Here is a 71465-nt window from a genome sequence, read left to right on the forward strand (position 1 = left end):
CTGTAAACACATGCCACACAAGAAAAAAAAAATCATGGAGTCATTTGGAGATTATGAATGAATTGCTTAGGTAACACAAGATTCCCATGCAACGGCAAGCTTACAAACAAAATTTAAAGCTCAAGTAAAAGGAGGCAAATAAAAAAGAGAAGTAGGATAAGAGTAAAGAAAGAAGCTCAAGCACTTATGAGCTCATAAGAAAGTGAGTGAATGAGTGAGAGAGAGACAAGACAGAGGTAGAGAGTGATTCAATTTATTAGCCAGGTTTGAGTCCTAGCATTGGCTGCAAAATTTCACATATGTGATTTGTAGGTCATTGTCAAGAGCATGTTTGGTTGATGACTAAGTAATAGTTGTGCATCAAGGGGGGAAATAAAAATGCTAAACATGAGCGTACATTTCTTATGTCGATCAAAGCAAGTATCTATCCACTTGTGCTAAACGGCCATTAAACATTGACAAACTACCGTGTAATGCTGTACTCTCTATATTCCTTACTGTTCAGATAATAGCAAAGAAGCATAAAATCTAAGCCATTTGATACATCACTATAATATGCAATATTATCCAGGAAAATGGTTCTTCACCCTTCTACCTCTCTCCCTCTCCACAGACATGCAATGCACACACACACATGACAAAATCAACTCCAAAAGTACACAACTTACATGGCCAAATGTGTGACCTAAGTTCAATGTTGCCCTCAATCCACCTTCCTTTTCATCCAATGATACAACTTCAGCCTTATTTTCACATGAACGCTTTATGGCATATGCCATTGCACTTGGATCCCTGCAATGCACCAAAAACAAAAGTATGGGGAAAAAAAGCAACATTCATAAGTCCAGTCACATTAAAACAAGATTTTTAGTTTCATTTTTCTAAGACAGAAACAAAATTTATTAAGAGGAAATCATTAGATTAGAAAGGGCCCATATATATTCCTTAAGGCAGAAATAAGAATCAACAATATGAATTCCATTTCAAGTTGTTCCCTTAGCTTCACATCGAACGAGATTGTCTGATTGTATGTAAGTGTTGAATTAGAAGCACAATTTACCAATTTGCTTGGTACGATAAAAATTAATGAAATTTCTTTTGATGAATATCTAATACCTTGCCATTAATTTTGGCATATTCTTTTCCTGCCACTCAAAAAATTTGGCATCTCTTATAAGACCATACTTTATGACCTCTGCAAGGCCTGATGCCAATTCCCTATCCGGCAGAGTGTTTAGCGTGTCTGTGTCTATGAGTACACACTGAGGTTGATAAAATGCTCCAATCAGGTTCTTCCCAAGTGTGTGATTTATCCCAGTTTTTCCTCCAACGGAAGAGTCCACCTGGATTGAGAACAATTTGCAAGAAGAAAGAACTTGAGAGACATTTATCAAAACAGAAAGAAACAAAAAGGCTCAAAACAACAAAATTTAAAACAATGGATTTTGAGTAGCAAAATGACCTGTGCCATAACAGTTGTAGGAATCTGAATGAAATTAACACCTCGAAGAAAAGCAGCAGCTGCGAATCCACACATGTCACCAATAACACCTCCTCCAAGTGCAACAAATGTACACCGTCTATCCAATCTTAATTCAATGGCCTTGTCAAAGACTTTCATAAGAGTTTCCTATCACCATGAGCAATACAGTATCAATTCTACACTTTCTGCACAGGAAAAGAGTTGGAATTGAATTTTATAGGACCTACCATATTCTTGTACTTCTCACCATCAGGCAATATGACACTCTCCACGGAAACGTTTGGATTCCCTCTTGTTAATGCATCAACCACTTTATCCAAGTATAATAGTCCTATTGTGTTGTTAGTCACCACAAGCACTCTCTTCCCATGGACATGCCTATCAAATAGAAATAAACAAAAAATTAAAAAAAAAAATAAAGGAAGGAAAACCACAACAGCCTCACAATCAATACCTTTGGAGCAGTTCAGGTTGATCAAGAAGTCCAGATCCAATGTAGATCGGGTAGCTCCGGTTGCCCAAATCGACTTCAACAATAGTAGGGGCTTTAGAACTTGCTTCACCAACAGATTGATGCATAACCTGAGCAGAACTGGCAGATACCCTCGGCGACGTAATTCCGCTCAAACTCAGCACCGGAAGACCCACCCGTTTGTAGCGCAAAGATATGGCGTTAGGGTTTTTGAAGCGTAGATAGAAATCGTGCAAAGCTTTAGGCTTGGATATGGAAGAATTGGCAGCGGAGAGAGAAGGCGATAGTGCGTTTGCGGTGGAAGCCATGAGGCTGGCTTCCGATTGCAACAGGGGTTTTGTGGTGATAAAGGAAAAGAGGTTTTTGAAAATTGTGGTGTATGTATTCTGTAACCAGTGGTCTGGCAAGCATTTTGAGATTGAGACTGCTTTTTGCTGGAGAAGCAAGAAAGACAGGAGAGGGAGTTGTGGGGGTAGGTGAAGCTAAGGCTGTTGGTGATGGAATTTTGCTTGACCCGACCAGCAAGTCCGGTTCAATAAAATTATAAAGTATGGGTAGTCCGGTTCAACGAAATTATGATTTTTAATTTTCATCGAAGAGAATAGATTTTCATCCATTGCTTAAAAAAATCATTTATTTTATCAAAAATAATTTATATATAAAAAAAAATAATAGAAATATTTTTTTTTTAAAAAATATTTTATAAAAATATTTTTAATTATTTAATTATAATATTAAATTAATAATATTTATTTATTTTATATATATATTTTTTCATATTTAATAAGATTTTTAAAATTTTAAAAATAATATCTTTTAAAAAATAAAAGTTATTTTTCAAAAAAATAACTTAATTTTTATTTTATCGAAACATTAATTAATTTTTTTGAATGCCACATAAATTAAAAAATATAAAAAAAAAATTTTTAAATTATTTTTCATAAAATAAATAGAGTCTAAATAAATAAATTTTCATTCGAAATTATAGTCTTATTTTGAAAAATCATATTAAGTTAATAAAAAAAAATTTTTTAACAATTAAAGTGTGTTAAAGTGGGATCATTCATAAATCAAGTGAAGTAAAACTGTTAATTTTATAACTACAAAAATCAAGGGATATGTGTATACGAATAAAGAGGGATTTTGGTAGACTTTCCTCGGGTTGAAAGAGGCATCACGGTGATGTCTAGAGAATGGGTTTGAAAGTTTGATACTAACCGAATCTTTTTGCAGATCCATCATCCATATTAATAAAACCTGTAGTTACCAATAATTCAACTGGCAGAGAAGTTCTGGCTGCTAAGTAAGCCTCTGGACGATTAGTTCAACTTCAGATTCAAATATTTGTTTAATCTAATGTCCTTTATCAAATATCTCTTGTATTTATAGTACTGTCAAATAATATCCAAATACAAATTATACATCAAAGTAAGTTACAAAGTAATTTCCTTTTAATTCAACCGAAAAAAAAATCTCATTTTCACGTCCCTGAAACGTAAACATGTTAAACCCTGTGAGATTCTCATTGTTGGAGATGTTAAAATCCATTCCTGGCCCTGGTGATTACTTTTAGGTTCAGCAGCTCTTTGGCAATTTTACTACCCAGAATTCAGACTAAAGACTGACAATGATATAATCTTTGTTATGGACTTCTCAATTTATGCCTGCTTAATAATGTAATTCTGAGCACCTACAAATTTGTTACGAACGAGAAACTTAATTTGTTTTTGTAATTGGGAATTGCAGATCCCTAGTCCTACAAGCTTTTAACCCCAGTAGCTAAGAGCTGCATGATAGAAAACTTAATACCAAATTAAATAAAAAATAATAAATATAGATTACAAATAAATAATAAAATTTAAATGATAACAATATAAAATTAAAAGAAAAAAGGATTAGAGTAGTCTATGAATTTGTGGATTGAAGCACGTTGAATTTTGGCGTTACCCTTTAAAAAAAACGGTCGGTCTGTACTGAATAATTAATCAACCACATCTCTCTCGCAAGATACTTCAATCCGTTGGAGTTTTTATGTGCAACTAAGAGTTCTCCAAACCGATTATTCATAATGCTCATAATTTATTAATCGATATATCAAAAAATATCAGACAGAAAAATTACTTATTTTGGTAGAGTAAAAAAAAATTACTAAAAGATGTAATAAATAAATAAATATATAACGAATATGTAATAATCAATTCATGATAGATAGAAGAAAACAATATTAAAGGTGACGATAATGGGTGGTTTATGAACAGACAAAATATGTATTTTTTAACGACTAAAAAATCTCTAATTTTAATCAATTAATTAGAGATATTAGGTCAGTAATCTTTAAAAGTAGCAAACAAGTAACTTATAAAATAAAAATAAAAGTAGTTCCCAAAACATAGGGAACAAACTTCACTGGACCAAAAAGTTTTTTTTTTTATTTTAAATTTTAAATAAAGAATCCAACATTCCCCTACATGATTTAAAATTTAATTAATTATGAACATATAATACTGTGTAATAGGCGCGTTAGGTATCTTCAGGATTTGAACTTACACTTAGTGTTAGTGAGTTTTAATATGAAAAAAATACAGTAACATAAATGTTTTGAACTAATCCTTTTTGAACCAGATTAAAATTCAACACACACAGTATAAGAAATCATCTACGTTCTATCAATGTTGTGCTTTACGGTTATGCACAAGTATCTATTTTATGAGTGTCTTTAGAAAATTACCTAAATTTTTACAGTGGTGATCCCACCACCACACTCACTAGGTGAACCCTCCAAGAGCAATCTGTGATCATTACCCCGCAAAAAAATATGTCATTGGGTTCATTCAAAAATGTAATTTGAAATTTTTTCGCAATAATAAAAATATTATGTGTTCTCTCTCGTTACCATACAGTTTCTTTTTTTACCCATTTGAACTTTATTCACGGGATCACCATACCTCTAAAGAAGGGTGTCCACTGTGGCAACTATTTTATGGGCTTCAATCTCATTCCCCTCGATGTTTGAAGAATTTATTGACGTGCCGATCCTTTAGAGAGCGAATCCGTAATATTACTTTCAGACCTGATAAAGTCTAAAGAAATCACACAATGAGAAATAAAATTATGTATAGATTTATATCTAACTATAAGGTACCTCATTTTTTCATTAAAATTTTTCCTTGTAGCTCTAGCTATAATAGCTTAACTGTCACAATATATTGAACTTAGAGGTAAAAGTTTAACAATAAAAGGTAAGTCATTCATAAAATTCTAAAGCCACTCTGCTTCAGTACTAGTAGCATCTAAAGCCACTAATTCTGTTTCTATAGTAGAGCGAGAAATTATTATTTGTTTTGCAAGACTAGTTAATGGTAAAAACATAACCGCCGTTAATGGCAAAAACATAATGACCGTCAATGGCAATTTATTTTCTCATGTGGTCTATTCCAAGAATAAAAGCTCTGGTCAATGATGTTGCGCTTGTCAGAGGCAGAGAATTCAAGTTAAAATATTGGGTTAGAATTGGATGGTTTTCAAGCAAACCTGTGAAAGCCAGTGAAGACTAGAAGCAGAGTGCACAAAATGCAGACTATTTGATGGGAAAAGTCTTCCATAAAAAGAACCAGGAGCACCAGAAAATATAAAATGGCGGAAAATCTCGCCCAATTTATGTTCTCATATTTTCAAGGAAAGCTAGCAAAGACTTGAAAACTGTGTTGAAATCATTTCCTGGAAGATCATTCAAGAACACAGAATTCTGGTGGCGATCGACCCAGGTTAGAGCATCTTTTGTAGATAATACTTGTGAACTCAGTAACTGCAAAGAGAGCAGTTGGTCCTGAAGAACATCCACGGTCTGCAATGGTGACAAGCTCTGGCAACTTGGCGTCACATAAATCTTGCACTGCTTGAACCAGTACTGGTATCGCCTTGTATAGTTTTGCACGCTACCAACAAATATGAAAAGATGGAAATCGAGATTAGGCATAAATGACATGTTAAACATCATTAATAGAACTACAATAACAAGAAAAGCTGGATGGGATGCTTTTAAAAAACCATAATCAAAGACTATTCTTGATGCATTATCTACATACAGTAGAGGAAGTTGTAGGGCAGACCAGTGATTTTGAGTTTTTAGTATAGCTCTCCTCCCCGATCCCTCCCTTCATTTGGAGAACTTCATGCATTTTCTTGCTTCCTTCCTCCATCTCCATACTTTTTCGTTGTTAGATTTATCACCATGGACCAAGTTTATGTAAAATGTTGAATATACAAAGATGTAGGACTTGTAGAAAGCAAATCATTCTTGTCCTTATTCATTTCGGCTACTATAGCAAGATGAGTAGAGACATCTTTGATATTCTTGATTTATGAAACATGCAATAACAATCATCATTAAGACAACAATAAATGACAAAAATAATTACACCTCGGCTTTTTGAAATTCATATAGAATTAATATATGATAAGTTCAAGCACCTAGAATTAATAAATGACTCATATTTGATATCCTAATTAATATATATAAAGAATTCATTTGCAAAATAAAATAAATTCTAGTAAAATTAAGGTCAAGTCAAATTGCATGATAGCATCTTAGAAATCCAATATTCAATTCGTGGATGCATCCAGAGGACGCCTTTGACAAATAGTAGATGAAAAAAACCAAACTAATGGAGGCAATTTCATTATTTTTCTGATAAAGAAAAATCATGAGACTGTAAATGGGCCAAGCTCGCAAGTCCAGCCCATGCACCACCCTCCCAAGCTTCCCTTGCACTCTTTCTCAAATTTTCTTTAACTCAAAACCCCGCGAAATGATCCGGGCAAAACCGCTACAACGACGATTTTCCATTTCTCAAACTTTTTATCGGCGGCGAAGCCCGCTTTCTCAGAATCTCCCTCTTTAATCTTTCTCTACTTTTCCATTGCACATGGAAAGGGAGTTCTAGCCATGGAAGAGGTGATTCAACCTAGGTTTGTCAATTCAGAACCCTAAACTTTGGGCTTCTTCCTTTTTGTAGTGACGCTCATGGGGAAAAGAAATAGCGTCGTCATTTTATCATCGGATGATGAGGATGATGAGAGTTCACTGAGTTCGAATCGGAGCTATCCGAAGCCGAAATTGTTGATTACTCGTACGACCTCTAGAGAACCGAAGAAGCCTCGATTTTCTGGTTCTCGGTCTCGCTTAAGCAAAGAATCTAGCAATGCAGATGAGGCATGCTTATTATTATTATTATTATTATTATTATTATTATTATTATTACTTGGTATATGTTTCAGTTCTGTGACTTTCGTATTTTCGTATTTTTGTATGCAATTGTTTGTATATATACGTTGAGTTTGCTTAGTTTATTAAATAAATGCAGTTACTCTTGTAGGAAAAGAAATGAAAAGAATTAATACTATCTTGGTTAAATTAGAATTGCTCACTGATCTGGTTGTTTTTCCTTGCAGATCACATTTCCTTGTGAAGATTTTGATGAATTTTTTTATGGGTCCAAGGTATCTGCTGGTATGCCATGGTTGTGATCTCTGTTTTGGGCGTAATTGTTCTCTCTCTCTCTCTCTCTCTCTCTCTCTCTCTCTCTCTCTCTCTCTCTATATATATATATATATATATATATATATATATATGAATGGCCTGTTAAAGCTAATTGGAAGGAGACACTTGAATCAGTTTCTGGAAGGAATAGCATAAAGGAATTATGGGTTGATAAATACATGCCTCGTTCTTTGGACGAACTGACTGTTCACAAGAAGAAGGTTAGTGCGTTTGCTTCACATTTCACTCATGAATTTTATTTTGAAGATTTTATCTTCTTCTGGTGTTTGCAGGTTGAAGAAGTCAAAGCGTGGTTTGAGGAAAGATTGAGAGATTCAAAGGTAACACTAATGCTATTTAAGCTATTATGACAATATTAAGGTTCCTGAATGACCTTGAAAAGAAAAAAAAAAGGAAATTCAAATCAACAACTATGTAAATATTGCTATGAACTAGAAGCTCGATTACGACTGCAATCTGCAAAGGATGGGTTTCCATTCAAGCATTGAAGGGAATTTTTTCAATTTTTGTTACATTTGTACAAATCATTTCCGTTAAGAATTAAAGTACTAATGATCAGAAAAAAGAACACCTGTATTCAATGAGTGCATATGTTGTAGACCTAGGATTAGGGATGTGCATTAGGTTAGTTTGGTTTTGAACCAAACCAAATAACCGAAGAACTTAAGTATGGAAAAGTAGAAAACGAACCAAAATAATTCAGTTTGATCAATCGTTTCTCCATGAAAAGCAGTCTCAATGGGTAACCAGAAAATCTCATTATCCTCATATAATCAACAAATCCACCTCACAAATGTTGAATGCTGGTAGGAAGATGTGGAGTTTTGTAGCTCATAGGTTTTTACTTAATCTTACTAGGCAAAAAGGAAGTGTTACAATATTTTTATTTTTATTTTTTGTGCTGCTTGCTATGGATTCATTTTCTACCACTTTCCTAGAAGGTTAGGAAATACTCAGGGTTGTTTATGGAAAGTTTGTACTTTATAGCAAAATATAAGTTATTCTAACTGTTTCTTTTTGTTCAAAATTCATTGTGAATTTGTGCTTCTTAAGTTTTGAAAATTAATGCGTCTTTCTTTGTTTTGTACAGGAAAATCTTAAAAATAATGTTATTGTCATCAGTGGGCAAGCTGGTGTCGGAAAATCTGTAAGTTTTTTGCTCTTCAATTCATGCGCTAGTGTCTTTATGCCACCTAGTGTATTTGCAATGGACTATATGAATTCAGAAGAAACTTTTGTGTCTTCAAACTTTGCTTCTGCAGTGAGTGTTGAATGATATTCTGTTGTTGCTTGTGAATTTTTAGCATGAGTCTTATCTCACTTGACATGGAGCTGCTTATGTCCTGTCTCTGTTCATAGTGATTGGAATATGTGCATGTGTATGCATGCTTGCATTTGTGTGTGTGAAGTTCCCATGACTTGCTTTCCGTTTGAATTTCCATTAATTTATTTTTTGTTGATAAGAAAGAGTTATCTTAAAAAAGATGCAATTAGGTTATGGAATTAATTTGAATAGTGCCCCATTGATGAGCAATCTCTTTCTTCCTGTCTTGTAGACAACCATCCATGTGATTGCATCTCATTTTGGAGCCACTTTATGTGAATGGAATGCACCTACTCCCACGATTTGGCAAGAACACATGCATAATGCCAGTACAGGTAAAATTTCATGGAGAAATAAGCTTGAGTGTTGAATTAGTCTTTGTTCCATTTTCTCTGTTATGCCATTATATGCCTGAAATTTCTTCTTGCCAAGAGAAACACAATTTCTCTTGAAGGGTGAATGCACACATACAATTTATATCTGGCCATCTGATAAATGTCTTTAAAAGTGGGAATTAAGTTAAAACTTTTACTATATGGTGTTCATTGAGGAAAAATAAATTTCAAATTTTGATGTTAAACTTACAGCATTCTTTATTTTATTTTCTTGTCTCTAATAGGGGTACACTACTCATCCAAGTTGGATGAATTTGTGAACTTCATTGAGAAAATACGGAAGTATGGATTAATTCCTTCATCATTTTCTGCCGAATCAAAATCACCAATTGTACTCTTGATTGATGATCTTCCTGTGACACATGGAAGAGTTGCTTTTGAAAGACTTCAGAACTGCCTTCTACTTCTTGCGAGATCAACTCAGATACCAACAGCTGTACTGATAACTGACTATGGTAAAGCAGATTCAGCAGACCATACTGCACGTTACATGGAAGAACTTCAGTTGTCCCTTGAGAGTGCTGGAGCTTGTAAGGTTACTTTCTTGAACAAGTTCATTGAAAAATTGATGGTATATTGTTAGTGAATGCTTATTGGAAGCTGATTTGGGAATTTTCAGGTTGCTTTTAACCCGATTACAAATAACTCCATTAAGAAGGCACTTTCAAGAATATGCAAACAGGAGCAGTGTAATGTAACTTCTGAACTGATTGATCTCATAGCAAAAGCCAGTGGAGGTGATATCAGACATGCAATCACATCTTTACAGCTTTTCTGTGTGAAACCAGATCTGGGGCTTAGTTTACCAGTGTGCAATTCTACTCGGAGTTACTCAGATGGAAACTCACATGAGATTAATGCTTTGATCAGTGGTTTTTCACTGCTATTTGGTAGAGATGAGACACTCTCTCTATTTCATGCCTTGGGCAAGTTTCTGCACAATAAAAGAGAAAATGAAGCTACAATGGTATCAGGTCATCATTATAAACTTGCATAGCTGTTAAAGTTTAGTATGTGTGTGATTTTTCAAATGCTTGTATTATTCATGTCTTGCAGGCAGTTTAATGACGCTGTTGTATATATGTCTGCCAAATTGTTCTCCATCGAGCTTAATTTTTTATTTATTGTAGACCCAGATGCATTTTTTGTGCGGGACAAGTTTGCTCGGTTACCAATGAGAATGGATGCTCCAGAGAAGGTTCTTTGTCAGGCACATGGGCAGGCAAGGCCAATTGCTGATTTTCTGCATGAAAATGGTAACCATTTTATAAAAAAGATACGGGTGTCTTGAAAAATTTCTAGCATTGCTTCCTCCCCTCACCTCTACCCCCCACACCAGCCCCCCGCTCCCCCAACCCAACAAGCCTCCTCTTCTCCAACTCTCTTTCCTTCTCTTTCACTTGCACACAGACAAACATGAGACAACTTTTTGTGTCACTTTTGGGTTACGTGCAATATATATATGTAAAATGTTAGCTCCAGTATTCTCTTTTTTTGCAGTTTTAGATTTTATAAGTGATGAAGCAATGGAAGCTGTGTGGGATGTGGCGTCATATTTGAGCGATTCAGACTTGCTTCTTTCTTCTTTCCATGGGGTCCTGACTAGATATAATGAGGCAGAGAGTGTTCTGCAATCAGCTGCTGCTTCAGTTGCTGTTCGCGGTGTGTTGTTCGGAAATTCTCATCCTTCACCTTCCAGGTCTTTGTTATATTTTTTATTTTTTTTTATTGTGTAAGCTATGTGTTATGAGTCTGAACTGTGTAGGAAACCCTTTTGAAACTGCAGGTGGCATACTATTCGTAGGCCAAAACTTTGGCAAGTTGAGCAATTGCTATTGCGGAATCAGGTATGCTGAATTGGCTTGTTCCATTTCTTTTCTGTTCCTGCATTTTTGTTGATTCGTGTTGTTTATTTGGTCTATACTATGTCATTTTATTATTTATGGTTACATCGAAAAATAACTGTCATTTTATTTCAAATCATAAAGCGAACAAATAAGTATAACCTTCTTTCCTTCAAATGCAACAAATGCAATTATAAGATAACCTTGAACCTCAACAGGAACTCCTTTTAACTATAAGCTGAAGCTCAACTGACAGTTCCAAAGAACTGGGATTACATTTTTCCACCCTGGTTTTGATACCCTTTTTGAACTGCTTCAAAGGTTACTTCGAAGATGCCTTATTTTGATGCCATTCAAATTAAGAACTTCTACATTGAATGGTAGCCTTTAGGAGTTATGAAGTGTTTGTAAGGGCATGTTTTTCGGAGTTGTGCCCTGTAATCATTCAGGCAAGCATTTTGAAGTAATTTGTGTACTTGTTCTGTGATCACCTAGTGAGCTGCAATATGGATGGATGTGGACGGTTGCATGTGGCTTGCATGATGAATTTGACCTTTAATAAGTTGGCTTCTGTGTTTATGCAGAAAGAGACTGTGAGCCAAAGATTTATTGCTAATGGTGGATCCAGCTTCTCTAATTTGTCAGATGTAGCTGCCGAGTACTTGCCTGTGTTAAAATGGCTTGGGCATGGAGGCTCCTCAGGTTTTGAAGCTGATCATGTGCATGCTTACAAGGATGCATGGGATGACAGTATTGAGAAGATGAGTTTGGACGATGAAGGCGGCCAAATTTCTGATGATGAAATAGAAGATTGGTAAGAAATATTGATTGCATCAGAAGTAAGCTATTTGTTCCAACATTTGTAAAGTAATCCAATTGCTGTTTTTGTACTCAAGCCTTCAGAAAATGTATATTTTTTTGTTCCAGGATTACATCTTGTGATTTTGAAAATTTATGTTCAATTTCTAGTTGACGGTATATACTAAAGTGGAATCAGTTATACCGGGAAACTGTTGCTATTGATGCTGGTAAACAAATTGGATTTTTGTTATTTAATAATTCAAATGTACAGGAGTTTTTTGGGAAATGGATGAGTACTAGAAGAGCAACATAGCCAAAGGGAATGTTTATGCATACTGCTGAATTCATGGTTTAACAAGAGAAATGAACAGAAGATCAATTACTGTAATTGTGTTTTAGAGTTAAAAAGATAACTTTTACTCCCAACGGATCCTTCCATTCCGAGTAACACGATTGTTGACTTCATTAAACGATTTAAAAAAAAAAAAATGAAAAGCCAGTGATTCATACCAATAAAATAAAATTTTGGGGATTATTATTTTTAAATTAAAAAAAGAGTTAGAGATATTTTAATTATTTTGATTATAATTAATAGTAATTTAATTGAAATTTTAATTATAGAAGTTAAAGTTATAGATTTTTTGTGTTAAATTATTTAATTTTAAAAATATAGAAATTAAATTATAAATTTTATTAAATTTTAAAAATTAAATTATAATTTATATATTTTTTTTATTTCTTTCCTTCTTAACTGCAATTGGTAATGCATGGCCCTATCGGCAGTCTAATGTATTTGTTTGTGTTGATTTGGTCATGTATTTAAACGTTTAACCAGCGGAAATGAGAGAAATTTCTCCCGATAAAAGTTAGGGAGAGGTGGAGATGATGGGCCGTCTCTCTTTCAATATACATATATGTTCATCATGTGGAAAACTTTTCAACCTATAAATATTATACAAATGTGCTAAAGAGGGAACTTTCAAAGTATACTCCCCTAAAATAAAATTTATATCACAAAATTAAAGTTTTAATAATACATAAAATTATATTCAATTTTGTTTTATTTTTTTTCTTTTTGGTCACGTATAAAAATGCTAATAATATAAGTTTTAATTACGTTCGCAAATTTAAATATTTTGAGAAGGAAATTTCAACAACTTCTTGTTTCCCTGGAAGAAACGACATCGTTCTACCCTTTTAAAAATAAATAAATAAATATATAAGAAGCTTACATTTTCCAAAAAAAATAGAAATCGAAGGGTGTCTGTGTTTGTATTTGTCAATAACCTAACCAGCTAGTTACCTGATGCGCATTGTCATCTAACCCTACAGAGTTGTAAGGGATTTCTCCTCAGGTAAATTTATTGGTTCTCCCTATATTCTCTAGGGTTTTAGGACGCTTTTGCTTTTTAATTTGGATCTGTTCTTATTTATGGGTGTTTCTGGATCGTTAATTCTGCCAGTTGATGCTTTATACTGAGGCTAATGCAATTATCACCATGTTGCCCGGTGTGGAAATTAAGAATTAGGTGGGAAATCATCCATATCATTGAGTATGCTTTTAGATAAACTATTCATATGAGCCTACAGATCTCTCTTTTTATCCTAACTAGAAATTTTCAGTTTTCACAAAATTTGCTTCATGAAATTCTTTCTTCTTGATTTTGTTTTCAGTAGGAAGTTTAAATGGCGAGGCGAGTTACGCGGTCGAGGCAGCAAATAACTCAGCAGCCAGAACCACAATCGCGGGCGAGGTGGACAAATGGCCTAACTAAGATATTTGCGGACTTAATGGTTGACCAGGTCCAGAAAGGGAATAAACTAAACAACAATTCTTTTAGCAAGAAAGCATGGAACATCATGTCTGATGAGTTTTATCAGAAGACTGGCCTGAAATGGGATAAAGAGCAGCTCAAGAACAGATATGCGGTCATGAGGAGGCAGCACGCTATCGTAAAGTCACTTCTTAATCGAAGTGAATTCCGTTTGGATGCATCTACTGGGAACATTATAGCCACCAATCAAGCTTGGAATGAGTATATAAAGGTATGCTCCTTTTGTCTCTAAGTTGCTAATTTTGTGGCAAATATAAATCTCTCCTGCATTAGATGGAGGAATCTTCCTTAACCCCATACTTGGTGGAGGACTTTTTGGCTACAGTGGAATTTGTGTATTAATTGAAAATTTTGGTCTTTTTGGATTTAATAGATGAGCATGCTAGAAATTGTACTAATGACTATATCCTGGGCAATTCCAATGAATGATTTGTGAAGCAAGTTTTAATTCCATAATAGCCAATAATGTTTATCCACATTATAGGGTTGGAGTTCCTCCAAACTGGGTGCAGGAGGCTGATCTATGTTTCTTTAATTGATCTGCTCCAACATGCTGTGAAACACCCACATCTAGGGACATCCTGATGCTGAGCCTATAAGAGGCAATGGGTGCCCAATCTACAAACAGCTCGGTGTGATATTCTCTGAGCCATTAACCAATGGGAATCATGACCAGCCTGCTGAACTAGAGGAAGAGGCTCCTTCAGCAGTTCCTTTTAAGGAGACTTTGAACAATATCCAAGAGGAAGAGTCCTCTTCAGAATCTGAGGACGAGGATGATGTGGCAGATAACCAAGAAACATTTCAACCTGCCACACATATTGCAACTACTATAGTGCATGGTACTAGTGCAACTACTATAGTGCATGGTACTAGTGCAACTACTGTTATGGACAATACAACTGCTGCTAATCGTAAAAGAGGTCGCAAGGGGATTGATGATGCTATTGCAGGAGCTATATTGCGCATGGCAGCCGCATCAAGGCTGAAGACAGCTGCCATAAAGCAAATTAGTGAGAGATACAGTATAGCTGATTGTATTAAGGAATTGGATGCAATGCAAGGTGTGGAAGAAGGAGTCTATTTTGCTGCTTTGGATTTGTTTGACAACCCTAATGCAAGGGAGATCTTCTTATCTCTAAAAGGTGACAAGCGCATGATTTGGTTGCTTTGCAAGTGTAATGCTCATCCAGTGTCATAGGTTAAAAATAGAAATTATCATGTGTGCAGTCATATACATGACGATAAACTGATTTCTTCTTTAGCTTGTTAAGCTCAGTTTTGTTTTGAATCAATTTGTTGATATGGGTTTATGTTCACATCAACTCATGGCACAAGATACCTACTAAAATTTTGCTTCAGACAAGGATTCTTCTGAGCTAATCACGCAGCTGTTAAAACAATTTATACAAAACAAGTATATAAATAGAAGGATGTTCAACTAAATTTACCTTTTTCTTAGGTTTTTCTTCCAAGGAAAAATCTTTGAAGAAAAATAATATTCTCTACTAACTTCACCTACAAACTGTCAAATAACAGTCTCCGACATTCATATTTTCACATAGGTTGAACAGGGAAAACAGAATATCCTTTAAAAAACCAGCAAGTGTGCATTTTCATTTTCCCCTTTATTTGACAGGAGATTGAGTATCAATGACCATCTCAAAGCAGCAAGTATAGTATAGTAAGAAATCTAAACATGAATTTTAATATAACAGGAGTAAAAATTGAAAGCCAAATTCCAAATATCCTGTTTATAGTGATACTGATGGAAGCCATAATACATATACAAAATGCAAAAATAATGAAATATAACAATTAAAGTTGTACTTTTTTTTCCCTACTTGCAGTTTGATGGCAAGCATGTGCCGTGTAGACTCTTTTAACAAACATGCAAGCGGTTCAGCACAAGAAGGGAGTACTTGTTAACAAAGATCTTCGGCTGGTGATGAGGAAGGAGATTACAACCCAAACAAGAAAAAGATGCCGATCAGCCACACATAGACAGGAGACAGTTTGACTGTGAAGAGAACGCTGGGAACACTAGCTTCTCTTCTTCACAACATCCATGCCTGAATTTCCACTCAACTTTTATTTTCCTTATAAGGTATTAATTCTTTGTGTTAATCTCGTTATATAATTTAATTTGTTGTTAGCCAATTCGATAAGAAATTAAACTCAGCAAGTAAAATAAGAAAGGAAAGAGAATGTTTTTAGAATTTAGAAGGGGCAATGTATAAAATAATGATGATCTCTTCAGGGACTAACAGAAGATGAGATACTTGCTTAATTGCAGGCAGCTACTTTATCAAGAATTGCTAAACCTGTATACAGTTGCTCATGAAATTTTGATAAAAATTCGTCAGGCAACTATGGACCTACTAGACTTCTTGTCTTCACAAATCTTGGCATAAACTTTCCTTGTTCTAAACCCCAATAGCACATCCAGTCCAAATCCAAGGACACAGGCAAGGGCCATGATAAGAAAGATGAGGAAATAACAATGAGGACCAACACAAACATTGCCACCTCCAGCTGAACTAGTTGCTTGAGCATCATAAATATAACCAGCAAGCAGGCCAGAGAAAAGGAAGGAACCCAAAGGAAGATTGAGGATGAGAATATTGTACAACAAACCATAATATTTCAGACCAAATAATTCTGAGGCTACTGGGACAGTAATTGTCAGACGAACTCCATAGCATATGCCAACCAATATTGAACCAATGTAAAGTGATCCAGGCAAGGCAAGTGTCATCACCACAAATCCAAGACACATTACAATTTGTGAAGCTGCATTCCACAGAGGCCTTGGGGTCCCAAATTTCCTGCAAATAACATGAAGGACATGACCAAAATTTTCACGATGAGGAAATGATCTGAATCTCAAATGGAGAGAAAAAGAAGGAAATCAACTTACCAGAGGTAATATTCTGATACTAGGCCTGATAAAATGCGTCCAAAAAATCCCCAAATGCTAGTGAGTGACACAAAAATGGATGAATCAACATATCCAAGAGCCAGCCCCATCTGGCCCATGTTGTTCATCACACACATCCCAGTTCCCACACCACAAAGAAATGATAAGAACAGAATCCAGAAGTCATATGTTTGTATCATTTCAAGAATTGTGTGATCCTCCCCAATCAATGGCCGTTGCTTTATCCCGACATTCATTATCTCTGCCGGCTCTTGCTTGGCTGGTGAATCTTTTCGACCAACAAGTAATGGTTCCTTAACCTGTTCAATATCTGAATTGGATTTCACCCTGAACAAAGCCGAGTATAAAGGAACAAGTAATGGGGTAGCAAGTAGGAGTACGAGTCCTACTGCAAATGCCAGAGAAAGAATATGGCCATGATTTCCAGTGATGTCAAATGCCAAGAGATAAACAGCTACTACAATGGCAATGACATTAAAAACATTGAAAAATCGAGTTTCTTGTTTTCTTTCTGCTGGATCTGCAGCAGGTGTGGTTTCCCGGAGGAAGAGAATAGCAGTAAGGCAAACGATGGCTGGAACAATGGCAAGAATAAGCAGAAATGTAGAGGGGTTGGAAGAGAAAAGAGCAGTGCAAATATCAGTGAAGATTGCTGTGCTGAGTCCTACATAACCCTTGAGGATTCCAGAGACTGGACCACGATTTTTAGGGAAGTTTCGCATACAAGTCACTAATACTGCCGTGTTCATCCATGTTGTGCTATTGCCTCCCATGCACAGAAATATACACATCTGTAGCAGAAAACGGCACATTATAGCTTGGCGATGATAAATGGATAATATAAGCCAAACCTGACATTTATGAATTGATTGTATACCTGCCAGTACGGTAGAGGACGAATTCGCTGGCTGACAACGAGCCATTGAACACCATATCCTATAAGTCCTTCAAGTGATCCTATGATAAGTAACGCTGAAGTTGACCACCGATCCGAAGCAAGGCCAGAGATGAGGCCAAATGCCTTGCCAACATCTTTAGCAACGGAAAGATTATTGAGCTCCAGTTGAGTGAGAGCCATGAGCGATTTTAGAGCATCAGAATAGTTGGAAAATGTGTAATTGTTACCACATATTGCCTGCACCCATATAGCAGTAACAAATCCTAGCCATTTTCCAGCAGGTGATGAAGGAGATAACAATGAAAGCATAGCTAAGAACAATGAAAAAGAAGAGAATTTGCAAGTGAATTTGCTTTTGAGTTTCAGTTTGAGCCGTATGGCAGGATTGACTAAGCTATATTTATACTCTTCGTTTTTCCTTCATTAATGTTAAAGTATGTCTTGTCTTGAACCTAATTATTAATCAGGGGAATAGCTTGTTTTAGACCACGGCTTCAGAATTCAGTAAGTGGGTGTTTCCCAAGATACCAGTTGAACCTTGGTGGGTCATAAACAAAATATACTTAAATGCAAGTGAAAGGGACATTGTGGCCTGAGTTGGGACCATACATGGAGTACTAGTCCTGTTACATATGCTATCTGTAGGATACTAAATTAAATTGAGGGGCCACAGACAGTGATTTAGATAATGATAAAAGTATTATATAAAGAACCTGACTAGTCAAAATCTACCTAAGAAGATGAGAAATGAAGCATCATCAGTACTTCCTATACCAAGGGAACCCAATAATACGGCACCCACCAGTTTCCAATTAATCTTATCTGGACACATAAATATGAAAATTATTAAAAAAAAAACTAAATAAGCTCTTGTAATTTTAATCCGGCGCAAATAAATTCAAAATTAAATTTTGAATCAAATAACTCTTACACTTTTTAATTGAGACAAAATAAATTTTAATTTAATAAATATTTTTTAATAATAAAATATTATTTTTCTTAATTTTTAAATATTAAAAATTACTTATTATTTTAATTAAAATAAAATTTAAAAAAATTAAAGAACGTGATGAATAAAAATTATTTACTATTAAAATGATTATTTTTAATATTTTATTATTAAAAATTAAAGTAATATTTTAATTTTTTAGCAAAAAATAGCCTATTTGACCTAAAATAGAAAATTCTATCATTATAAGATTTAAATTTATTTCATCCGATTGAAAATATAAGAGTTTATTTAATTTTTTTTCCGAAATTACACTATGGATTTTTTTTAATCCTTCACATCATTAGAATTTTTTTTTCCCTCACCCTGTGATAGAATTTTGGCCCTGACGATGATGAACCCTGACGATGATGAATCAACATCCAATTGCTACTGTTAAAGAAGATTGTATCAAATCCACAATACATATCCAGATATGAATTCACTTGGACCCTTCCCCCCACCCCCGCCCTCTTTATTAAATAATTTTTATTTTCAAAGAAAGGATCGTCGCTTCCTGTGTGTATCCAGCAAAATCTATATCCAGTGGCTGGCAAATTGAAATTAGGATCTGCAGCATGCAGCTTCAATTTGGTGTAATTAACAGAAATGCTAACTGGGCAAGCGGCTGATTTTATAGCTTAAGTTTTTTTTTTTTTTTTTTTCTCTTGAAACTGTCCAATAGATTGGACATGTAAATATACTCCCTTCATCATTGGAGAATATATATTTCATGTTTCAATGCATGCTCAGAGCCTTGACTAATAAAGCAAATCCTCGGTTAAAAAAAAATGTAGCTTCAATGATGTCGATTACAATTGATAAACAATTACATAATAGCTTATATTATCCATATTGAGAAGCAATGAATAAAACAATTTATAATGAAAATTTTTTGTGATACTTTACAAATTTGAACAGTACGAAAGCATTTAAAAACACAATTGAAAACAAACAGCATAATGCAAACACTTAGGTTACGCTTTGACTCGTAATGAAATGTACTGTAATTAATTTTTCTATTAAAATTTAATATAAAATTTGATTGCATTACTGTGCCATATCTACATTACTTCTTTTGATTTCTTTCTCTTGGGGATAATAATCCAATCCATTACTTAAACTCAGAGGGCTGGGCAACCTTTACCGACAACCCCTGTTGCAGTTGGGCAAGAAGCTAATGGGCATCCATCTGAATCATTTCCCCACCAGTCAAGACTAACATGTTGCATTCCCAAGCACAAATACAGAAACACTGCCATGAAAGCTAGTCCAGCATCGAGTGCCCCGGACAGAACATAGTTGTGGCGGCTCCACCAGTCACGATAGTATCTAAAAGCAATAAAGCCCGAGGCAAATCCAACAAGAACCCAGGTAGTGTAGTTGACGGCAGTAGCTGGCAGCATCTCGAGTGTAGCACTTAAAAGTACTGGTATAGAGATGGATCTAATCCAATGCTTGTTAGGGAGAGCCTTGTGTGCAATCCAAACTAGAATAGGAGCTATGGCACCAGCCAAAAATAACCAGTTCATGGCAGAGTAGTGACCAAGATCTCCAAAAATTCTGCGAGGGCCTATAAGTCCCCAGATGACAGACGCATCATAGAACACATGGTCACCTGGACAGGTCCATGGACTTCCTGCTGGAAGTAATTCACGGTCACATAAATTGGGGATGGTGTCCATAAGCCACCATGATGTTGCTAAATGAACCATTGCTGATATTATTGTACCAACCACCTGAAGGGAAAAAAAATCATTTTATGAAAAGGTTTAACACAGATCTTTAAATTCACAGTGATTGTTTTGCTGCCAGAAACCGACGGCAAAGACAAGAGTAATTTTCTTTTCCTTTTGTTACCTGGGAAGACCTGAAGAACAACCCATAGTGAGTTAATTTACCTGTGCCATGAACATGGCCCTAGGAGGAATCTTCATGTAATGACCGAGCTTGAAATCTTGCAAAAAAGTGATCGCTTGCTTCATGCTGATGTATCCATATACTTTAAAGCATATATTAGCAACAGGAAATCCTGGGTACAAATACCCAATTATATACTCTGTTATCACGTTTAAGCCTGGTGTCTGTTCGACAAAGAAAATTCATGTTACAATGCTACAAGCTTCATAATAGCAGAAGAAAACAACTGCCAACCATCATACTATTGCCACTTCTCCATTTTCAGTCTATATAATTTTAGCTGAAACTAATGATGGTGGAAATGTATAATATGCAGAAGCATCCCAAGTCAAACACCAAATCCTAAAATGTTCACAAGTACACAAGAAATGCTTCATTGGCTTATACTAATATCATACCCGATTTGTTGTAGCAGTGATGACTCCAATAGGGAGGGTGAAAAAAAGAGCGAGACCACACGCTAGCAAGACACCCCACCATGGTAATTGAAGTTGATCATTATAGTACTCACATGTAATTATGGTTGCCAATATGTTTAAGAAAAGGATGCACAAGAACCACCATTCAGGGACTAGCTTATATTTTCTCATGAGTTTTGTGTGCACATCCATTTTCTTCTCTTGGAAGGCAGACTTGCTTAGCTGCCATATATCTCTACATGCACCCTTGAAAAATTTAGCTAAAAGAACATAATCTCGTGCAATGCAAAAACTGAATTTTAACTTTTGGCTTACCTTCCGTGAAAAAGGAAAACATGAACAACAGTGGCTGCCAGGCATGCAAAATTTAGACCATAAATCATTGCAAAGATGGTACTGAGATAGAGAGGTCCCTGATGCTCATAAGCATCCATGTCAACGTGGAAATTCTCGTCTATAATAGCTGAGATATTGTATTTTTGGCCATCGGATGTGAACAGGCCATCTGAGAATATGGGAAACGCCTTAGCCTTGTAAACATTGAGCCAATACGCAATTGGGGTAACGACATACATAAAAAGAGCAAAACCAACAGCTAGATTGGCAGTTGCAAACCATGGACTAACCATCGGACTCCCAAGGTAAGAAGATACACTGGCCCAATCTAATCCAAAAGAGCCAACTCCAAGACCACGGAGTCCTGAACCAAGCTGATGGGCGAGAATGGAAGTAGGAAATACCCAACAGATCCAAGATATAGATGTTAACTTCGGAAAGAGGTAGCCTGGAAATACATAATATGCAAAGCTGCAAATGAATGCAACCATGAAGAACTGATTCCGCGTTAATCCTCCTTTCCTCCTCTCCTCTTTCTCATGCAGCGCCCTGTAGTGTGATGATATTCTATCAGCAAATGCGCCATTTATATATAAACATGGCAGAACTGGGTTAGATTTTCCAATCTTGACTGCTTAACAAGGGCATTTCCTTGAGAAATTAATTAAGGACATTAAATGATATAAGTGCAAATTAGTTCTATTATTTTCGGTCTAAATCCGTGTTCTGGGTTGGCTTTCAGTTGATTATCAGTTGCTCATATAGATTGAAAATATCAGATTTATCATTTATGTAGTCTTAGCATATGCATGAAGTGGTAATTATTTACTCATCAAGTAGTCTACTGCATGTCCTTTATACACATTCACATACAAGTTAATTTTATAGATTTATTTATTTATTTATTTATTTCTATTGGATGATCTGCATAATAGATATTGGAACTCTTTCCATCTCCCAAATCTCTCCACTCCATTTAATGAGATTCATATCATACCTCCAAATACAGATCTGATTGTGATATAATATGCATGCTACTTGTATATATTACTAACTAGATCAAATGAACATGCAATTCATTTGATTTGCAAAACAACTTCACAAAAAAGAATTATTTGTACATAAATTTTGATATTTGGTATTTTGTGTATTAAGATTCGTAAATTTTGATATTTCAGTGTCAAATGCTCCAATAATAAAGTTGATAAGTCAGTAGTAAAAAGAATGAAAATGAAAAAAAAAATCTAAAATGATATAGGGAAGTAATATAAAAAGATTTACCATTTTTAAATATTAATTAAATAGAATTGAAATTGATGATGCAAAAGGATTTTTACATTTATAGTTCGACTCCAGCTAATTTGAGAATAAGTCTTTATTTTTTATTGTAGTATTTTATCTATTAATTATAAAAATCATATTAAAATTATAGCCTTGTTGCTTTGTAATATCACTAGTTCATAATTTAGAATAAATTTTATCAGATTTGACAATAATTTCGTAAAACTGAAAAAATATTTTTTAAATAATTTATATATATATAATGAATATGCTAAATATAAATTTATAAATAAATACGGTAAAATTATAAAAATTTATTTATATCAAACAAACGCTAGAGATACTTGTAAAATTTCTAGCGAACGATGATGTCATGATAGGGCTAGCGGGCCCTAGCCATAACTAACCTAAAGAAAGTGTTGAGGTCCCAAAAATAAAAAGCCTTTGATACTGAGTCTAGGCCTAATAAAGGCCTACTCCCCACCCGGCTCCATAAAAAATTCCCCTTTTATCATTAATAAAATTTTATTTTTTAATTTAATAATTTGTAAAAAAAAACACAAACAAACTATGTCATATATCTATAATTATAAAAGTGGAGATGAGAATAATGGGATAACAAGTCAAAAAAAATAATAATGAGATAAATAAAAAATAATTATTTAATATTATAATAATAAATAATTAAATTTAATCATTATTGAAAATAGATTTAATTTATGTAAAATAAAAATAAAAAATTATTATTTTTACATCATGATAAAGTCAAGTAATAAAATATAAGTGCCATAATAATTTTTATTAAAAAATTAAAGATATTTTGATAATAACTTTATCAAATAATAAATTTTAATTTATAAAAATTAAAACATTTGTCATATCGAGTTTATAGTATTTTATTTATAATATATTAATATGTTAAAGTAATATATCATATTAATTTTATTTCCTTAAAACCTTTTTGAATTAATTTTAATTAAGATTAAAATAATTTAATATTATGATAATAAAAATTAAATTTAATTAGTTATTTTAAATTAATATATTATAATAATATTATACAATATATATAAAAATATAAAAAATTTATATAAAAAATTAAATTATAAACATATAGCTCATATCATTCAGTTATGATTTGGACTTAATTCAAAATCCTATGTGTCCAACAATTGAAAAGAGAGACGACTTCAATTCTTATTCAAAAGTAATATTAAACTATTTTATATAATATTATAAAATTATATAATACAAATTTTTAATCATTATTAACATATCTTAATTTTATTTAAATTCTAATTATTGCGATAATTGATATATAATAAATTTTGTAATTTCATAGAGAAACTGCGCACGTGAATTGCAGGAAGGTTTATGCGGGGGTTGACTGTTCTGAGGTTGTGCGTCTCGCTTAACCTCCATTAGCTCGGAAGAAAGCTACGTGGATTTTACAGAATCTTTTGACAACAAAGAAAAACAGCCCCCTTGCGTATAGGTGACAAAAAAAAAAGAAAACGAAAGGACCCAAAGGAGAAATTATTTGAGATGTATTTAGATTAACTGTTAAATATAATTGATAACTGTTATTGTTAGTTGGTAGTTGATGATAGTTTATTTACGTTAAATATTTAATAAAATTATATTTAATTGTTATTATTATTATTAAAATGTGAAATGTCTAATAAGAACATATATCATATAATTTATTTTATTATTTAAATAAATATAAAATTATAAATTTATTATATTATTTATTTTATTATTAAATTAAATATATAATTATTAAATTAATATATTATATTATTTATTATATTATTAAAATAAATATATAATTATTAATTTATCATATAATATTATTTATTTTATTATTAAAATTAAAAAATAATTATTTAAAAAATTAAATAACTTTAAAAATATAGATAAAATAATAAATTAATTATTATTGAAAATAAAAAAATTTATAATTAATTTTAAGTATTTAGATATAAATAAATATTTTATATTTTATGTTATTAATAAAAAATATTTTAATAAAATTAATATAAGTTAATTAAAATATTAAAATTATAAATAAAAAAGATAAAAATATTAATAATATTAATTTTTAAATTAAAAAAATATGATCAAAATAAAAAGTAAAACAAAAAAAATTAATTGTTTAATAATAATTAGTATCAGAGCCATTATATTTGTCATTTAGATTATTTAATATGAAATTTAATTGTATGATTTGATTAAAAAATTGATTGATCATTGCTGGTTGGATGTCCATGTGTGGCGACACACATGGTGAAGTCACCATAGGTGGCGGATTCAAGAGCACCTCAATGGTGCGCATGGTATGGACTTTAATTGTCCAATTGTTGTATGTTTGATGCCCATAATTATGTCTATATCTAATTAAATTGTTTAATTAAAATTATAATCACATAATTAAATTTATTTGAATGTGATTTAAATTTGAATTTTTAAATTTGTTTCAATATGATTCAAATCTGAATTTTTAAATTTGTTTGAATGAGATTCAAATCTGCATTTTTAAGTTGAGTATGAGATATTCAATTTAATTTTAGTATATATGTTTTATTTAATTGTTAAATAGTGATATGCATGATGGATGATCATGAACGATAAAAGACCAATGTGATTGGATTTATTTCTTTTATGTTTTTTTAGGTTGTAAATTAATTAATTTATTTTAGTGGCATGTATTATAAATGTTGTAATATTTTTTTGTTGTAATTTCATTTATTTGGTTCTTGTAAATTCCACTTGGTATACCAAGGATTACAATGTAATGGATTGCAAGAAGATCAAGGAGGTCAAGAGCATTGGTGGGACCAGTGAGAGAAATTTAATATCAAGTGTTGATTATGTACTCCTTCAGCAACTCTTGTAAAATGAATGAATAAAATGCACCTAAGAATGCCTTGATTCAATTCTTGGTGGCTCATAATTGAATCCCTTAGAAAGTCCATGATCATACCATATTTATATGTTTATCCATGAATGCATGAGATGTATTGAAATGTATGCAAGTATATGATATATGCATGCTAATTGGATAATATGCAAAGTGAGACCATAATAGTTATTAAGCCGACCACAAAATCTTCCAAACAAATGATTAAGTTGGAAATTGTATAATCAAAGGTAATTATATCATGGGCCCTCCATTGAGGCAATTATTTTAAGAAATTTTAAATATTTGTATATGATGCAATTAATTTAAGAGATTTTCTTAAGAATAATTGTTAAGCATGAGATGTTATAAATATGTAAATGGTTTGGTGGCCAATAATGGATGTACCTGAGGGCATTAAAATTATTTGCATGTTTACTAGCTCAATGGGATCAACTTAACTAATGCAAGATAAGTCAATAATGGATGTGCCTGAGATTTTGAGCATTAGAGGCTAGGTAAAGGATTGAACCTCACATGAGATGTGATAGGCAAGGAGTTGCTTACTTATAGTTTATTGTAATTCCAATAATGGATGTGCCTGAGAATGATTAATAAGATTATAAGAATTCAATCACCCACTAAAAATCCATCCAACTAGGATTTTCGTTTTCTACTTTGGAAGTGTAGGATTCGCTAAGTTAGTGGGAGGACCAATTTGATTAAAAGACCATAATCATTTTGGTTAAATATATGATACATTTACTAATTAATCTGGTTATTTTCTGCAGCTAATTTTCTGATAATAATGAGCACACCACAACCACCACCATCCAATATCCTTGCAAGCATATTTGATCACAATAGGTTGACAGGACCTAATCTTTCTGATTGGCTAAGAAATTTGAAACTTGTCCTGAACCTTGAACATATAAGATATGTTCTAGACTCATAGGTTCCTGGTCCCTTACCTCCAGAGGCCACTCAAGAGGAACATGAAACTTTGGACAAGTAGAAGGAACATGATATGAGAGCTAAGTGTTACACGCTTGCTTCTATGAGTAATGAGCTACAGAAGCAATATGAGAACATGCAATATGCAAGTGAGATCCTCCTTCACCTACAAGAGTTGTATGGTGAACATAGTAGGAATGTCAGGTATGAGATATCTAAGCAGCTATTTCATATGAGGATGTCTGAGAGACAAAATGTTGGAGATCATGTCCACAAGATGATTCTGCTTATTGAGCAGCTGGAACATTTTGACTTTAACATGGATTTCCAACTACAAACGGATTTGATCCTTCAGTCCCTTCCTGAGTCATTTGGGAATTTTGTGACAAATTTCCTTATAACTAAGCAGGAATACAACTTGGCTGGTCTACTTAACATGCTAGTTATTGCCCAAAAGAATATGCCAGGCAATAAAGGAAAAGAAGTAGCTGATTGCATCTTTTTTTGCTGGAAAGTCCAACAAGAAAAAGGGCAATAAGAAAAAGAAACCTCAAATTCCTGATCCTTCCAAGAAGATAGCTAAACAGAAAGGGAAGACCAAAGCTGATGAAGGCAAAGGAAAGTGTTTCCACTGCCAGAAAGATGGGCACTGAAAAAGGAACTGCTCAAAGTATCTTGCTTCTCTGAAGGACAAGAAGGATACACCTTCAAAAGGTATGTCTATATCTTGTTATTTAGATGTTGATGATGCTCATAGTTCATCTACAGCTTGGGTTTTAGATACTGGTGTTAGTTCTTACATTACTTATGATATACAAGAACTAGTAAAAAGTAGCAGCTTGCGTTCTCGAGATGTTAGACTCCGGATTGACGATGGCTCAACTGTTGAAGCTTTAGCCATAGGATCTAAATCTTTTTACATGTCTGGACATGTTTTGTGTTTGAATAATATTTTATATGTACCTGATGCTTTTAAGAACATCATTTATATATCTAGTTTGACTAGAAATGGCTATGAATTTCAGTTCACAGATGATATTTGCAATATTTATTTTGGAAATAAATATGTTGGCTCTGGTTATATGCATGATGATCTTTATTATTTGGATAATAATGACAAATACAAATTGAATTCAAGTGATCTAAATGAATGCAATACCATGGTGAAAATCAACTCAAGTTCCAAATATATTTGGCACTTAAGATTAGGTCATGTTGCAGAAGATAGGATTGCAAAACTGGAGAAAATGGGGATTCTATTCTCATTGGGTTCTGAACCTACTCCAACTTGTGAATCCTGCCTTCAGGGCAAAATGACCAGATCACTATTTGTTGGACAAGGGCTAAGAGCTGAAAATATTTTGGAGCTAATACATAGTGATGTATGTGGCCCATTTAGAGAAATGGCTATGAGGCGGTTTTCATTATTTTATTACCTTTACTGATGATAAATCAAGGTTTGGGTATTTGTATTTGATGAAATACAAACATGAATCCTTTGAAAAGTTCAAAGAATTTAAATCTGAAGTAGAAAATCAAACAAGAAAAAGTATTAAAGCTCTTCGATCAGATCGTGGAGGTGAATACTTGAGTACTTAATTTGATGAATACTTGAAAGAGCATGGCATTGTTTCCCAACTGACTCCTCCGGGAGCACCACAGCTAAATGGTGTATCTGAAAGGAGAAATCGTACTCTATTGGATATGGTACGTAGTATGATGAGCTATACTGATATGCCAATCTCCTTTTGGGGATTTGCATTAGAATCTGGTTTGCATTAGGATTCCATCAAAATCAGTATCTTCCACACCTTATGAGATATGACATGAAAGAAAACCAAGTCTTAAGCATGTTAAGATTTGGGGTTGTCCAGCTTATATCAAAAAGCTGAACACTGATAAATTGGAAACCAGATCAGAAAATAGTCGATTTGTTGGATATCCAAAAGAGAGTTTTGGATATTATTTTTATTTGCCTACATCACAAAAGGTTGTGATAAGTAGAGAGCCACATTTCTTGAACAACAGTTTGTTCAAGAATGAGGTAAAGGAGGGCAAATAGAGTTAAAATTGGAGAATTCTGACCAACCAACAGATCAGATGGATATGGATCCATCTAGTCAACCTACACCTATTGATGAAACATCTACAGCTAATCCTCGTAGATCAACCAAGATATCTCACCCACCAGTGAGATATGATTTTCTTCATGAAGAAGAACAAAAGTTGTCTACTCATGAAGAAGTAGATCATGGAGATGATCCACTTACCTATGAAGAAGCTATAACAGATATAGACTCTTCAAAATTGATTGATGCTATGAAATCCGAGATTGATTCTATGCATAAGAATCAAGTTTGGGATCTTATTGACCCACCTGAAGGTATTGTACCTATAGGGAACAAATGGAATATCAAGAAGAAAATTGGTTCTGATGGAAAGGTTGAGACCTATAAAGCAAGGCTAGTAGCAAAAGGGTTTCGCCAAAGGCAAGGAATCGACTATGAGGAGACTTTCTCGCCTGTTGCCATGCTTAAATCAATTAGGATTCTATTAGCAATAGCTGCATACTATGATTATGAGATTTGGCAGATGGATGTCAAAACAGCTTTTCTCAATGGATACATTGAAGAAAACATTTTCATGGAATAGCCTAGGGGTTTTGAATCCCAAGATGGTTCCAAGGTATGCAAGCTAAAGCGATCCATTTATGGATTGAAACAAGCTTCGAGGAGTTGGAACATTCGTTTTGATGAAGCCATTAAGTCATTTGGTTTCATCAAAAATGAGAATGAGCCATGTGTATATAAGAAGGTTAGTAATAGTGCTATCACTTTCCTTGTCTTATATGTGGATGACATTTTGTTGATAGGTAATGACACAAGTATGTTGACAGCTGTAAAGGTATGGTCGTCAAATACATTCTCCATGAAAGACTTAGGGAAGGCAACCTATATTCTTGGGATTTGCATCTATAGAGATAGAGCGAAAAGAATAATTGGTTTATCCCAAAGTCTATACTTGGAAAAGGTGTTAAAGTGGTTTAACATGATTAATTCCAAGAGAGGATTGTTACCAGCGAGACATGGTATCCACCTTTCTAAAGAAATGTCTCCAAAGACACTTGAAGAAAGAGATAAAATGGCTAGGATTCCATATGCTTCGGCTATTAGAAGTTTGATGTATGCAATGTTGTGTACTAGGCCAGATATAGCATATGCTGTTAGTTTGACTAGCAGGCATCAATCCAATCCAGGTTTGGAACACTGGATAGCTGTCAAGAATATTCTTAAGTACTTGAGAAGAACTAAGAATTTATTCTTGATATATGGAGGTGGTGACTTGCAATTGGATGGTTATACTGATTCTGATTTTCAATCAGATATCGATGATAGAAAGTCTACCTCTGGGTATGTGTTCATTTGTAATGGAGGTACAGTCAGTTGGAAGAGTTCCAAACAGAGTACGACTACAGATTCCACTACTGAGGCTGAATATATTGCTGCATCAGATGCTGTAAATGAAGTTGTTTGGATAAAGAAGTTCGTGACAGAACTTGCAGTTGTTCCTTCCATTGAGTCAGCAGTTCCACTCTATTGTGACAACAATGGAGCAGTCATACAGGCTAAGGAACCCCGGTCTCACTATAAATCCAAACACATAGAAAGGCGCTACCACATTATCAGAGAGATAGTTGGGCGAGGCGATGTAGCCATGCGGAAAATAGCATCAGCTGAAAATCCAGCTAATCCATTCACTGAGCTTATGTCACAAGCTCAGCTAGACGACATCTTGAGAAAATAGGTCTAAGATATTATAATGAATGGCTCTAATGCTAGTGAGAGATTGTTAGTAGTATGCCCTAGAGCATATAATTTAGTATGTATCTTGTACATGTTTTATTAATAAAAATGCATTTTCACTTTTCCGTTTACATAATATATTTATGTGTAATAAAAAATGTCCATTGATATTTTGTTAGAAATTCTATTCTTAAGTTGTTAAGAATATGAGTGACAGTATTTCTAGCACAAAGTATCATAAATTGATTTACAATCGATGATACTTCACAATAAGGACATGACTTATCGAGAAAGATTGTAATCATGTTTATTCCCAAGTTATTTATATGAGATATAAATAAGATGGAATGATGACTCTCATGCCATATAATAAACATGATAGGTACTTATGCATGATAAGTAGGCTGAACCAGTGACATTTATGACAAGCACATGGAGTTTACTCTTGTCAATGCATTGTCATAAATCATATCAGTGTATATAATCTTTAGACCTGAGATAGCACAGTTATCTTGTATATAGGAGATATTTATATGAGATATAAATAAGATGGAATGATGAGTCTCATGCCATATAACAAACATGATAGGTACTTATGCATGATAAGTAGGCTGAACCAGTGACATTTATGACAAGCACATGGAGTTTACTCTTGTCAATGCATTGTCATAAATCATATCAGTGTATATAATCTTTAGACCTGAGATAGCACAGTTATCTTGTATATAGGAGGTTTGAGTTTGATACTGCTTTCATACTTGTACTGTGTATGGGTATATGGGCATGTATTGGCTCATACTAGTTATATATGGAGGTAGGTGTTGATCAAGATGGAATCTGTTACCCTAAATAAATAGGGATAAAATCCTATGTTAATTTAATTATTCTTAATGTTTCAAGTTCCTGGCCAGGACAGATAGATTTAATCAGAAAAGAGTTTCTGATGAAAAAATCTTTTTAATCAATAATTGGAATTAAAAGAGAACATAATATTAATAGCAAATGGAGTTTGACATAAACCATGACTCTAGCTCGAATTGGGATTTTGTATCAGAGAGATTCTAGTGCATCGTAACATATGATTAAGAGTTAATATCATATCTCATTGCCAATTAGTGATGAGCCTAGTGAGTCACACACATACACAAGTAATCACAAAGTTAAATGTGATTTAATTAATTAGTTAAAGAGTTTAATTGATTAATTAAATAGGTTTGGTTTGTAATTAGATTGCAAAGTCCCTAACATAACTTGAAACCAAATCTAGGTTATTAGATGTATAGTAGAAGTTAAATTTATATTTAAAGTATTTAAATATGAATTTAATTATAAGAAATTAATTAATAGAGATTAATTAATTAATTTATATTTGATATAAATTGATTATAATAGGAGAAATAATTATTTTGGGTTGAGAACTCAAAATTACAACACAAGAGTAATTTTGTCATTTCACAAGGTGACATGTGGCATCATGAGTGGCACCATATAAGCTTGCCATTTGTCTTTCAATCATGTAAGATTATCGAAGTCAATATTAAACCTAGTTTTGACACTTGGCTTAATGTGATTAGGTTAATTAAAATTAAGGTGCAATTAAAAGTGACATGTGACAAGAGTTTTAAGTGATGACCTAATTATATAATGTGATGTTATGAAATAATGAAAATACAATCTGAACATTCTCTCATATGTGCCGCCACCTCTAAGCCTCTCTTTCTCTCTTATTTTTCATCTCTCATCAATTCAAAGAGAGTTGCCCATATTCTCTTGAATTAAAATTGATAGAAATTGTTTCTAGTGTTCAATATACATCTACCTCTCTAAAGGCAAATCTCTATTTTCTAATTGGTTGGCAAGGCTTTAGAAGCTGTTCAAAGGGCTGCCATTGGTGATCTTGGTGTGGACAAGCTAGAGGAACAACATCTGAGGTCCTAGGTGCTTCATAAAGGTACCAAACACATCTACAATGCATCAAAAAGTTAGTGCATATATTCTTGAATTAATCTAGGGTTTTAATGAATTAATTTGTTAATTCTAAAATCTTAAATGACAAATATATATTCTAATACATATTAAAAGTGTTTTAATATGCAATTGAATATTGAAATAAATAAATAAATAAATAATTTTGCATGATATATAAGACACTAGAAGAAAATTTTTGAATTCAATATTCTAATCTAATAATTTTTAAGAAACAGTTCTAAAAATAGAGTTGATACAAACTGCAACTGATGGGTACCATATTAGTTACCCATTGACTATCAACTTTATTTTTTTTAAACTTGTCAAACATTTTAATTCACTTATTTAAGTGTCTATAAATTATTAATAGAATACAACAGATGAACTAAATACCCTCCTTAATTAGTAGCTAGCAGCCAAATACTGACGGAGACCTCTTATTATAATCAAGAACACGGACAATTAACGGTTAATCTAATAATCAGCACATATTTGATTGATCATACATGTTCATAACAATTCTTACCTGAACAGAGATACTTGCACCAGATTCTGGGGCCACCACATAGCTGCAGGTTCCACCAAGTACCGCCGGAACACGCCAGCCCACCCAAATCCCAATACCTGCGTCGTTATAACCACCAGGAACGCCACAATAAAAGTCAGCTCCTTCTTGTAGAATATCTTGATGGCACTAACTATGTGAATGGCGTGGACGTTTCCAGCGCCAGAATTAGCAAAGATTGTGATCAGCACGTGTTCCTTCATATTAAATGGCCCCGGATTGAGACTGAACTCCCACTTTGTCCCCTTGAAGAAGAACTTATCAGTGATTGTGGAGGCCATGAGATGGCCGAGAGGAACCACCGCGATCTGAGCGGAGATGGAAGTGATGGTAAGAGGTTCTCGGCGGTACCGGAAAAACTGGTTGAGGAAAGAGAGGAGGATGCAGGCAAGAGTCCCCAGAGTCCACGTACGGAACGTGAAGGTTGGTTGAGTAGGGTCGTCGGTGACGGGAACCATGAGCGCGACTTGCTCGATCGGAGAATTCTCGTTCTCATCGGAGACATAGGACGTTTTGTTCTTCTGAACTGTGGTGATTGGAGAAGTGGAAAGTTAAGAGAGAAAAGGAGGGAAAATTAAAAGGAAAAAAAAAAAAGAAGAAAAGGAAGGAAAATCATACTGAGAGGAGTTGTGAAATTGTGAGTATTAGCTGTAATCTCTTCCTCCTCCATTAGTTTCTGGCGCTTCTCTGCTGCGCCGATAAGTTTTAAAATTTGACTTTTTAGCTGGAGCGACGGAGGCAATGGTGATGAAAAGCTAGGAATTAGAATGGCATTGATGCAATTCTGACCGGTAGATTAGCTATCAACAAAGAAAGGCAAATCTGTGATTAGCTTATCATTAGGACTTTTCTCATTGTGCGTCGGTGCTGATTTAGGCTTTCATGTTTCAACTTTACAAGCATTCTTCTTGTGTTTATGACTGAAATCTGAATTATTAGTTTCAAAACAGAACTGCTGATTTGACAAATGATTTTTATGAAAAGCTAAATATTATGTCATAATTGTAGATAAATATTTTAAATTTGTGGGTGAGTTTTAATTACAATACCCGCTGGAATAATTTTTTCTCAAAGATAAATAAAATATAATTTTTTGATAAAATATATTCGAAGATATTCTAATTTCCATCATATTCTAAAAACTTAATATCAATTAAAAAAATATATATCCGAAGATATTATAATTTTAAAGTAAAAAAAATGTTAAATAGTAATTTAAAATAAAGAATAATCAACACCTTGAATTGAAATTGTAATATTATTTACATATTATATTGTAATGTATTTGATCATTAAGATTTTGGTCGAAATTTATGCATATTATTATTATTTTTATTATTTAATAAAAAAATTATAATTTTTTTCTCAATTTCAATGATTACTTAATTTATTTTAAAAAAAATAAATATATGGTTATAAATATTTATAATATTGAGATTTCTATAATTCACTCATCAATTTTTATAATAAGCTTTTCAACTTAGGTGGGCCGCCAAGTTTTGTTCACGAAGGAGACCCTCACAATAATGTATGTACCTGTACAGAATCCAGCACAATATTCATTCCTCATCTTTCGCCTAAACTCTGTTCCTTGAAAGGAAAATTTTGAAGTTGTTATTATTATTATTAAATTTGTCATTTGAGGCTGCGATATGATGGAAAATTATTTACCACTAGTCCTCCCACGTCATGCGATAATAATTTGAATTTTTATTTTATTTAAATTAAATGAACTTTAATTAATTAAATTATTATTTTAATCTATTGACAAAAATTTAGTTATTACGCTAATTTGTATATCAATGCATATTAATTTACTAATATTTTATTTGAAATAAAATAATTAATCAAATTAAAATTTTAAATCAAAATTTAAATTCGATTGGTTATTTTGATTTAAATTAAATAATACTAAACTAAATATATATTATTAACTTAATATTATTAAGTTATGTATTATCTAATATTAATCATTAAAATTATAATTAAAAAATTAAAATAAATTTTAAAATTGAGTTAGGTTTTATCTAATAAAATTAATTTTATTTTTAAAATCAATTTTTAAATATTTTATATTTTTTAAATTATATATATTTATATATTAATTAAATAAAATTATTATTTTTAACTATATTACGTAGTAATTAATAGTGGATACAATTTTTAAATTTTGATTATTAGTTTTTAAGTCATTAGATTTAATAATGGATACATGTAATTGAAATGCCAAACAAAATCTCACAAAAAATATCTCATTGCAAATAAAACTAATTTGAGACACAATATTATATTAGAAAAAATTATCATGAAGGCAAGACTATGGGCTACCCATTATAAAGCAGATTCACATATTGAAAACAAATCTCATCTTTTTCAATCGCCTATCTGCAAAATATTTAAGATAATTCGTTAAATTGACAGAAATTTAGAGTTACTGGAGATTACTTGAATCATAGCTAAATAGCCTCTGATAACTTGATTGAAGCCCCCTGTTTTGGTTAGGAAAATTGCCTTTTGATCTAAGACTTCTAATACATGATTTTACTATAAAAAATTTTTTTTTTTATATCAACTTGATATTAAAAAAAATTAAAATTTTAAAATGAAATTTTAAATATTTTATACTAAAAATTTAAAGAAAATGAATTAAAATGAAATTTAAATATTTCATTTTTTTTTCTAATTTCAAATATATTGTATTTATAAATAAATTTATTTTTTTAATTATGTCAAGTATAAATTATTAGTGAATGCAAATTGTTAGAATGAGTTTTGCTATCTCAAAGCTTCAAACTTTTATGTTCAATATTCTATTAAAATTTTTATTATAATTTAAAAAAAAAAACATAATTGACAACACATTATTAAGAATATTTTTCTTAATATTTGACTTTTTTTTACTGAAAACAAAAAAAAATGAACAAGTTTATTGTTAAATATATATTTTGGCTTTCATAAATTGAATAATTATCTTAATTAAGTTGAAATTTATCTAATACCAATAATCAAATTTATAATGAAGATAAATTAATTAAATTTTAAATATTTTAAATTAATAAAACCTAAATATTTTATTTTTTAAATAAAATTATTATTTTTAATTATGCCATATATAAATTTTTATGGATACAAGTGTCAAGTTTTTGTTAATTAGATTTCATTTATTTAGGTTGGACTAGTTATTTTTAAATGTGCATTCATATTTTATGTACTTTTTATATATATTATAACTTAATATTATTATATATAATTTTTTTATTAATTTTTATATTGATATACTATTATTATAATTTATTAATTATTATTATAATTATATAATAATTTTTATTTTTTTATGATATATATATGTTATATGTGCACTTATTATTTTTAAATTAAGTTAATGAAAATAAAAATATATCAATGAAAATAATAAATTATTTTAGTAAAATTAATTATAAAAAAATTATTATTATAATATAATTTTATAATTATGAGTATTTTTATAAATATATAAATTTAACTATTTATTATTTTATTAGTTTATATATTTTCATATTAAATTTATTCTGTAATAAAATGCATAAATTTATCAAGACTAATTAGTTTTTAGCATTATATAATTTTTTAGCAAGAAAGCATGGAACATCATGTCTGATGAGTTTTATCAGAAGACTGGCCTGAAATGGGATAAAGAGAAGCTCAAGAACAGATATGCGGTCATGAGGAGGCAGCACGCTATCGTAAAGTCACTTCTTAATCGAAGTGAATTCCGTTTGGATGCATCTACTGGGAACATTATAGCCACCAATCAAGCTTGGAATGAGTATATAAAGGTATGCTCCTTTTGTCTCTAAGTTGCTAATTTTGTGGCAAATATAAATCTCTCCTGCATTAGATGGAGGAATCTTCCTTAACCCCATACTTGGTGGTGGACGTTTTGGCTACAGTGGAATTTGTGTATTAATTGAAAATTTTGGTCTTTTTGGATTTAATAGATGAGCATGCTAGAAATTGTACTAATGACTATATCCTGGGCAATTCCAAGGAATGATATGTGAAGCAAGTTTTAATTCCATAATAGCCAATAATGTTTATCCACATTATAGGGTTGGAGTTCCTCCAAACTGGGGGCAGGAGGCTGATCTATGTTTCTTTAATTGATCTTCTCCAACATGCTGTGAAACACCCACATCTAGGGACATCCTGATACTGAGCCTATAAGAGGCAATGGGTGCCCAATCTACAAACAGCTCGGTGTGATATTCTCTGAGCCATTAACCAATGGGAATCATGACCAGCCTGCTGAACTAGAGGAAGAGGCTCCTTCAGCAGTTCCTTTTAAGGAGACTTTGAACAATATCCAAGAGGAAGAGTCCTCTTCAGAATCTGAGGACGAGGATGATGTGGCAGATAACCAAGAAACATTTCAACCTGCCACACATATTGCAACTACTATAGTGCATGGTACTAGTACAACTACTGCTATGGAGAATACAACTGCTGCTAATCGTAAAAGAGGTCGCAAGGGGATTGATGATGCTATTGCAGGAGCTATATTGCGCATGGCAGCCGCATCAAGGCTCAAGACAGCTGCCATAAAGCAAATTAGTGAGAGATACAGTATAGCTGATTGTATTAAGGAATTGGATGCAATGCAAGGTGTGGAAGAAGGAGTCTATTTTGCTGCTCTGGATTTGTTTGACAACCCTAATGCAAGGGAGATCTTTTTATCTCTAAAAGGTGACAAGCGCATGATTTGGTTGCTTTGCAAGTGTAATGCTCATCCAGTATCATAGGTTAAAAATAGGAATTATCATGTGTGCAGTCATATACATGACGATAAACTGTTTTCTTCTTTAACTTGTTAAGCTCAGTTTTGTTTTGAATCAATTTGTTGATATGGGTTTATGTTCACATCAACTCATGGCACAAGATACCTACTAAAATTTTGCTTCAGACAAGGATTCTTCTGAGCTAATCACGCAGCTGTTAAAACAATTTATACAAAACAAGTATATAAATAAAAGGATGTTCAACTAAATTTACCTTTTTCTTAGGTTTTCTTCCAAGGAAAAATCTTTGACGAAAAATAATGTTCTCTACTAACTTCACCTACAAACTGTCAAATAACAGTCTCCAACATTCATATTTTCACATAGGTTGAACAAGGAAAACAGAATATCCTTTCAAAAACCAGCAAGTGTGCATTTTCATTTTCCCCTTTATTTGACAGGTTATTGAATATCAATGACCATCTCAAAGCAGCAAGTATAATATAATAAGAAATCTAAACATAAATTTTAATATAACAGGAGTAAAAATTGAAAGCCAAATTCCAACTATCCTGGCCAATCTAAAGTCAGCAAGTTATCTTATTTATAGTGATATTGATGGAAGCCAAAATACATATACAAAATGCAAAAATAATGAAATATAACAATTAAAATTGTACTTTTTTTCCCTACTTGCAGTTTGATGGCAAGCAAGTGCCGTGTATACTCTTTTAAAAAACATGCAAGCGGTTCAGCACAAGAAGGGAGTAATTGTTAACAAAGATCTTCGGCTGGTGATGAGGAAGGAGATTACAACCCAAACAAGAAAAAGATGCCGATCAGCCACACATAGACAGGAGACAGTTTGACTGTGAAGAGAACGCTGGGAACACTAGCTTCCCTTCTTCACAACATCCATGCCTGAATTTCCACTCAACTTTTATTTTCCTTATAAGGTATTAATTCTTTGTGTTAATCTCGTTATATAATTTAATTTGTTGTTAACCAATTCGATAAGAAATTAAACTCAGCAAGTAAAATAAGAAAGGAAAGAGAATGTTTTTAGAATTTAGAAGGGGCAATGTATAAAATAATGATGATATCTTCAGGGACTAACAGAAGATGAGATATTTGCTTAATTGCAGGCAGCTACTTTATCAAGAATTGCTAAACCTGTATACAGTCGCTCATGAAATTTTGATAAAAATTCGTCAGGCAACTATGGACCTACTAGACTTCTTGTCTTCACAAATCTTGGCATAAACTTTCCTTGTTCTAAACCCCAATAGCACATCCAGTCCAAATCCAAGGACACAGGCAAGGGCCATGATAAGAAAGATGAGGAAATAACACTGAGGACCAACACAAACATTGCCACCTCCAGCTGAACTAGTTGCTTGAGCATCATAAAGATAACCAGCAAGCAGGCCAGAGAAAAGGAAGGAACCCAAAGGAAGATTGAGGATGAGAATATTGTAAAACAAACCATAATATTTCAGACCAAATAATTCTGAGGCAACTGGGACAGTTATTGTCAGACGAACTCCATAGCATATGCCAACCAATATTGAACCAATGTAAAGTGATCCAGGCAAGGCAAGTGCCATCACCACAAATCCAAGACACATTACAATTTGTGAAGCTGCATTCCACAGAGGCCTTGGGGTCCCAAATTTCCTGCAAATAACATGAAGGACATGACCAAAATTTTCACGATGAGGAAATGATCTGAATCTCAAATGGAGAGAAAAAGAAGGAAATCAACTTACCAGAGGTAATATTCTGATACTAGGCCTGATAAAATCCGTCCAAAAAATCCCCAAATGCTAGTGAGTGACACAAAAATGGATGAATCAACATATCCATGAGCCAGCCCCATCTGGCCCATGTTGTTCATCACACACATCCCAGTTCCCACACCACAAAGAAATGATAAGAACAGAATCCAGAAGTCATATGTTTGTATCATTTCAAGAATTGTGTGATCCTCCCCAATCAATGGCCGTTGCTTTATCCCGACATTCATTATCTCTGCCGGCTCTTGCCTGGCTGGTGAATCTTTTCGACCAACAATTAATGGTTCCTTAACCTGTTCAACATCTGAATTGGATTTCACCCTGAACAAAGCCGAGTATAAAGGAACAAGTAATGGGGTGGCAAGTAGGAGTATGAGTCCTACTGCAAATGCCAGAGAAAGAATATGGCCATGATTTCCAGTGATGTCAAATGCCAAGAGATAAACAGCTACTACAATGGCAATGACATTAAAAACATTGAAAAATCGAGTTTCTTGTTTTCTTTCTGCTGGATCTGCAGCAGGTGTGGTTTCCCGGAGGAAGAGAACAGCAGTAAGGCAAACGATGGCTGGAACAATGGCAAGAATAAGCAGAAATGTAGAGGGGTTGGAAGAGAAAAGAGCAGTGCAAATATCAGTGAAGATTGCTGTGCTGAGTCCTACATAACCCTTGAGGATTCCAGAGACTGGACCACGATTTTTAGGGAAGTTTCTCATACAAGTCACTAATACTGCCGTGTTCATCCATGTTGTGCTATTGCCTCCCATGCACAGAAATAATACATATCTGTAGCAGAAAACAGCACATTATAGCTTGCTGATGATAAATGGATAATATAAGCCAAACCTGACATTTATGAATAGCTTGTATACCTGCCAGTACGGTAGAGGACGAATTCGCTGGCTGACAACGAGCCATTGAACACCATATCCTATAAGTCCTTCAAGTGATCCTATGATAAGTAACGCTGAAGTTGACCACCGATCCGAAGCAAGGCCAGAGATAAGACCAAATGCCTTGCCAACATCTTTGGCAACGGAAAGATTATTAAGCTCCAGTTGAGTGAGAGCCATGAGCGATTTTAGAGCATCAGAATAGTTGGAAAATGTGTAATTGTTACCACATATTGCCTGCACCCATATAGCAGTAACAAATCCTAGCCATTTTCCAGCAGGTGATGAAGGAGATAACAATGAAAGCATAGCTAAGAACAATGAAAAAGAAGAGAATTTGCTTTTGAGTTTCAGTTTGAGCCGTATGGCAGGATTGACTAAGCTATATTTATACTCTTCGTTTTTCCTTCATTAATGTTAAAGTATGTCTCGTCTTGAACCTAATTATTAATCAGGGGAGGAGCTTGTTTTAGACCACGGTTTCAGAATTCAGTAAGTGGGTGTTTCCCAAGATACCAGTTGAACCTTGGTGGGTCATAAACAAAATATACTTAAATGCAAGTGAAAGGGACATTGTGGCCTGAGTTGGGACCATACATGGAGTACTAGTCCTGTTACATATGCTATATGTAGGATATTAAATTAAATTGAGGGGCCACAGACAGTGATTTAGATAATGATAAAAGTATTATATAAAGAACCTGACTAGTCAAAATCCACCTAAGAAGATGAGAAATGAAGCATCATCAGTACTTCCTATACCAAGGGAACCCAATAATACGGCACCCACCAGTTTCCAATTAATCTTATCTGGACACATAAATATGAAAATTATTAAAAAAAAACTAAATAAGCTCTTGTAGAGGCTTTTCTCGTGCTTTTGGTAAGTTTCCTCCAATTTTTATCAAAAAATAAATGGTCACTGTCCCTGAGATCTCTCAGAATCTGAAATGTGCGATGAAGATTGTAACTGTTGTGATAACTACTGAGAAAATGAATATGACCATCCATTGTCTAATAAAAATTAGAGAAAGCTTACCAAAAGCACGAGAAAAGCCTCTTGCAAACCTCAGCAAGTTCTCAGAAGAGACTATCCAGATAATAGCCCATGGATTGGTATCCATGAAGAAACCAAGCAAAAGAAATCTCTTTCCATCTATGAACTTGCCCTTGAGATCATCAGAAAAGAAGGAAAGAAACTACCCCCTCTTAAACTAGTTTCTTCTCCTCCTCCTGCACTTCCTTTGGTGCAACCATTTATGATGTTCTCACTTACCTCCTATGAAGCAGATTTTCCCCCATTAACACAACAGACAGACCAGCAAACCAAGATCTCTACCAGACCTGTCATTCACTCAACTAAGGTTGATAGTGAAGGTCAAATAACCCCGATCACTCAAGCTGAAGAAGTTCTGAATTGGCAGACAAAGAATGCAGCTGTCCAGAACAAGACATTACAAAGAATTGACTCCAAAATTGATCAAATTCTCACCAGAACTCATCACATTGATCAAAAGGTCGATTCTTTTACTGCATTTGCCCAGAACATATATAAAGACTTGCAAAGCAGAATTGCCCAGCTTGACAAGGATTTAAGATCCTCAATCCAGCAAAGGAGATTTGGCGCGGAGTTTAACCAGAAGGAACAGGAAATCAGAAGGTTAAGAAAACAGTTAGCCCAAGTTGAAGCGGACCTGCGTAAGCCAATAGAGGCTCCTGTTTCTTACAGCCCTTTTTCCACTCCAATGGCCCATAATCCTTTCCTTCCTACTCCTGAACCTGTATATTCCCCTTTCGGCCCTTTTAACTACTCATATGAACCACCTTCAACCACATATCACCCATCTCCATTGTTCAGACCTACTCCAACACCTACCAGATATGAGCCAAAAAGTCCATCTTCTTCGGAAGAATCCCATCCACCTAAAAGAAAGATTGATAAGGGAAAAGACAAAATGTATCCCGATCCTCCTCCTCAACATATGGTGTCTATACCCTCTGAACCAGAAGATGACTCTTCTGATAACTCGTCTGATGACAGTGAGAATGGACGAATGGATATCACGACATTGCTCATGGCTGATCCTCAACCAACTGCATCTCAAACAGGCCCTTCTCCGACTACAGATTCCACCAGTGGCACCACAGGTCCTCCCACTGTACCTCCTCAAGCCCAAGACCCACATGTGGAAATGCTAAAAGATGATCCAATCCTGGATTTTAATCTCCCAGGCGCCCCACATCAATCCAGGCCCAGCTCAAGCCCATGGTTCACACTAGACGACATTCCTCCCTCAAAATGGAGAGATCGTCTCGCAAAATTTAAAGCTTGGCTTGATGTTCAGATGCTTCGAGAAGATGCTGATTCTCATACTGTCCTCAGAGAATTTATCTTCCGAACTACTGGCACATTACAAGACTGGTTTGCCTCCATTGGAGAATACAATAAAGCCCAGTTTTGTCACCTGAATGTTATACAGGTTGTCAATGCTATTTTTGCTGAGTTCCTTGGCGATGCATCATTATATAGCAAACAGCTACGACAGGAGTTCTTTGACATGCGTTGTTGCTCTTTAAAGAGAACAGATATTGAAAGGCATTACCAGCGCATTGCTCAGCGCTATTATTTGTTAAATGGGTGTAATAATGTCAACCTCAGGCATACATATATTGCTTCTCTTCCGGAAGTATTACAACCTGAACTCCACAGGAGCATCACTGCTACCAGAAGAGCAATGAATGCCATCACCATTGGAGAAATCCATCAGATGACTTTAGCCTGTTTAGATAAAATGTGTGAGCAACAGAAGTTGTTCAAGGACATCATTGACAATAGCAAAGCCTTGAAGAATATCTGTCAGAAGTCCCACCTTGCCATCAAATGCAAGGAAAAGAATTGTGAATGCAAGCCAAAAAAGAAGGGGCATTACAAGAAGTATTCCTCTGGGTTCAAACCTCCTTTCAGGCAGAAGAAAGGAAGAAGGCTAATCAGATACTTTCGAAAGAAAAGAACGGGTACAAAGAAGTCTGATAGATGCTACATCTATGGCAATCGATGTCACTATGCCAAGAACTGCCCTAAGAACCCCAATAAGGAAGTTAAGCTTTTACAACACATACAGCAAGCTTCATGATGATGTTGAATCCCTGTTCTCTGAACAAGATGACCCAGATGAAGATACAGTCTTTGCTCTTGGAGCAGATACTGGCTCAAAGCAAGACCACTTTTTCTCTTCAGAAGAATCCAGTTCAGATACTGAAGCCCATTACTCGTCTTACCTGGCCCAACATATCCAATCCTCTCAATCAACTCATGGCCCAGATACTATTCCAATTCCTTTAGTCCTACTTCATATTCTTCCCAATAAATATGAACGACCCATTAGTGTCATTGGTTTCCTAGATACCGGGGCTCACAAAAGCCATTTACCTCTGTCCCAAGATTATATTCTTTGGCTAATGCTTCAGCTGAATTTCAAGAATACAAGGAGCTCCTCTTAAGATCCTGTGCTGATTCCCATGCATACTTTCACCATCATCATCCCTTATGGAAGAACTCAGATTTCTTTATCAATCTCTCGTTCAAACTCAATGAGGATATCAACCCAACAAAAGCATCACACCCGGGTTCGAATGCCTGCGTTGTAAGTCTGCGCGCTAGCGTAGCGTGGTGGGTCAGTACTAGGGAACCGACCTTATGAGGAATTTGGTGCGCTGACTGTGCAGGATATCCTTTTCAGTTCAAAAATTCAAAATTAAGTTTTGAATCAAATAACTCTTACCATTTTTAATTGAGATAAAATAAATTTTAATTTAATAAATATTTTTTAATAATAAAATATTATTTTTCTTAATTTTTAAATATTAAAAATTACTTATTATTTTAATTAAAATAAAATTTTAAAAAAATTAAAGAACGTGATGAATAAAAATTATTTAATATTAAAATGATTATTTTTAATATTTTATTATTAAAAATTAAAATAATATTTTAATTTTTTTAGCAAAAAATAGCTTATTTGACCTAAAATAGAAAATTCTATCATTATAAGATTTAGATTTATCTCATCCGATTGAAAATATAAGAGTTTATTTAATTTTTTTCCGAAATTACACTGGATTTTTTTTAATCCTTCACATCATTAGAATTTTTTTTTCCCTTACCCTGTGATAGAATTTTGGCCCTGACGATGATGAATCAACATCCAATTGCTACTGTTAAAGAAGATTGTATCAAATCCAAAATACATATCCAGATATGAATTCACTTGGACCCTTCCCCCCACCCCCGCCCTCTTTATTAAATAATTTTTATTTTCAAAGAAAGGATCGTCACTTCCTGTGTGTATCCAGCAAAATCTATATCCAGTGGCCGGCAAATTGAAATTAGGATCTGCAAGCATGCAGCTTCAATTTGGTGTAATTAACAGAAATGCTAACTGGGCAAGCGGCTGATTTTATAGCTTAAGTTTTTTTTTTTTTTTTTTTTTTTTCTCTAGAAACTGTCCAATAGATTGGACATGTAAATATACTCCCTTCATCATTGGAGAATATATATTTCATGTTTCAATGCCTGCTCAGAGCCTTGACTAATAAAGAAAATCCTCGGTTAAAAAAAAGTGTAGCTTCAATGATGTCGATTACAATTGATAAACAATTACATAATAGCTTATATTATCCATATTGAGAAGCAATGAATAAAACAATTTATAATGAAACTTTTTTGTGATCCTTTACAAATTTGAACAGTACGAAAGCATTTAAAAACACAATTGAAAGCAAACAGCATAATGCAAACATAAGGTTACGCTTTGGCCGTAATGAAATGTACTGTAATTAATTTTTCTATTAAAATTTAATATAAAATTTGATTGCATTACTGTGCCATATCTACATTACTTCTTTTGATCTCTTTTTCTTGGGGATAATAATCCAATCCATTACTTAGACTCAGAGGGCTGGGCAACCTTTAACGACAACCCCTGTTGCAGTTGGGCAAGAAGCCAATGGGCATCCATCTGAATCATTTCTCCACCAGTCAAGACTAACATGTTGCATTCCCAAGCACAAATACAGAAACACTGCCATGAAAGCTAGTCCAGCATCGAGTGCCCCGGACAGAACGTAGTTGTGGCGGCTCCACCAGTCACGATAGTATCTGAAAGCAATAAAGCCCGAGGCAAATCCAACAAGAACCCAGGTAGTGTAGTTGACGGCAGTAGCTGGCAGCATCTCGTGTGTAGCACCTAAAAGTACTGGTATAGAGATGGATCTAATCCAATGCTTGTTAGGGAGAGCCTTGTGTGCAATCCAAACTAGAATAGGAGCTATGGCACCGGCCAAAAATAACCAGTTCATGGCAGAGTAGTGACCAAGATCTCCAAAAATTCTGCGGGGGCCTATAAGTCCCCAGATGACAGACGCATCATAGAACACATGGTCACCTGGACAGGTCCATGGACTTCCTGCTGGAAGTAATTCACGGTCACATAAATTGGGGATGGTGTCCATAAGCCACCATGATGTTGCTAAATGAACCATTGCTGATATTATTGTACCAACCACCTGAAGGGAAAAAAAAATCATACACAGATCTTTAAATTCACAGTGATTGTTTTGCTGCCAGAAACCGACGGCAAAAACAAGAGTAATTTTCTTTTCCTTTTGTTACCTGGGAAGACCTGAAGAACAACCCATAGTGAGTTAATTTACCTGTGCCATGAACATGGCCCTAGGAGGAATCTTCATGTAATGACCGAGCTTGAAATCTTGCAAAAAAGTGATCGCTTGTTTCATGCTGATGTATCCATATACTTTAAAGCATATATTAGCAACAGGAAATCCTGGGTACAAATACCCAATTATATACTCTGTTATCACGTTTAAGCCTGGCGTCTGTTCGACAAAGAAAATTCATGTTACAATGCTACAAGCTTCATAATAGCAGAAGAAAACAACTGCCAACCATCATACTATTGCCACTTCTCCATTTTCAGTCTATATAATTTTAGCTGAAACTAATGATGGTGGAAATGTATAATATGCAGAAGCATCCCAAGTCCACACCAAACCCTACAATGTTCACGTAAGTACACAAGAAATGCTTCATTGGCTTATACTAATATCATACCTGATTTGTTGTAGCAGTGATGACTCCAATAGGGAGGGTGAAAAAAAGAGCGAGACCACACGCTAGCAAGACACTCCACCATGGTAATTGAAGTTGATCATTATAGTACTCACATGTAATTATGGTTGCCAATATGTTTAAGAAAAGGATGCACAAGAACCACCATTCAGGGACTAGCTTATATTTTCTCATGAGTTTTGTGTGCACATCCATTTTCTTCTCTTGGAAGGCAGACTTGCTTAGCTGCCATATATCTCTACATGCACCCTTGAAAAATTTAGCTAAAAGAACATAATCTTGTGCAATGCAAAAACTGAATTTTAACTTTTGACTTACCTTCCGTGAAAAAGGAAAACATGAACAACAGTGGCCGCCAGGCATGCAAAATTTAGACCATAAATCATTGCAAAGATGGTACTGAGATAGAGAGGTCCCTGATGCTCATAAGCATCCATGTCAACGTGGAAATTCTCGTCTATAATAGCTGAGATATTGTATTTTTGGCCATCGGATGTGAACAGGCCATCTGAGAATATGGGAAACGCCTTAGCCTTGTAAACATTGAGCCAATACGCAATTGGGGTAACGACATACATAAAAAGAGCAAAACCAACAGCTAGATTGGCAGTTGCAAACCATGGACTAACCATCGGACTCCCAAGGTAAGAAGATACACTGGCCCAATCTAATCCAAAAGAGCCAACTCCAAGACCTCGGAGTCCTGAACCAAGCTGATGGGCGAGAATGGAAGTAGGAAATACCCAACAGATCCAAGATATAGATGTTAACTTCGGAAAGAGGTAGCCAGGAAATACATAATATGCAAAGCTGCAAATGAAGGCAACCATGAAGAACTGATTCCGCGTTAATCCTCCTTTCCTCCTCTCCTCTTTCTCATGTAGCGCCCTGTAGTTTGATGATATTCTATCAGCAAATGCGCCATTTATATATAAACATGCAAGAACTGGGTTAGATTTTCCAATCTTGACTGCTTAACAAGAGCATTTTCCTTGAGAAATTAATTAAGGACATTAAATGATATAAGTGCAAGTAAGTTCTATTATTTTCGGTCCAAATCCGTGTTCTGGGTTGGCTTTCAGTTGATTATCAGTTGCTCATATAGATTGCAAATATCAGATTTATCATTTATGTAGTCTACTGTAGCATATGCATGAAGTGGTAATTATTTACTCATCAAGTAGTCTACTGCATGTCCTTTATACACATTCACATACAAGTTAATTTTATAGATTTATTTATTTATTTATTTCTATTGGATGATCTACATAATAGATATTGGAACTCTTTCCATCTCCCAAATCTCTCCACTCCATTTAATGAGATTCATATCACACCTCCAAATACAGATCTGATTGTGATATAATATGCATGCTACTTGTATATATTACTAACTAGATCAAATGAACATGCAATTCATTTGATTTGCAAAACAACTTCACAAAAAAGAATTATTTGTACATAAATTTTGATATTTGGTATTTTGTGTATTAAGATTCATAAATTTTGATATTTCAGTGTCAAATGCTCCAATAATAAAGTTGATAAGTTAGTAGTAAAAAGAATAAAAATGAAAAAAAATTCTAAAATGATATAGGGAAGTAATATAAAAAGATTTACCATTTTTAAATATTAATTAAATAGAATTGAAATTGATGATGCAAAAGGATTTTTACATTTATAGTTCGACTCCAGCTAATTTGAGAATAAGTCTTTATTTTTTAATGTAGTATTTTATCTATTAATTATAAAAATCATATTAAAATTATAGCCTTGTTGCTTTGTAATCTCACTAGTTCATAATTTAGAATAAATTTTATCATATTTGACAATAATTTCGTAAAACTGAAAAAATATTTTTTAAATAATATATATATATATATAATAAATAATATATATATATATATATATAAAATGAATATGCTAAATATAAATTATAAATAAATGTGGTAAAATTATAAAAATTTATTTATATCAAACAAACGCCAGAGATATTTGTAAAATTTCTAGCGAATGATGATGTCATGATAGGGCTAGTGGGCCCTAGCCATAACTAACCTAAAGAAAGTGTTGAGGTCCCAAAAATAAAAAGCCTTTGATACTGAGTCTAGGCCTAATAAAGAGCCCAGTCCCCACCCGGCTCTATAAAAAATTCCCCTTTTATCATTAATAAAATTTATTTTTTAATTTAATAATTTGTAAAAAACAAACACAAACAAACTATGTCATATATCTATAATTATAAAAGTGGAGATAAGAATAATGGGATAACAAGTTAAAAAAAATAATAATGAGATAAATAAAAAATAATTATTTAATATTATAATAATAAATAATTAAATTTAATTATTATTGAAAATAGATTTAATTTATGTAAAATAAAAATAAAAAATTATTATTTTTACATCATGATAAAGTCAAGTAATAAAATATATTTTTTATTTTATAATTTTTATTATAAATGTGCCATAATAATTTTTATTAAAAAATTAAAGTTATTTTGATAATAACTTTATCAAATAATAAATTTTAATTTATAAAAATTAAAACATTTGTCATATCGAGTTTATAGTATTTTATTTATAATATATTAATATTTTAAAGTAATATATCATATTAATTTTATTTCCTTAAAACTTTTTTGAATTAATTTTAATTAAGATTAAAATAATTTAATATTATGATAATAAAAAATTAAATTTAATTAGTTATTTTAAAATAATATATTATAATAATATTATACAATATATATAAAAATATAAAAAATTTATATAAAAAATTAAATTATAAACATATAGCTCATATCATTCAGTTATGATTTGGACTTAATTCAAAATCCTATGTGTCCAACAATTGACAAGAGAGACGACTTCAATTCTAATTCAAAAGTAATATTAAACTATTTGATATACTCAACTCAACTAAGTTTTTATTTCAAAAATTTGGGGTCGGCTTTGTGGATTCACTTTCTCCACTCTAAACGATTTTGGGTTAAATTCTCAGAAATGTGTAATACTTATAGGTTATGTTTTACTACTCTCCTCAAAGTCAATTTAGGTCTACCCCATTTTTTTTCTATCATCTAACCTAATGTGCTCTACTTGTCTAACTGGAACCTCCATATGTCTACGCTTCACATGACCAAAACACCTCAATCTCTCTTCTCTCAACTTATCCTCAATTGGCACCACTCCTATATTTTCTCTAATACTCTCATTACGGACTTTATCTAGTCTAGTATGGCCACTCATCTACCTTAACATTCTTATCTCTGCAACTCTTATCTTAGACGCATATGACTCTTTCAGTGCCCAACACTCACTACCATATAACATAGCCGGTCGTATGGCTGTATAGTAAAATTTTTCTTTCAACTTATTAGGAATCTTGCGATCACATAGAACTCCCGTGGCACGTCTCCACTTCAACCATTCGGCTTTAATCCTATGACTAACATCCTCCTCACATCCCCCATCTACTTAAAGGACTGAGCCGAGATATTTAAAGTGATTACTTTGGGACAGTACCACTCCATCCAAACTAACTCCTTCTCTATCACCAGTTTGGCCTTCACTGAACTTGCAATGCATGTATTCTGTCTTCGTTCTACTTAACTTATAGCCCTTTGACTCTAGAGTACTTATCCAAAGCTCTAGCTTTCTATTGACTCCTTCTCGTGTCTCATCTATCAAAACAATATCATTCGCAAACATCATACACAAAGGAATACTCTCTTGTATATGTTTCGTCAATTCATCTAAAACTAATGTAAAAAGGTAAGGACTTACAGCTGATCATTGGTGTAATCCAATTGAGTTCGGAAAATCTCTTATGTCCCCTCCCACTGCGCGCACAATAGTACTTGCTCCTTCATACATATCTTTCAACACTTATATGTACCTAATAGATACCCTCTTTTGTTCTAATACATTCCATAAGACATCTCTTGGAACACTATCATAAGCCTTCTCCAAATCAATAAAAACCATGTGTAGATCTTTCTTCACATCTCTATATTTCTCCATCAAGCTTCTAATAAGAAAGATCACTTCCATAGTTGAACGACCGGGCATGAAGCCAAATTGATTGAGAGAGATAGAAGAATCATGATGTAGTCGATGCTCCACAAGTCTCTCCCACAACTTCATAGTATGGCTCATGAGTTTAATTCCCCTATAGTTTGAGCAACTCTGTATGTCTCCCTTATTTTTAAAAATAGGTACTAAAATACTCCTCCTCCATTCATCAGGCACTTTATTTGAGAAACTATTTGATATAATATTATAAAATTATATAATACAAATTTTTAATCATTATTAACATATCTTAATTTTATTTAAATTCTAATTATTGCGATAATTGATATATAATAAATTTTGCAATTTCATAGAGAAACTGCGTATATGAATTGCAAGAAGGTTTATGCGGGGGTTGACTATTCCGAGTGTAAGGGGGACAGCCGTTACCACATGAGGATTGGCCAAACCCAGCCAAGCCGTAGGCCTATGAGATGGTGTAAGGGCACAATTGATGAGAATGAGAAGTTTAGCGGACACTTTTATAAATATGGAAAAGTGCAGGGAGGTGTGACCACTGAGACATACTGATGTCTCCTCCTGCCAGAGGTCACTATGTTCCTAATACTCTTTAGGGGGGTGTGACTAGTTGGCCACTAGTGAGCACGGTCGGCCCAACTAGTTGCTAAGTTTGGTGTCAAGCTCTCCACCATCCCCGGGGTCACTGGCGCAAGGGCGTGACTCTAAGTGAGCTCCCTACGTACTCATGGTACTAGGCGACAGGCATCGTGCTCTCGTGAGATAGGAGTTCGGTGTCTCCATGAAGAAGGAGCTTCATGGACACTACAAGGCCGAGGGCTTGTAGTGCGCGTCTCTCCTAGGCCCGAGGTTTCCATATAAAGCCAATGATGCTGCTCGGTATAAGGGCCAATGATGCTACTCGGTATAGGGGAACAAATATTATACATTGGCTTTGGGTTCAGCCATACGGTCGGATGATGCTTATTGCCTTGCTTTCAGACGATGCTTGTGGATATACACGATGAAGGGCGGACATCGTGCTACAAGGAATATCAATGCTCAATTACTGGGCTAGATACGTGAAAGACCCTCGATAAGAACATTTAAGATCCTCTATAAGGGGAAAGACCCTTGAATACGAGTAGGATGGCCTAGATTGGGTGGAAGTCTAGGCGCCGCACGGGACTACTATCCGAGCTAGGAAGTGGCCCCGTGACAGTTGGTATCAGAGCAAGGTTAGTGCTCACGATGGATAATAATCCATACCTTCCTGGAGAAACCTTCAGTTGTGTGATGCATACGAGATACAAAAGTAAAGAGAAATGCTGGAATGCGATGGCCGTTGAATAAAGCGATAAAAGCTAACCGTGTGTTCACCTTGAGAAAGGGTGAGCAGAGTATATAACCCCGAAATGGGGGAAGGGCATGATGTCCTTATTAGAAACATATTGTGGCATGCACAACGTATAAGTGATATATTGTGCAAATGAGTATTCTTGATGTTGTTGAGTCCTTAAGAGGTCGTATGCGAGTGTAGTACACCAATTGGGGATTATCAATACAAAGGATGCTAACGTAGGCAAAACGGGGTGCAAAATTGGCAAATGACATTTGCCAAGCAAGTAACATAATTTGAGACTTTGGTCAGACAAAAACGAAACGATCGATATTGAGAAAACTTGGGAAGATATGGGATGTATTGTGTTCCCAAAAAACATTGAGATGTTGAATGACCCTTGTCGGGTGATAAGATACAATACAATACTCGGGATTGCTTAAAAGGCTGTGAAAGTCTTCGAGATGAGTGAGGACAAGTAAGCCCCAAGGATTGATAAGATGATTGTGAATTGTTAATAGACTGTGGAAGTCTTTCGAGATATGGGGTGTGCTATCCCCAAGAGATTATGAAACTGATGGCTTATCTCACTAAGATGGTGTCTTACCCTAGTTGGGTTAAGAGTTGGAATTCGGGAGCTACTTATTGGCTATGAAAGCCTTCAAAATACTTTAACGGATTGCTAATCCTGTAAAGTATTCTGTGCAGGTAAAGAGATGGGAAATTCGAGATAGCTTAATGGTTATGAGAACCTTCGGAATGATGGGTTGAAATACCCTAATCGGTATGGAGACAGTTGTTTTCTCCTTGGAGAATGCCCATTGCGGTTGGCTGCTATAACCTTCAAATGAAGGATGAGACATGTATAGAGTCTCTCAAGATAAGAATGTTGCTATTCTATGGATAACATAGAAAGTGAAACTATTGTGAGAGTGCAACTTGAGACGAGACGGTCATTGCATGCCATTGATGGCAAGTTCATATTATGTACGGATTCCATTGAATCTCATTTAATTACGAGGCGATAAATGCTAAGAGCTGCAAAAGTAAATTCAGCTACGAGATAAATTCGGAAAAGGGATAGATGGATCCCAAATTATGTTGCGTAGAAATTGATATGGCTTACGATAAGCCTAAAAAGGGTAAAAAACCCAAATATAAATTCGGATGTAAAGAGTTAGCTTGTGGTAACACAAGAAAGGGTGGAGGCCCAATTGTGCGTGTAAGCACGATGAATTTGCGTTGGCAAACGGTAGCCTGAATATTCAAATAAAACTCAAAGTTTCAGATGCCTAGTATTGGTAACTAGGTCATAATGCTGATGGTGGTAGCTTATATGAGAAAAAGTTTGCCCAAAAGAATCTTAAAATGCGAGATGGTAGTGATGAGAGCCACATTGTGATAAAAGTGGTGATACCACGTGTGGGAGGGCTGCACTCCTCATTAGATGTAATATTTTGAGGAGAGGGTAATGACTCCATGATGAATTAGGTGTGCCAATAGAGCTTAAGGCCACCTTGAATACCTATGAAGTGAGAATACATAGAGATGATGAAGCACTTGTCAAGTGAAATTGAGTTATGCGCAAACGAATGATCTTGGGATCACAATTGTGATGATAGTGGTGTCAAATAGAGTTTTAGACATCTGCAGGAAACCTAAGCAATTGTGATGGCCAAGCATTTAAGTTGCGATAATGAGATGAGCTTGATGACTGTGGCAGTCATGTATATGTGTTTTTTCACCGAAGAAACTAAAATGGAAAGTACGTGGGACGAGAGAAGTCCCTCGATGCAATCTTGTGGAAATTTTGCAGGTGGAGAGTGCAATCATAAGCGATACGGTATCCCTTCGAGGTGTCAACCACATCCCAATCGGAGGATGAGAAGTAGCCAAAAGGTGGAGACCTCAAGAGAACATGAATGCAAAACTCATTTGTGGTGCCCAAGATGAATTAAAACCAAACAGGAAGAGAATGGAGCGAACAGAAGCGATTGGTAGCTGAGAATTATTAATCATTGATAGGCAGCAGCATCAAGAGATGGGTGTACGAACAATGGGTGTGCAGTAGGAAATGAGGGCAAAACTAGCATGAGCAATGAGTCCCACGAGCATAATGCGAGTTCCAGAGAGGAACGTGGTGATACACGAAATCAGTAATGTGTAAGTTTCTCTATTCATTTACATGATGACTATGTTGTTCATTATTGGCAACTATAATATTATAGCATAGCTCCGAAATGGAATACTATTACTTCCTTATGCTTGAGTTCATGTATAACACTACTGTTTTGTATTGTGATTATTTAGCGAGATACTTACGATGGCGCAACTATAAGGTAAAGCCACGAAAATAACTTAGTGAAGATCGAGGATATTAATGCGAAGGCTTGTTAATCACAATACAGAGAAATGAAGCAAAAGAGGAAACATCACAACATGAGATATGAAGAATTAAGCGGGGGAGTATGCAGATGATTGAACAGATCCATCAAAGTAAGAACTCGCTAGAATGCAATGCCACAGCAACAATAGCGGTAGTCGACAGGGTTGTCGAGTATCTAAGTGGGGGAGAATGCCACAAGGAAGAAAATGGTAATGTCATTATTAATCAAGTGGGGCAGCCATTCCATCATTGATCGAGTAGGGCAACCATGCCACAATCCTAACATAAGGATGATATGAAGAAGGTGTATGAAGACACACACATGTTCATATGAAGATACATAAGGGAATCATGAGATCAATATGTGAGAACCAGACATGATGAAAGATTTGAAGAGGCACAAGATGTTTGGGAGAGCTTTGTTCAACATGGTGAATAACATGGAGAGGCACAAGATGTTCATGAGAGCTTTATTCAACAGGAGATGTTCGGGGCAAATCAATGAGGACATCGATTGTCTAAATGGGGGAGAATGTAAGGGGGACAGCTGTTATCCCATGAGGATTGGCCAAACCCAGCCAAGTCGCAAGCCTATGAGATGGCGTAAGGGCACAATTGATGAGAATGAGAAGTTTGACGGACACTTTTATAAATATGGAAAAGTGCAGGGAGGTGTGACCACTGAGACATACTGATGTCTCCTCCTGCCAGAGGTCACTATGTTCCTAATGCTCTTTAGGGGGGGTGTGACTAGTTGGCCATTGGTGAGCACAATCGGGCCCAGCTAGTTGCTAAGTTTGGTGTCAAGCTCTCCACCATCCCCAGGGTCACTGGCGCAAGGGCGTGACTCTAAGTGAGCTCCCTACGTACTCATGGTACTAGGCGGCGGGCGTCGTACTCTCGTGAGATAGGAGCTCAGTGTCTCCATGAAGAAGGAGCTTCATGGACACTACAAGGCCGAGGGACTTATAGTGCGCGTCTCTCCTAGGCCCGAGGTTTCCATATGAGGCCGACGATACTACTCGGTATAAGGGCCAATGATGCTACTCGGTATAGGGGAACAAATATTATACATTGCCTTTGGGTTCAGCCATACGGTCGAATGATGCTTATTGCTTTGCTTTCGGACGGTGCTTGTGGATGTATACGATGAAGGGCGAACATCGTGCTAAAAGGAATATCAATACTCAATTACTGGGCTAGATATGTGAAAGACTCTCGATAAGAACATTGAGATCCTCTATAAGGGAAAAGACCCTTGAATACGAGTAGGCTGGCCAAGATTGGGTGGAAGTCTAGGCGCCACAGGGGACTACTGTCCGAGCTAGGAAGTGGCCCCGTGACACTGAGGATGTGCGTCTCGCTTAACCTCCTCTAGCTCGGAAGAAAGCTACGTGGATTTTACAGAATCTTTTGACAACAAAGAAAAACAACCCCCTTGTGTATAGCCGACAAAAAAAATGAAAACAAAAGGACCAAAGGAAAAATTATTTGGGGCATATTTGGTTTAACTGATGAGACACGAGAAGGAGTCAATAGAAAGCTAGAACTTTGGAGAAGTACTCTAGAGTCAAAGGGTTTTAAGTTAAGTAGAACAAAGACAGAATAAATGCATTGCAAGTTCAGTGAAGGCCAAACTGGTGATAGGGAAGGAGTTAATTTGAATGGAGTGATACTGCTCCAAAGTAATCACTTTAAATATCTAGGCTCAGTCCTTCAAGTAGATGGAGGATGTGAGGAGGATGTTAGTCATAGGATTAAAGCCGGATGATTGAAGTGGAGACGTGCCACGGGAGTTTTATGTGATCGTAAGATTCCCAATAAATTGAAAGGAAAATTTTACCGTACAGCCATACGACCGGCTATGTTATATGGTAGTGAGTGCTGGGCACTGAAAGAGTCGTATGCATATAAGATAAGAGTTGCAGAGATGAGAATGTTAAGGTGGATGAGTGGCCATACTAGACTAGATAAAGTTCGTAATGAGAGTATTAGAGAAAAGGTAGGAGTGGTGCCAATTGAAGATAAGTTGAGAGAAGGGAGATTGAGGTGGTTTGGTTATGTGAAGCGTAGACATACGGAGGCTCCAGTTAGACAAGTAGAGCACATTAGATTAGAGGATAGAAAGAAAAAAAGGGGTAGACCTAAATTAACTTGGAGGAGAGTAGTACAACATGACCTAGAAGCATTAAATATTTCTGAGGATTTAACCCAAAATCGTTCAGAGTGGAGAAAGCGAATCCATATAGCCGACCCCAAATTTTTGGGATAAACGCTTAGTTGAGTTGAGTTGAGTTGAGTTGAGTTGAGTTATATTTGGTTTAACTGTTGAATACAATCGATAGCTGTTATTGTTAGCTGACAGTTGATAATAGCTGATTTATCTTAAGTATTTGGTAAAACTATATTTAGTTGTTGCTGTTGATATGTGAAATAACTAATAAAGATATATGTCATATAATTTATTTTATTATTTAAATAAATATAAAATTATAAATTTATTATATTATATTATTTATTTTATTATTAAATTAATATATTATATTATTAAAATAAATATATAATTATTAATCTATCATATAATATTATTTATTTTATTATTAAAATTAAAAAATAATTATTTAAAAAGAATTAAATAACTTTAAAAATATAAATAAAATAATAAAGTAATTATTATTGATAATAAAAAAATTTATAATTAATTTTAAGTATTTAGATATAAATAAATATTTGATATTTTATGTTATTAATAAAAAAATATTTTAATAAAATTGAAATACGTTAATTAAAATGTTAAAATTATAAATAAAAAAGATAAAATATTAATAATATTAATTTTTAAATTAAAAAAATATAATCAAAATAAAAAGTAAAACTAAATCAGTTATCAGCTAATGAGAAATAGTTCTAAAATAGAGTTGATACAAACTGCAGTTGATGGGTACCACATCAGTTGTCCATCGGCTATCAGCTATTTTTTTAAACTTGTCAAATACTCTAATTCACTTAGGGCCTATTTGGTTTAACTGTTGAATACAATTGATAGCTGTTAGCTGATAGCTGTCACTGTTAGCTGATAGCTGATAACTGATAGTTATTACTATTAGCTGATAGTTATTTTAAGTTAAGTGTTTGGTAAAATTATATTTAACTGTTGCTGTTGATATGTGAAATGATTAATAAGTTGATAGTTGATGACCCATTAGCTATCAATTCTATTTTTTTAAACTTACCAAACACTATAATTTAATCTATCAACTATCAACTACACCCATCCAATAAATAAATTAAATACTCTCTTATTTAAATATTTATAAACTACCAGCTATACCAAACGCCCCCTTAATTTTTAGCTAGTAGCCAAACACTGACGGAGACCTCTTCTTATAATCAATAACACAGACAATTAACGGTTAATCTAATAATCAGCACATATTTGATTGATCATAGCATGTTCATAACAATTCTTACCTGAACAGAGATACTTGCACCAGATTCTGGGGCCACCACATAGCTGCAGGTTCCACCAAGTACCGCCGGAACAGGCCAGCCCACCCAAATCCCAATACCTGCGTCGTTATAACCACCAGGAACGCCACAATAAAAGTCAGCTCCTTCCTGTAGAATATCTTGACGGCACTAACTATGTGAATGGCGTAGACGTTTCCAGCGCCAGAATTAGCAAAGATTGTGATTAGCACGTGTTCCTTCATATTAAATGGCCCCGGATTGAGACTGAACTCCCACTTTGTCCCCTTGAAGAAGAACTTATCAGTGATTGTGGAGGCCATGAGATGGCCGAGAGGAACCACCGCGATCTGAGCGGAGATGGAAGTGATGGTAAGAGGTTCTCGGCGGTACCAGAAAAACTGGTTGAGGAAAGAGAGAAGGATGCAGGCAAGAGTCCCCAGAGTCCACGTGCGGAACGTGAAGGTTGGTAGAGTAGGGTCGTCGGTGACGGGAACCGTGAGCGCGACTTGCTCGATCGGAGAATTCTCGTTCTCATCGGAGACAGAGGACGTTTTGTTCTTCTGAACTGTGGTGATTGGAGAAGTGGAAAGTTAAGAGAGAAAAGGAGGGAAAATTAAAAGGAAAAAATAAAAGAAGAAAAAGGAAGGAAAATCATACTGAGAGGAGTTGTGAAATTGTCAGTATTAGCTGTAATCTCTTCCTCCTCCATTAGTTTCTGGCGCTTCTCTGCTGTGCTGATAAGTTTTAAAATGTGACTTTTTAGCTGGAGCTACGGAGGCAATGGTGATGAAAAGCTAGGAATTAGACTGGCATTGATGCAATTCTGACCGTTAGATTAGCTATCAACAAAGAAAGGCCAATCTGTGATTAGCTCATCATTAGGACTTTTCTCATTGTGCGTCGGTGCTGATTTAGGCTTTCATGTTTCAACTTTACAAGCATTCTTCTTGTGTTTATGTCTGAAATCTGAATTATTAGTTTCAAAACAGAACTGCTGATTTGACAAATGATTTTTATGAAAAGCTAAATATTATGTCATAATTGTAGATAAATATTTTAAATTTATGGGTGAATTTTAATTACTGGCTGGAATAATTTTTTTCTCAAAGATAAATAAAATATAATTAAAGATATATTATATTTAATAAAATTTAAAAGCCTTATTTTTCCGATTAGTAACATTTCAATAGAATTATTAGCTGCATTAATAAGAAAGAGTGCTTTTCTTCCTTCTTAATCAATATTTAATTTTATTATGACTATTTCAAGAAAACTTAATATCAATTTAAAAAATATATCAGAAGCTATTGTAATTTTAAAGTAATATATATATATATATATATATATATATATATATATATATATTAAATAGTAATTTAAAATAAAGAATAATTAACACCTTGTATTGAAATCGTAATATTATTTACATATTATATTGTAATGTATTTAATCATTAAGATTTTAGTTGAAGTTTACGCATATTATTATTATTTTTATTATTTAATAAAAAAATTATAATTTTTTTCTCAAATTCAATGATTACTTAATTTAAATTAAAAAAAATAAATATATGGTTATAAATATTTATAATATTGAGATTTCTATAATTCACTCATAAATTTTTATAATAAGCTTTTCAACTTAGGTGGGCCACCAAGTTTTGTACACGAAGGAGACCCTCACAATGTATGTACCTGTACTGAATCCAGCGCAATATTCATTCCTCATCTTTCGCCTAAACTCTGTTCCTTGAAAGGAAAAATTTGAAGTTGTTATTATTATTATTAAATTTGTCATCTGAGGCTGCGATATGATGGAAAATTATTTACCACTAGTCATCCCACGTTATGCGATAATAATTTGAATTTTTATTTTATTTAAATTAAATGAACTTTAATTAATTAAATTATTATTTTAATCTATTGACAAAAATTTAGTTAATACGCTAATTTGTATATCAACATATATTAATTTAGTAATATTTTATTTGAAATAAAATAATTAATCAAATTAAAATTTTAAATCAAAATTTAAATTGGATTGATTATTTTGATTTAAATCAAATAATACTAAACTAAATATATATTATTAACGTTGTCGACACCATATTTTGGCCGACCCCTAGAATCAATAAAAATTCTTCTTTGAACAGCTAATCACGTTTCCGATCCCTCTTTGATAGGCGGTCACATTTCCGATCTCTCCTCACAAAGGATTGAATCAATGCTAAGTCCTCACATTCATTAAAGCCTCGCCGATCTCTCAAATCATTTACCGACCTCTCAAACCCGTTGTCGAATTTCCGGACCTGTCAAGTATATTCCTGATCTCTGTTGATAAATAAAATGAACTGGCACTAGATCTTTTCCTACCAGTTTTATTGCCGACCTCCTTTCCGAAGGTTTAAGAGCTAAAGTTTTAATTCGATTTAATGAGGATTCCGATCTTAAGTGTTCGAGTTAAATTTTCGATCAAGTTCCGTTCAGCATTTCTTCCCTACCGATCTCATGCTTAAAGTGCTTTCCGATCTCTCATACTTAGATTAATAATCACATTTAGTTTTTGTTTTGTGCTCATACAATCAAATACTCGACAAACAATGGTTTAAAATTTTCCGATCACAATCATTCATTGAACAAAGAGGCATTTCATTTCATGTCATAATCAGACAAGTTATTGGTGGGGATCACCCCACTGATCTACATTTGGATCACTCTCCTCTCTCCCTCACCTTCGGCTTCCTCCTCACTATCTTCGCCGCCCTCGGAGCCGTGTCATCCATCCAGGAGAAGTCCTCTTCATGGTAGCGCTTTTGGAGTTCGGCCAAGAGATCCTTATGAGCATTCACATAGGCTCCGGCTATTCCTGACACCATCTCTTCATCTTTTTCCTTAAGCTCTTTGTCTTTCTCTCAGAAGCTCCTTATCCTTCGCGTAAGCTCCTCTATAAGTTGAGCGACTGAGCGCTTCGTTGGCACAAGTGCCCGGACTTCTCTCGAGAGCCCGCTCTTTCACAGTCACGAGACTTTTCGGCCAGCTGGTCTTCATGGTACTTCGCCCGTCCCTCGACTTGAGATATATAATCCCGAGCGGATGAGAGTTGGGATCGGAGGGAAGCCAATTCCTGATTTTTCTTCCCGACCTCCTTACCTGCACGTTGAATCTTTTCCTCAACCATGGTCCGTTCACTGACACTCCACATTCAAGCTCATGGTTCGAGTCAAGATATCATCGAGACCATTCCGGATAGCTGTCCCCGATCCTCTTAAAAGAAGATGGTAGATCCTGTGACTTTGGCAAAATCGAGTTCTCCCTAACACCGGTTATTCTTCAAGCAATGATCAAGATTCGAGCGCCACGAGAAGAGGTCCTCCTAAGATTGAGAAGGCTCCATTTCCGTGCTTGGAATAATCGAGAGGCGGGTCGCTCTTCCGATCTAGGAGGAGATCCGACTTTCAATGGTCGCGGACCAAGGTTGAGGCGGGTCTCTTTGTATCTCCCTGTGTTCGTGGATCGGTGTTTGAAGACGTTCAACGCTTCATCTCCTTTACCTTCCGAAATCTCTCTTTCCTTCTTCCGCTTCCTAGAACCCTCACCACCCGCCATACCGCAGTAAAAGAGGTTAGTGAGATCGCTAAGGTCCCGAATCGAGATATAGAAAATACCAATGCCGAGGTCGAGAGCGGAAGTTCGCGATCTCACGGTGATCGATTGCATGGTCCAATGGTGCGATTCAGCCACCGCATTTGGACAGAATATTTTAGAGTGGCGGCCCGACTTTTCACTCCATCACTATTAAGCTTTCCTCTTGACTCGTGGTAATGTGCTTCGAAGTGGCCCCCGGTACCACCAGCTACGAGGAAAGTCCTCAGCGGCTCGGATCTTTACTCCTCGTAATGAAGAACCTGCTTCTTCCAATTCTTAAGGGATGAGGGCAGATCGGAAAAGAGTCCGCAATGAGGCTTCACTGAAAGAACCAAAGGTTCGCCATCCTTTCGCGAGTTAGTGCAGGCAGCTCGGCGAACACCTTAGCCGTAGGTCCGATTCCCTTAGCTCGGCATAGACCCTGAAGCTACCAAGATCCGCCACGAGTTGGGGTGGATTTGAACAATGGATGCTCGGTGAAGTTTTAGGACCTCCTTATAGAAATCGGCTAGAGGGAACCTCAGACCGGCCTTTAACTGTTCCTTGTACACCATGACCATGTCATTCTCTTCAAAAGAGTGATCGACACGAAGATCGCCATGGCACTTGATCACCATATGAATCAGACAAATATTGTATTCTTGAACAAACGATTGCAGATCGGATTCTCGAAGAACCGACGGAAGCTCGTCTATAGGAATGGTCTCTCTCCTTGAAGAAGGTGCGAGCCTCGATGGTATGACCCGCCCCCGAGTTGGAACGGAGGCCCTGGGAGGTTCTTGTTGAACGCTTGGCCCGATCGCTTCTTCTTGACGATGACCACGAATCGAATCGAAGGAGGGCTCGCCGCTCTCGACCTTCAGACCGCTCATTTTCAAAAGAAACAAAGAATTTAAATTAAAAGAGGATCAAAGCCCTTACCGAGTCCGATCGGGCGTAAGAACTTGAGAAAATGAGAGAACTTCAAGTTGTGAGCAGAGGATTGAAAATGGAATGAGAGAACAACCGCTAACCCTCCCACCCCTATTTATACTAGTCCGAGCATTTAATGCTCGCGAGGTTCTAGGCACAGATCGATTGGTGGAACTCGACACTGCTCGACACTTCTCTCAAATATCTGAATGTTCAGAGATCGGTTAATTAGAGATCGGCATAATGAACTAAATATTTTGAATAAAGGATCAGTTAAGTGTCATTCAGGTAAAGAACCAGATCGGATAACCACATTAGAGATCGGAAAATAATCTATGCAAAAATAATAAGATGATAACCGACAAAATAAAGTCTTTATTTTCAAAAGTTCGGGTTACATCATTTGGGCGATCTCTAGGGATCGGATTACACTAACATTGGATCACATCATTTCTGTGATCTCTAGAGATCGGATTGCATTGAAAATAAAATACATCATTTGGGCGATCTCTAGGGATCAGACTACAATAAAGGTCTAACTACATCATTTGGGCAATCTCTAGAGATCTGATTACATTTCAGGATTACATCATTTGGGCGATCTCTAGAGACCGGTGGAACATCCTATCTAAAAGGCCTATGTCAGAGCCTAGTCTTGTGGCTGAATCAAAAGATGTGTTTGACCAGGAGACCGGCTGTTGGCATCGGATAGATGTGCAGCTCAGATGGGGTGACTATGACTCCCATGAAGATGAGAGACATCGTCACCGATGTTACCACTCGAAACCGACACTGTCGAACACCCAATGTGGAGGAAAGACGCCGAAACACCCAATGCGATGAGAAGCGAATGAACTCGTGAGAGCGACTCGAGATCGGTACAACCAAAGTCCGCAATACAGATCGATCAAATCCAGTCCTCTCACCATCATCAGTAAAGGTCATTCGATCACCGGGATCGTGAATTTTCAGTCGGTAAGTAAAGAAGTTCATCGGAAAAAGATCAAAGCCACAGTTATAGCCAGAACTTCCACCGAGCAAATAGAACAGTGGAAAGTAGGAAAAGAAGAGAGGAAAGTCGATGAAGAAAATGTCTCCGCATGTGGGTATATATAGGGGAAATGGGCATTTAATGTCGAGCGGAAACGGCTTGACGCTCGAGAATCGAGATGTAATTAATGCTTGGACCGAATCCGCATCGATTAAGGGATAATAGAGATCGGAGATAGGAGATCGCATGAGAGATCGGAATAGGAGCTAGGGAGGATCGGAAGACAAAAAGAATAAGACAAATCCCAATAACCGCCGCCGTAATCGTGAGCCGAGGTAGTTAAAGCATGGCAGACGCGATCCCCACCGCACGCCTAAGAATCGCCCGCACGCCGACAGTGCCGTGGTATGTCATGACACCAGACATCCCAATCTCCACCGTTGATCCCACTTGTAAGGACAAACCCGAACCCTTAGATCAAGAGAGAAGACGACAATACGCAAGGTTTTTCACTCTTAGCCCCTGATCATTCCTGACAAGGAAACTGGGACCGCTGATGGAAAGAAGAAAAGGACAAATATTATGAAGAGTGATCTCAACCATTCATTTCGATTCTCTTTAATTCCCGAACCTCCGATCATGTCCTTCGAGATCTCGACCCTCCATCTCCCTCAAATAAATCCTGACCCTTCACAAAGAGCAACCGATTCCTATAAATACCGTCATAAAAACTGTTCAAGAAAGGGACGGAAAAACAGACGAGAGGTCATATTATAGCAAGAGGAACTCAAAATTCATTTAGTTTGTTACTCGCTATTTAGAAGTGTTGATTAAAAGGACTTTGGAAACTAGTTTTCCAAGTGTTTTCTTGAAGAGATTTTGAATACTGGAACCCTATATTTCCAGCTTTGTTCATTATCCGTCATACTCTCACTTTCGCCTTTTATCATCTCTGCTTTCACCGCCCAAGATCAACTTCATATCACTCATTTCTTTAGCTAAGTACCCTCCGCTCACGAAGAACACCACCCTCAAAGCTAATCACCATCGTCTCATCCTCGCTTGCCACCCCGTAACTATTTTAGTAGACCCGGCCTCCTCACGGTAAGAGTTCATACCGTTGTTTACGCTTATTTTCTCAGACTTCCTTTGTTCTTCATATATCTGCAATTTTCTTCAAGATTATTTTGTACGAGAGAACACAAGAAAAATGTTGTTGTAAGAGTTCATGCTACTGTTTTATTAAGTGTCTACGTTTATTTCCCGCATTTTCCTTGTTCTTCTTACATCTGCGATTTTCTTCAAGATCATTTCGCACAAGCAATCCCAAAGAAAGTCACTCTCAAATCATCTTTTAGTGATCGTTCATTTTATTGATCTCCGTCATTTCAAAACAAGTTTTCTAACTCCTAGTAGTATGTAAATGGTTGGGTAAACGTAGGTAGCTGCAACTTAGGGGTCTCTTTTAAAAGAGAGAACATGAATAACACGTCAGGAAGATAGCCAAACTATTAGGCTGACGTAAACAGCAATTCGGCAAGATGTCATAAAGCGAAATAGAACCAAAGTAAACATAACAAAGATAGATCGGATGTTAATAGATATTGGTAAAATGAATACATGGAAGGTCGGTAAATCAAGTCTAGTTTTCCCCATCTAGCCAAAAGGCATCGAGAAATCTTATCCCCAACCTCTTTAAATTTAAGGATCCTTATCCTTAGGTTCTTAGGACACCAAAATTCGAGATCGGAAAAATCCCTTTCGTGCTCCTTTCTAATTTAAAAGAGATCTGAGGAGAGTTCTTATCCGGTCTCAACTCAAAATTCTAATTTAAAAGAGATCGAGGAGAGTTCTTATCCTGGTCTCAATCCAAAATTTTAATAACTATTAAATAGAGATCGGAGGAGAGTTCTTATCCTGGTCTCAACTCAAAATTCTAATAAACATTAAATAGGATCTGAGGAGAGTTCTTATCCTGGTCTCAACTCTAACATTAATAAATAACTCTAAAGGAGATCTGAGGAGGGTTCTTATCCTGGTCTCCTCAAAATTTTAATAAATAACTTAAAAGAGATCGTAGGAGGGTTCTTATCCGGTCTCCCCTCAAAATTTTAATAAATAACTTAAAAGAGATTGGAGGAGAGTTCTTATCCGATTCTCACACCCATTCACTAAGGTTGTCTCATTTACTTATGTATCTGGGTGATCCAAATTTAGTGAAAAATCAAATATTCCTTCTACCAAAAGGATTAACATTGCCGCCTAAGCCCTCCTAACTAATTTATAAAGGACGCAGAATTAAATCTACTTACCCTTATTAAGGGACGAAGGTGGGGTGCCCAACACCTTCCCCACCCGTTTACGGACCCCGAACTTAGAATCTCTGTTTTGAAGTGGTTTCATTTTTAATTTAACTTCTCAAATGGTTTTCTTTAGTTTCCCTCAAAACTAAGGTGGCGACTCTCACTTTTTCTCACTTCGTGAGTGATCGCCCAGCGACCGCAAAATCCCTCATGCATACCTTGGCATCCATCGGGACGAACCGACTTAACCCCGGTCTAGTGGTCCAAAATTAGATTTAATTTTTTTTTTTTTCCGATCAAATTATAGTTAGATGGGCTCACTCGGCGATGTCTTATATGTTAATTAGTATTGCTACTAACTATTTTGTCTTGCGTGTTCTATCTCTCACAGTGTTCTTCATTTCGAAAGGAAGAAAAACGAAAAAATGGGAAAATAAAATCCCCCTGAATTGGGAAGAGGTAAAGGTGTCCCTTCACACACTGAACACTTACACAATGTCCTCACACACTATGGTCCTAACCCGGCTTTCTTACCCTTTTAGGAAAGTAGGAGGGGGTCATGTAGCTGCATCGTGGGTTCTACCCCGTTAGTATCCGTGAAGGCTTCGCTCAAATTGAAACTCGCTCTATCCACCGTGATACTCGTGGAATTTTCCGATAACATCACAGTGGGTAGAATGGGGCTCTCACTGCATGAGGGGCAATTTGGGAACCTGTGGCTTTTAGAAAATTAGTTCCTGAGCTAAACTATCACAATAGTTGAAGGCCGTAGTAAATTACCTCATAAGATAGAACTATCCAGGTAGGTAGAGCTCACCCTGTTAGGAGTCTCCTACTATAGGACAAAAGGGGCATACTTTCTCTTACCCTATTCTCGCTTTAATTTCCTTTTGTTCATTTCTTTTGAGGGTAATCTTGAATTTACTAGAACACCTACACATTTTCCTACTTTGATAAATGTGTACGTGTCACTCACAACAAAGATGATTCAAAATTACCCTCATTTGTCTTACTAACGAATTTCCTCACAGGCATTACCAAACCAAGAGTCTGTAAAAGGATAGGCATCATTTTTATCATGGCATCCTCGAGTCACCACAGAAAGGTCTGAATGCTAAACTTTGGTCCAAATCACCATTGTCCTGCACTCGCAAAATGATGCTTCCGAGGCACCCGCCGCTCGCTACCTTCGCTAGATCCGAATAAAATAGAGGTCGAATGAACAACCTAGAGGGTCCGTCTAACGGATGGAGGTCGCTTCCGATCGTGCCAAGGTACGCTTTTGAAGAGAAGTACACGGAGGATTGCAACCTTAATGCAAGTCAAGGTCCAAATCCCGGCATTAAAAGCCATGTTGTCGGTTTGGAATCCTAAATATGGGGTATTATCTTTCAATGAAATTGATACGGTCCCCACTATGTAAGAATATCATGAATTGCTGGGGATCCCATACTCATTGCAGAGCCTGATCTACTTACACATCGAGCATGGGCAAACCTGGAAACGGTTGGCTCTTATGTTGGGTTATCCCCCATAAGAAGTAAAGTCCAAAGAAACTGCCAAGGGAAAAACACATTGTTGGTATTGGACATATCTCCAGAAATGTTTAGATCAATACCTCCAAGAGAAACAAAGGGGGACCGGCTCGTGAGCTCGCTTGGGAATCTACGGCCCGATTCTGCTCCTGACCATTGGGAATCATAACTTGCAACGCGTGGAAGTGTTCGACGGTGGAAAGGCAGCAGATTAATCCAATACACCGCAATCCTTGCGAGACTTTATTAACCCTTACCTATCGCAGACAACAGGCGCAGGATCCCTTAAGTGTTGTTCTCAATCGTTATACCGGATTATCAGCCACATGTGTCCTGTGGAGACAAAAGGATTGACTTGGTACCTTGACCAGCCTCCCATTGAGAAGATGATCCGGTTAGTGATCAGCCCGAAGAATGAAAAACAATGGTGGGAACGGATTTTGAGTTTCAATAGCCATGATTACTGTTGGAGGAAGCTGTGGACGTCAAGCCAACCCGTTTTGATCGGTACAGGGGGTATTCAGTCGGTGTCCCTGATCGGAGTAACCGGATACACAAGTTACACTCCGGCATTGGTAATGAGGCAGTTCGGCTCAACACAGTCTGTGATCAACATCGAAGAATACCACCAAGGTTGCTTCTACCACGAGCTCAAAGGAGAAGAAGGTTTGAAAAAGGCTCGCAAATCTTGGGAAAACGTCACTCTGATGGAGAGATCGCCTAAGGGCCCAAGCATCTCGGGCGATTATCTTAAATGGAGAGCTGACAGGGACCGAGAACATTCAACTGTGAAATTCGAAGACGGTGACCCGCTCCGAGATGTCCTATTAGAAGAAACGAATGGCCATCTGGATGACTCACTACGAGAGGCTAATACTGAGAACTCACAACTACAGGAACAAATAAAACAGCTGAAGGACCAACAGCAGAAACTTAAAAGGAGAGTAAGAAGACTTAAGGAAGAGGTAAGGGCCGAAAGGATGGGGTTCGAGGAGCAAGAGGTACAGTGGGAAAAGGAAAAGGACTCTCTTCAAGATGAGACCAAAGAAATAAAAGTACAGAATAGCAAGTTTCAGGAAAAGATGAAATACCAAGAGATACTCATCGAAGAGTATAAGCAAGAAAACAAAAAGAAGCTCGAATTGTAAGAAGAAGCACTTCTCATCAACGTTATCTTGAAAGTGTGTGATTAAGAAAGGAAAGATAAATAAAAAAAAGCTGCTCTCTATCAAGGACTGAAAGAGAATGTTGACCAGCTGGAGAGAACAATAGCACAGGGAAAACAAGAACTATTACCTGAATCCGAGTACGCTCTGAAAGCATTCAACCCCGCCAAGCAAGAAGAAAGGTTATATGAGTATCTCAGAAAATGTCATCTTATTATAAAGAACCTTCCAGAGCCTAGGCCAATGTAAAAGATACGATGTACAAATTACTCAGTTAATGAAGTGATTTTTGGACCATTGTTTAGCAAAATTTGTGAATGAATAGTATGACTCCCGTAGGAACTTCCTCGATAGGGTTATGTGAAAAATTGAAATGCGATATATGGACAGTATCATAAATGCGCATTCAATCCCGCCATTCACGGCCGACTATCGAACGATGCCATGATAAAGCCGAGGCGATTATCCTTTTACAGATTTCAACTCGGCTCTCAAATGCCATCAGATCCTTCGCCCGCATCAGACTTTTAGTTTCTTTGCAAAATTCAAGTTTATTTAAAATTTTCTTTTTACACCTCACAGAAATCAATATTGCTTCTAACAACGCAAGTCCGACTCAAGCACACGGCCCAACCTCAAATGAGTGTACTTAACAAGATCTCGAACAAGAAAACTAATGGAAGACCAGAACAAGTACAGTAACCTACAGGGCAAGTGTCCGAACTAAAAGACTGTGTTCGTAACTTATGAAGATGATGAGGAGATGTCCCAAAATAGGCCCACTTCCGACCCTAACCTACCATTACCTCCCCACCTCCTACAACGGTTGATTCTCACTACGCTCAACCTCCTTCACTTTCCAACCATCAATCCTGACCGACCACATCACAATCCGGTGACCATAAATAATGACCTACCTTTTTCCTATTACCCGGCTATCTCAAATGCCGAGCCTCACCCTTCAATCCCGATCCTCCAGCTTACTCCACCCTCGCCCCAGCTTGGAGGAGCGCATCATACGGTGGAAGGAGAACATAGGGCGAGAGAAAATGAGAAACTATCGGCTCTAGAAGAAAGACCGAGAGCTATAGAAGGGCTGAACATGTATGGTTCACTGATGTGTCATCACCGAGATTGGTGCCGATGTGGTGGTACCACCCAAATTCAAGGTTCCGGATTTCACAAGTACACCGAAACTCAGATCCTCAGCATCCACTTGGCAACCTACATTGCCAAAATGTCCGCTTTAATGTAAGACGATAGACTTCTCATTCACTTCTTTCACGAGAGCCTCCGAGAGCAGCTCCGAGATGGTGTATACAATTGGACAGAGCAAGTCGCACTCGGAAAGATTTAGCCGATACCTTTCTTAAGCAAAGATAAATTCAATTGTGATGCAGCACCCACAAGGAGGGACCTCCGTAACTCGGTACAGAAAGACCGGGAAGGTTTTAAGCAAGATGCCCAACGATGGAGGGAGAAGGTCATAAGTATATCCTCCTGGATCGACAATGAACTCGCTCCCTATTCATTGAAACATTGAAGGCTCCTACTTCAACCCGATGATTGGAAATACCTCCAACAGCTTTCGATATCATCCAAGCCGGTGAGAGAATTGAAGCTAACTGAGAATAGGAAGACTACAGGAGTTGGCCGAGAACCCCGTGAAGAAGACCGCCAATTTCGCAAGAAAAAGGAGAGTGATGTGCATTCCATCACTCGACGTAATAATTACCCCAAAATAACTACCGCCATATCCTCCTCTCATGGCTGCACCATCGCAAACATTCCACCTTCTTTCCCTAATTATCCACAACCACGCCCACAATACGCCCCACCTACAAATTTCCAACCAAGACCACCTCCTCCTCCAATTTCAACCAAGACCACCGCAAAACAACCCGAGACCTCCAAGGAACCCCGATCCACCTCTTCCCCTTCCTCTCGTTGAAATATACCGATACCTTGTCAGATAAACCAAATCGCACTCCCCTTAGACCCAATCCACCGCCATATCCTGTGGTATGATGCCACCGCCTGTGAGTATCATGGAGGGGCACAAGGGCATTCAATCGATAATCGCAGGGCACTCAGAGGGAGAGTGCACGCTTTAATCCAAACGGGTGGTTGAAGATCGAGGGAAATGGTTCCTCCCAATGTTACCTCAAACCCATCGCCTAACCACAATGCGCAAAGTGGGTGTAAATATGATAGAGTCTAAAGGAGAGGGATCAACACCGTAAGTGGATGAGCTGGTTCCATACTTTAAGGAGATTTTTATCAGAGCAACGAGGAAGGCTACCTTTGCCCTCGTAGCGGGATTCAAAGAGAGTACGAGGTGTCCTTACCATGGAGGGGCAATGACCATGAGTCATGAGATTGTGAGGGGTTCAGTGCAAGAAGTCCGAACTTATTGTCTCTCGTGGTTCCGAGATGCCGCATAAGGTCAAAACGGAAAAGGAGTGAACACCACCGGATACACCGTAACGCCTCCACCTCCAAACCTAATCACCTTCTCACCCCTGTAGCCTCTCCGCCAGAATAGCTTATCCAAACTCCACCTCGCCTCCCCATCACCAATACTCACGCTGTCCCTTGGAACTATAACTTCCAAGTTTTCACTCGTGGAGCGCTACAAAGACATCCGCTCCTAGTCTTGCCTCACCTCCGCACCACCAAAACCATGTTTCGCTCCTCACGAGCACTTCGTAATGACTTATGCTGGACTCGCTAGCAACACTACTCCCAAGCCGCTTCTAGACCCGTTATTGCAACAAAATCCTCTCCACTGAGCAAGAAGTCGAGTTTATAACTCAAGTGGGAGGTGTTACATGAACGAAGAAAGAGAGAAGAGAAAAGGGAAAGTAAAATGGGAGAGTCATCCAAACACTAAGAGGAGGTTGAGAAAGCAGGGAAGCAGAGCCTATTGAGCACAAGGAAGATGAAGAACCTGCTCCAAATAATGAAACAGAGCGAGTATGATGTGGTGGAGCAATTGAGAAAAACACCCGCCTGATTTCATCAAGTATCACCGATCCCGAGCTCTAAGTGCACCGACAAGCCTTACAAAGAATCTGGATCAAGTTTTGTGAACCCCGACATTACTCCGGGCAATTTGAGAAGATAGTAGAACAAATCCAGCATCCAGCTTTGTAGCCTTTTCTCAAGAGGAGGTAGACTCGCAGCTTAGGACACAATAAAGCTCGCATGTAATCGTGAAATGCAAGGGTTGTATAGTGGCCAAGGTCCTCATCGATAACGGATCACCCTCAATGTATCGCTTAGCGCTACCTTAGCCAGTGCCGGTTGACCAATCATATATACGCCGAGTGCTATGGTGGTAAGAGCCTTTGACTCGTCAGGAGAGAGGTGCTGGGGGACATTGACTTGCCAATCCAAGTTGG

General features: G+C 35.7%; 6 protein-coding genes and 1 pseudogene across 16 annotated transcripts in view; 3 read left to right on the forward strand and 4 right to left on the reverse strand.

Moving 5' to 3' along the window:
- LOC110631974 (3-dehydroquinate synthase, chloroplastic) overlaps positions 1-2436 on the reverse strand; it is a 3127-nt gene extending 691 nt beyond the window's left edge. The window contains exons 1-5 of the mRNA XM_021780032.2: positions 1938-2436; positions 1711-1861; positions 1463-1630; positions 1117-1343; positions 669-792 (exon numbers count right to left, since the gene is read on the reverse strand). Coding sequence (XP_021635724.2) covers positions 669-792; positions 1117-1343; positions 1463-1630; positions 1711-1861; positions 1938-2263 — 996 coding nt within the window. The 5' untranslated portion in view covers positions 2264-2436. The remainder of the gene's footprint in view (positions 1-668; positions 793-1116; positions 1344-1462; positions 1631-1710; positions 1862-1937) is intronic.
- Positions 2437-6728: 4292 nt separating this feature from the next.
- On the forward strand, positions 6729-12088 carry LOC110631973 (cell cycle checkpoint protein RAD17). 5 transcript variants are annotated; one of them, XM_021780028.2, is made up of 12 exons: positions 6729-7167; positions 7407-7464; positions 7630-7715; positions 7788-7835; positions 8606-8662; positions 9072-9174; positions 9459-9769; positions 9854-10208; positions 10365-10490; positions 10717-10933; positions 11021-11081; positions 11663-12088. In XM_021780028.2, exons 1-12 carry the CDS (start codon positions 6979-6981, stop codon positions 11894-11896), a joined length of 1845 nt encoding a protein of 614 aa, XP_021635720.2. In that variant the 5' UTR covers positions 6729-6978; the 3' UTR covers positions 11897-12088. The 5 variants fall into 5 exon arrangements, with proteins under 5 accessions (XP_021635720.2, XP_021635721.2, XP_021635722.2 ...); XM_021780029.2 differs by having other exon boundaries at positions 6732-7167; positions 10735-10933; XM_021780030.2 differs by having other exon boundaries at positions 7024-7167; positions 7407-7495.
- Positions 12089-13118: 1030 nt separating this feature from the next.
- Positions 13119-16004, forward strand: LOC110632012 (L10-interacting MYB domain-containing protein). 6 transcript variants are annotated; one of them, XM_058153142.1, is made up of 5 exons: positions 13119-13234; positions 13343-13408; positions 13557-13925; positions 14289-14859; positions 15565-16004. In XM_058153142.1, exons 3-5 carry the CDS (start codon positions 13566-13568, stop codon positions 15567-15569), a joined length of 936 nt encoding a protein of 311 aa, XP_058009125.1. In that variant the 5' UTR covers positions 13119-13234; positions 13343-13408; positions 13557-13565; the 3' UTR covers positions 15570-16004. The 6 variants fall into 6 exon arrangements, with proteins under 6 accessions (XP_058009125.1, XP_021635785.2, XP_021635784.2 ...); XM_021780093.2 differs by lacking the exon at positions 15565-16004 and having other exon boundaries at positions 13554-13925; positions 14289-15005; XM_021780092.2 differs by lacking the exon at positions 15565-16004 and having other exon boundaries at positions 14289-15005.
- Positions 16005-16076: 72 nt separating this feature from the next.
- LOC110632011 (protein NUCLEAR FUSION DEFECTIVE 4) lies at positions 16077-18005 on the reverse strand. Its single transcript, XM_021780091.2, has 3 exons — positions 17533-18005; positions 16635-17446; positions 16077-16542 (listed from the first exon to the last, which is right to left on the reverse strand). Exons 1-3 carry the CDS (start codon positions 17860-17862, stop codon positions 16077-16079), a joined length of 1608 nt encoding a protein of 535 aa, XP_021635783.2. The 5' UTR covers positions 17863-18005.
- Positions 18006-19533: 1528 nt separating this feature from the next.
- On the reverse strand, positions 19534-58443 carry LOC110643229 (oligopeptide transporter 7). Of its 2 annotated transcripts, none has more exons than XM_058153144.1 (6): positions 58168-58443; positions 32651-33215; positions 21196-21765; positions 20860-21115; positions 20443-20625; positions 19534-20280 (listed from the first exon to the last, which is right to left on the reverse strand). In XM_058153144.1, the coding sequence occupies exons 1-6, from the start codon at positions 58217-58219 to the stop codon at positions 19666-19668; spliced, it is 2241 nt and encodes a 746-aa protein (XP_058009127.1). In that variant the 5' UTR covers positions 58220-58443; the 3' UTR covers positions 19534-19665. The 2 variants fall into 2 exon arrangements, with proteins under 2 accessions (XP_058009127.1, XP_058009126.1); XM_058153143.1 differs by lacking the exons at positions 19534-20280; positions 20443-20625; positions 20860-21115; positions 21196-21765; positions 32651-33215 and adding exons at positions 44951-45697; positions 45845-46027; positions 46263-46518; positions 46599-47168; positions 57511-58075 and having other exon boundaries at positions 58168-58431.
- On the forward strand, positions 35606-37585 carry LOC110632002 (L10-interacting MYB domain-containing protein-like). The gene is made up of 3 exons (XM_058154124.1): positions 35606-35613; positions 36300-36504; positions 36868-37585. The coding sequence occupies exons 1-3, from the start codon at positions 35606-35608 to the stop codon at positions 37465-37467; spliced, it is 813 nt and encodes a 270-aa protein (XP_058010107.1). The 3' UTR covers positions 37468-37585.
- LOC131183124 (protein NUCLEAR FUSION DEFECTIVE 4-like) lies at positions 38655-40441 on the reverse strand (annotated as a pseudogene).
- Positions 58444-71465: the final 13022 nt, after the last annotated feature.

Source organism: Hevea brasiliensis, chromosome 9 (assembly GCF_030052815.1).
Source record: "Hevea brasiliensis isolate MT/VB/25A 57/8 chromosome 9, ASM3005281v1, whole genome shotgun sequence".
Lineage (NCBI taxonomy): Eukaryota > Viridiplantae > Streptophyta > Magnoliopsida > Malpighiales > Euphorbiaceae > Hevea > Hevea brasiliensis.

What these genes read in the sequence shown, in the direction of transcription:
- LOC110631973 (XM_021780028.2), top strand. Translation starts at nt 6,979, where the DNA reads ATGGGGAAAAGAAATAGCGTCGTCATTTTATCATCGGATGATGAGGAT. An exon ending in AATCTAGCAATGCAGATGAG is followed by an intron (nt 7,168 to 7,406) that starts GCATGCTTATTA and finishes TTTTCCTTGCAG; the next exon opens with ATCACATTTCCTTGTGAAGA. An exon ending in AAGCTGGTGTCGGAAAATCT is followed by an intron (nt 8,663 to 9,071) that starts GTAAGTTTTTTG and finishes CCTGTCTTGTAG; the next exon opens with ACAACCATCCATGTGATTGC.
- LOC110632012 (XM_021780093.2), top strand. Translation starts at nt 13,566, where the DNA reads ATGGCGAGGCGAGTTACGCGGTCGAGGCAGCAAATAACTCAGCAGCCA. An exon ending in CTTGGAATGAGTATATAAAG is followed by an intron (nt 13,926 to 14,288) that starts GTATGCTCCTTT and finishes ACCCACATCTAG; the next exon opens with GGACATCCTGATGCTGAGCC.
- LOC110632011 (XM_021780091.2), bottom strand. Translation starts at nt 17,862, where the DNA reads ATGCTTTCATTGTTATCTCCTTCATCACCTGCTGGAAAATGGCTAGGA. An exon ending in GTCCTCTACCGTACTGGCAG is followed by an intron (nt 17,447 to 17,532) that starts GTATACAATCAA and finishes TTTCTGCTACAG; the next exon opens with ATGTGTATATTTCTGTGCAT. An exon ending in GTATCAGAATATTACCTCTG is followed by an intron (nt 16,543 to 16,634) that starts GTAAGTTGATTT and finishes TGTTATTTGCAG; the next exon opens with GAAATTTGGGACCCCAAGGC.
- LOC110632002 (XM_058154124.1), top strand. An exon ending in CTTGGAATGAGTATATAAAG is followed by an intron (nt 36,505 to 36,867) that starts GTATGCTCCTTT and finishes ACCCACATCTAG; the next exon opens with GGACATCCTGATACTGAGCC.
- LOC110643229 (XM_058153144.1), bottom strand. Translation starts at nt 58,219, where the DNA reads ATGGAGGAGGAAGAGATTACAGCTAATACTGACAATTTCACAACTCCT. An exon ending in GTTTTCCTTTTTCACGGAAG is followed by an intron (nt 21,116 to 21,195) that starts GTAAGCCAAAAG and finishes GGGTGCATGTAG; the next exon opens with AGATATATGGCAGCTAAGCA. An exon ending in GGGCCATGTTCATGGCACAG is followed by an intron (nt 20,281 to 20,442) that starts GTAAATTAACTC and finishes TTTTCCCTTCAG; the next exon opens with GTGGTTGGTACAATAATATC.